Here is a 72,089-nt window from a genome sequence, read left to right as displayed (position 1 = left end):
CATGAGGCTGGTTGAAGCTGAAACTCATACATCTGTCTGCCGAGACTGAGAGGCGCTTTGTTAGGCTACAATTTGTTTAGGACAGAATACTTCAAGAACATCAAGGAACCTTCTGCACTCGCAGGGCATGCTGAGTAATTTTTCTTAGACTGACTACAGGTGGAACTCACTGTGTATATAGGTTATAAGAATCCAGTGTGAGTACTGTATGGTCCTGGATGTGTAGAAAGATGACTCAGGATATGGTCTATGTTTCAGTGTCTTCTGCGGAGGTCCATCTTCGCCGCTCGAAGAACAACATACCAAAAGCACGAATGAGGACTTTAAAAATGAGCATCGTCATAGTGTTGACCTTCATCATCTGCTGGACCCCTTACTACCTGCTGGGTCTGTGGTACTGGTTCTCCCCCGATGACCTGGAGGAGACCGTCTCACACTCGATGAGCCACATGCTCTTCATCTTCGGCCTCTTCAACGCCTGTCTGGATCCCATCATTTATGGACTCTTCACCATTCACTTCCGCAAGGGCCTCAAGCGATGTTGTCGCGGCGCGGCCGGCGTGGCCGGCTCGGAGGCGCCCTCGCCCGTAACGGGCTCCGTCAGGCGCTCACCCTCCCTCCCTATGAAGAGACGACCCCCCGGAGGCCTCACCCAGGTGGGGGACAGCCGGAAGCAGAACGAGAAGGCCTGCCACCAGGGGGCGTGCGGTATAGAGCAGGAGCGATGATGGTACAGAGCTGGGCTACCTTGCAGTAAGGATGGATGGAAACCAGTTCCAGACTGGACCTCAGTCTGGGGCTGGTGACAGTCAGGGCGGAACGGGACGTAAACCAAGTATTCAGCGGCTGGATCCTTTCTGCTGTATTCCTGTGCCCCTACTCAGCCTCTACTGATTTAGCACAAATATATATGATGAAAACCCTGAAGATTCTAAGAAATGTTGTTATGTTGACTGTCAAGGTTTAACATGGGCTGGTCTCTCTGGGATAAAGAAAGACCAAAAAAGACATTGAACCGCCATTGAACATCCATGAAACGGCTGCAGGTGAATGAAGGACTTGTCACCTGATTGCGGGTCTCCATGGGTCATCCTTGCCCTCCCCTCTCTTAAAAATAAAAAGAAAATTTCATTTATTTCATTGTGAGAAGACATAAACATTATGTATGACGTGAAGTAACCCAACAAAATGGGATTGACAGGAGGTGCTATTCTGTTGAGTAGCATAGTACTTGCACAAACTGTTTCTTTGTAAGGAGAGTGGCATGCTGGGGTAAGGTGAGGCGCTTCATCTGCTCCTGTGTCATGCGGCACATGGGTGACAGCGAGATGGCGTTAGTCTCAGGGAAATGACTGTGCATGCCGCCATATTCTCTGCAGAGCAGTGCTGCAGCTGGAGACGGAAACTGTAAAGTATGACGCTCTGTCGCGTCCCCCGGTACCGTCTTCATCCTCCTTCCGTCGGCCGACCCGGTACAGCAGCTCTTCCTCTCTCTGGTTCCAGGCCCATCCCACATGGCAGAACTTCCTATGGCGTGAAGGCACTTTGATTCTGAAGACTTGGCAGTAATAATGCGGTCAAGCTTATGTGAAAAGTAGCAAAGTGTGATGATTAAGGCGGGGAGGGGGGGGGGCATACTGAGCCCCTTTAGCAGAACCACTCGAAACGGGCTGGACTGAAGTAGCACCCAGCATATTATCATGATGAGCCAGCCCTGCTTTACCTGCCAGCAATGACTAGGATGACAGGTACAGATCAGTACTACAGTAGGTATGAGCTTGACAAGGACTTTCCTGGAAGCCTTCTTTACATCATCCATAGCAGGGATGGTCACCAGGCGCTGTGAGGATAGTCCAGATGCCATTGTCATTGCGTCAGCACTCGACATTTGTGCTAAATGTTTAGGTATTCCTACACCCAATGCACAAGTGGAATGAAGAACATTTACAGATTTTTACTTACTGCATCCTATAATAAGTTATTCAGTTCTATTTTGCATGTGCTGGTGTTTCAAGTAACAGTGTATAATAAAAACAATGTGAAATATACATAGTATCATTTTAAGTGACTGAACATTATTATTGTGTAATAAATTACATGAAAATTCAATTTTTATGGATTTATTTCAGATGACCTCAAAAGCAGGCAAAATCTCAGCATTTATAAATTCATGCATTTATAATGAACAGTTATTTATGACCATATGCAGTTATAAAAAGCACAGGATCATCTCAGAGACATGCAGCTGTCGTTCTAAACCACAATTTACTTATGCTCACAGGACTCTGTAAAAGAGAAACACATTTTTACATCAAAAATTTAACTGTCTGCAACAACTTTTCCGTATTTTGCATTCAAATATCAATAATACAATTCTGTCCATTGACACAGGTTATCAGACCCAATCAGCTTTTAATAGGACTTTGCCGATTCAAAATGCAAAAAGACGAACACATATTCCACATCAAAAGGGTACAATCTCCCTAAAAATAACAACTAAGGTTATGGTAAAAGGGGGAAAGTGTGCAGCTCAGTGGATTAACCCTCTGTGCCTGATTTTAGGGTTATGGGCTCCTGCCCGGCGTTGGTAACCCCCAGCCCTATGGGTGCTGCATTGGATGGCTGCCCTTCACTGCCAAGCTCGCTCTCATCCACATAAGTGTTTGTGTGTCATAGAGAGCAAGATGAGGTAGGCAAAAAGAGAATTTCCCCAAGGGGATCAATAAAGTCTCATTATTATTATAAAAAAAGAGTCATTCTCACCTGACATAAAGGCAAAGTGGTCACCCATCGCGCTGCGGTGAGAAACGCCTCTTACCTCATCACCACTCACGCAGGCACTTCCCCTTTTCCGGATCATTCCTCCTTTAACTTACAGCAATAGTTCTTCGCCTCCTTCTTGAATTTCCTGTCTCCCTCCTTTCATGTTTCTGGCATTTTAGTATTCTCCATAAATGTGTCCCCATCTCATCTGCCTGTTTTCATCAAATCAAATGCATTTCATTACACAGCTTGCTGCATAACATCTCCCCCATTTACATTAATAAATGTGACACTGTTACACATTTATATTGCTATCATACTGTATTTCCATACTTCAGTACAGGACATTTCCACTCACCCACTATTTTATTGCATTTTCAATCAATAGCCCTTTCAGTGTCCGTTCATTCAAATCACTTAATATTAATTGACAAGTTCTGCCGCTTGGAAATCAGCTGGTTCAGTGAACCTGGAGGAAGAGGCTTCAGAAGCAGGCAGGAGGCTCGTGTGTCGGCCTGGAATCTCTGGTGTTCCTGTAAGGTCTTTTCCGGTCATCCAGGCTGCATCCAAGTTCCGCCCTTTGGATCAAAGTCAGCCTTCATCGTCATATATTTCTTGGATTTTCAGGGTTGCTGCTTAACCACCTCTCCTTATATACTTTTTTTTCTCTTTTTCAAGGTCTCTTTTTCCATTTTTTTTGACTGGCGAACACAGATAATTAATGCAGCACCATGTCACTATGAACTTCGGACATTAATCCCAGTAGCGCGATGTTCAACAGCCTGGTTGTAGCTGTTGCGTATACATTTTACTGTTAGAGGGATTATGGTCACATTGCTCTCGCACAGCAGCTCGACTCGATTATCAGTCATGAGGCTCTCCATCCCTTTTGACAGCTTGTTCCACATCAGGAAGCTTGGCTTGGAGGTGGGGTGGAACAGAGTAAGATAACATGAAGGTGAGCAGGTATGGGGTGAGGATGACACAAAGGCTGGGCGTCGTGGGCGGTGAGATGACAGCGGGCTGACCGAAAGCAGGGGCAGGGTATGACGATCGGGCCGGTGGGCAGCCAAACAGAGCAGGGGGTCCAGGCTGCACCGACGGTCAGGCCCCGGTCAGAGCAGCTGGGTGAGATCAGCAACGATCCAGAACAGGGTAAACAAGGAAAAACATCAAAGGCAGCAGCCACATGGAAAATAAATAAATACAATCAAATGTTTAGCTATTCAGCCACTCTTTTATATATAACGGAAAGAGATAAAGACTATTCTCTGTGTTTTTACAGAACTTGGGTAATTGGCAGCTCTTCTAAGCAGTTGCTATATTGACTTTCCTTTGAAGGAATGAGACTTTGAAACACTTTTTGCGAAAGGGTGCTAAGCTGGACGTCTCCCATACAATCACACTGGGACAGCCCCAAGCAGATAAGATCAACATACCTGGGAGCCCCAGACCGACATCAGAATGAACACTCAGGTGCTGTAGATTTAGCAAACCCAGGGGTCTCAAACTTAACAAACCTGGGGACTGCAGGCTACCAAAAATAACATAAACAAGAAAAAATAAAAATGACACAATATCAATAATTTGCCAGCGGTAAAGCTTGCCGAGCTTGTTTATCGCAGTAATAACGTGGCCAAGCAGACCCCACCAACTAAGAACAAAAGCAAATTCCCCTGGCAGTGAAGAGATGAGATGATTTCAGAAGGAGAATAAAGTTTAAAATTACATTTTGGGGAGTGTTGAAATCATAGTTGACCCATAAAGCATGATATCTTCCACCCTCAGAATCTGTTTGACGGATTGGGCAATGGTGAGGTAGCTTTGATGAGGTCCTTTAAATGAAACGTGTCCGAATAGCCATTTTATACACTATTAACTGGCTAAATAGGTCCATGGGTGAATATCTGCGGGATCCATCCAGGCTGCTGACAAAGCAAATCACCACATGGCTGCCTGTAACATTCGCCCACATCATTACCACTTCATTTGCTGAGCACCCCCCAGTCCTCCCACCAAAGAGCAGAAAAAATAGTCAATTCATTTATATTAAAATATTTCAGTAGCACAGTTACCTAGTTAGCTCACGTCTGTTTCACAAGAAAAATAGTGAAATATTAAAACTAGTGTAAATAACTGTATTGTTGTGGAATACAATCAGAGGTCTTTCTTAGCAATAGGCCAAAGCAAAGACCAGCTGGAGGCAGAGACCCAAGGAGGCGACCCAAGACGGAGGCCCGAGGTGGAGGCCCGAGGCGGAGTCCCGGGTGACAGCCCAAAGCGATGGCCTGAGGCGGAGGTCCAGGTGACAGCCCAAAGCGATGGCTGGAGGCGGAGGTCCGGGTGACAGCCCAAAGCGATGGCTCGAGGCGGCAGCCTGAAGCAGAGTGCGAGGCGGAGGCCCGACGTGGAGGCCTAAGGTGACAACCCAAAGTGATGGCCCAAGGTAGAGGTCCGAGGCAATTACCTGTGGTGACGACCCAAAGCGATGGCCCGAAGTCACGGCCCAAAGAGATGGCCTGAGGCAGCTGCCCGAGGCAATACGAGGTGATACGAGAAGGCAGCCAAAAGCAACAGTCTGAGGTGGCAGCCAGAGGTGGAGGCCCAAGGCAGCAGCCCAAAGCGACAGCCCGAGGCACAGGCTTGAGGTGACGACCCAAAGCAATAGCCAGTCTCTTGGAGATCTGTGAGCCACTTGCTGTCAGCTGCATGGCCAATATGTGGAGGCTTAAGAAGGATGAGTACAGAATGAAGGGAGGGAGGGAGGTGGAGTGCCTCCTATGGGGGGGTGTGCTCTGCTTATATTGTCAACAGGGGTAAGGGGAGGGGGCTTCTATTAGGGGAAAGGGGTGTAATTCATTAATCTCCATCTCTGTCTTCCTTCATCTCAATTTTATTTGATTTGTATGGTTATTAAAAATCGCACCCGGTATATCTTGCCAAAGCAATGCAGTTCTAAAAGCTATAAAATATATATAGTAAGTATGACAAATGTTAAATAATTTAAGGTGGCGCAGTGGCTTCACACTTCCAAGGTTGAAGGTTCGATTACCCGCCAGGCTCTGCGTATGTTCCCATGTCCTCCATGTTACGCCAAGTTAGGGCAGTCAGGGTCCCTAAATGACCCTTCGTGTGCAGGTCATGGAAGACTTATAATTGTTAAACCTTCCTTATATCTTCCAACCACTTATCCAGTGCAGGGTCATGGGCAGGGGGCTGAAAAATATTCCTAAATATATTTATGTATAATGAAATTACAGATGCATGCCCCCACTACACTGAGTGGTACGCAGAAATGTGTGGCCCAATTGCAGACTGCTGCTTTATTTAACCCTTTGGCTTGAGTGAGAGATTATTCTACATATAAGTGTGGTGTGGGGGGAGGGACAAGCTTAAAAGAAATAACAACAAAACAGCAGCTTTCGTGAAAGCATATTCCCCTCCCCTTCCCAGCCCTAACCTTAACCATAAGTAATCAAACAAAATACAAGCTATTTTTAGTTTTTTGATTGCAGAAGAACATAAGAAATTTACAAACGAGAGGAGGCCATTCGGCCCATCAAGCTCGTTTGGGCAGAACTTAACTCATAGCTCAAAGTTGTTAAAATCTTATCTAGCTCTGATTAAAAGGAACCCAGTCACAGATTTTTATAGAAGTGAGGTTTATATTGATCATATGGGAAATGATCATACCTTCTGTGTGACCTTCTTTATCATTCTATAAAAAAAATGACAAGAGCATATGCTAAAGATATGGGGCTAATTTGTTTTTGTCTCCTTCAGAGAATGCATTTCTTATGCAGATTACGTCTGTTTGAAGTTGAATGAAATCAGGCTGTCTTAGGGAATGTCATTAGGTACAGAATGACCGCACATTTGGGGAGCTTCCCGCAACATTAAAAGCAAAGTTAATGCATCTGTTACAGACTGTTGTGAAGATCATTGGTCAGAAGGATCAATATAATCTTCAGTCAATTTTTGAACAATGTGTACTCAAACAGGTAGAGAGGATCCTCAGAGATTCATCCCATATTCTGTACTCCAAGTATAAGCTGTAACCGTCAGGCAGACAGTATTGAGTCCATCGGCGCAAACCGTTTGAAGAACTCTTTCGTTCCTGTGTCTGTCAGTATTTGGAGCAATAGCCTAAAACAGCAGAAGTAGTTATGGGCAATTATATCTAAATTATATATATATATATATAGTATATCAAATTTGATTTGGTTACTTATGGTTAAGGTTAGGGATGGGTACGGGCTAAGGGTGCCGTGATTGAGATGAGGGTTTTTCCCACAGAAATTAATGGAAGGTCCCCATTTAGATAGGTACACCAGAACTGGTGTGTGTGTGTGTGTGTGTGGGGGGGGGGGGGGGCAGCCTCCAGGGCACAGGGGCCATACTTCCTTGTATAGGTTCACCATGACACCACACTGGATGAGTGGTTATAGAAGCGGAATGAATACTGTAATCAGTGATAGTGGACGTGCATGTGATGGAAAGGAGGGAGCCAATCAGGACCTGCTTTACCCGCCACCCACAGGCTGTTTACTTCAGTCTGTGCTATTGTCATGTTTTATAGAATAAAGTAGATCACACTGAAGGTGTGATCATTTCTGATATTTGTCATTTTTTGTGGCAAACTCACTGAGCAATTTGTGCGCTTAGTTCAGCAACTTCATTAAAGAAACTGAATTTTAAGCAATTAATCATGATTCACCGCATTAAAAAACAAATGGCAAACAATGTGAGCCTGAAGGAGAGACGGCAGAGGCCCACGGCTGGATGATTTGCACGCTGCCAGCTGGCTAAGGTTGGATTAGCTGGTTTATTAGGGATCACGTTGGGTCAGCTGGGTAGATCTGAGACACGGTGAAGCACGGAGGAATGCGCAGGTGCAGGTGCAGTCTACCTCCGTTTTGCAATTGCGGTGTTGCTTTATAGTTTAGATTTAGAGTTAAACTATTCTCATGGTTTTCTGCCTTCTCCTAGAGGAGCTTAGACCCTCTGTCTTATCCTTGGCTTCTCAAAGTCATGTTTAAGTTCAAACCATACTGTCCAGTAGTGATGGCCAAATGAAGCTTCATGAACCATTTGCTGTTCTTTTTTGACTTCACTAGATGGTGATCTTATTTTACCTTGGGGAATGTTTTGAACCCTTTTCTGTACAGAGAGCGCCATCTAGTGGGGTCAGAAAATACAGCAAGCGGTTCATGAAATTTCATTTGGCCATCACTACTGTCCAGTGTTTCTATCCTGCCCATCTGCCACACCTTCATCCAGCACCCTGCACCCCATCATTCAAGTTAAAGAAGCAGCACTGGCCTTCTTCTGAAGCATTGAATGACCAGTAACTGGCCATATATTTGGGCGCTTCTAACTGGTTTGCCAGTACAAAGAAGTCAGCATCTATTACGATTATTGATATAATCTGGGGGTGGCATGGTGGGGCAGTGGTTATCACTGTTGCTTCACAACTCTGGGACCTGGGTTCCGGTCTCCGCTGGGGTTCCGTGTGTAGAGTGTGCATGTTTGCCCTGTGTCATCGTAGGGTTTTCCCCACACAGTCCCGAAACACGGTGAGGCTAATTGGAGTTCCCAAATTACATGCGTGTCCCTACCGTGTGCCTATAGACTCCAGACCCCCCTCAACCATGAATAGCTTAAGTGGTTTCAGAAAATGTACTTCATCCATGTTATTCTCAGGTAAATGCAGTCGCTGTGGCAGAAACACATTCCCTTTCTCTGGAGATAGGCTTAGTATAAAAGCATTTTGTGATATTTAGGCATGTGTGTGTCCTGGGTGCAGCACTTGCTGTGTCTGTGTCTCAGCGCTCTTCACTGCGAATCCCCATGGTCGGCTCCAGTTTCTTTACTTGGGTGTTATGTGAATGAAATTAAATATACTCTATTTGCTATTTGTCCAAGTACAGCTACTGTACATAGGAATCCTTTGGTTTTCACACAGTCTTACTCTCCGCGTGAGATACAAATGTATGTCCAGGTGGGATCAAGTTTAGGGGTCACAGAGTGGATTAGCTAGTGTTCATGGGTCCAGGGGCAGTTGTGGTTAAGGGCCCTGTTCATTGTAATGACATGATTACTCAGCCGGCCATAGTATTCAAACCCATGACCTTTTGGACATGGAGAAAATTTCAGACTACCTGATCTACTACACACCAACGCAAAAGGACACATTTAATAGGCAGTAATGAAATCAATCTCTGTCTCTGTCTGCCTCCTTCTCAATTTTACTTTTAACCCCCTGAGCTACATGCTTCCCAAAAAAGGACACGTCCGACACGTTTCTTCCTCAGGCCTTCAGGTTAAGCACCCAGGACCTCCTGAAAACATGCCCCTCTGCCACATCCTGTATTTCACTTTTGTCCTGCTTCCTAATGATCGATGGAGCTTGTGTGGCATCATGCAGGTCTCCAGAAGGTACGTGCAAACTATGAAGTATCTGAGTGCAGCGTTGCCTTGGTTCCCTAGAGCTGAAAGGCAGCTTTTAACTGTGGTGTGGAAACTGCAGAGCCCCTCCTGTGCCTTGGCCCACTGGGTGACGGTCACACGAAACACTTCTGTCCCTCACCAGTAAGAGATGGTGTGAAATCCAGCCTAAATCCGGCCCAGGGTCCCACCCAGGAATTCCAGCTTTTTATATTTAAACATCATCTGATGACAGAACAGCGTCAGTGATGGGAAGGTCCATTTATACTTAGAATGGCAAGGTGTGTGTCTGTGTGTGTGTGTGGGTTAGGTATATATTACATTGTGGGGACCAGATGTACATTTCCCTGGTCCCCACAGGGGAACCTCAATTTTATAAAAATCTGCGAATGCAGTCAAAAACATAAAACAGAAAAAGTCTTGTATTTTCTTAGGCTGGGTAGGGGTTACGGTTGTCATAGTTGGGATTAGGGTTATGCCCATAGAAATGAATGGACAGACCCCACAAAAATATGAATACAAACATGTGTATGTGTGTGTGTGTGTGCGCGCACACAAGTGTGTGTGTGGTATGTGTGTGTACACGCGTGTATATGAGCACACGCTTGGAAGCATCGGATCATCTGAGTGGCCCCCTGACATCACATCCAGTGTAAACAGGTTACATATAGACTTTCAACACGAACCCGCAAACGCATTAAGAGGATCCATGACGTGCTGCTAGCACAGAAAGCAGGACCAGCAACACCAGTCCAGACATTTCACGCTCATGATGATGCCGTTTATGCTCAAATCTGTGGTATCACCCACGGTCTGTATGAAAATAAACACACGTCACCCACTTGTAATGACATTAACGTGTGACATGACCAAATTTGCCAAAGTCCTATTCAGTAACCTGCCTGCTATCTGTTGATATGACAGGCAATGGGGAGAATTTATGCATACGAGTTTTTTTTATTACATTCTGGTTTGTGGATAATAGTTGTAATGTTGACGTGACCAGTACAGAGCCACAAATGCCTCTAGTATAAACCGGAACACAGATCTAGGGCAAGGCCGAGGTGCTCCCCTTCAGGAGTGCATGTTGCCCTGCTTTATCGGAAGATCATTGCGTCTCCCGCGTTTCTTTAACGAGCTACTCTAAACTCTGCATAGACTCACTGTTGTGATTGATAACAAGCTGCACATTTCTGCATATGAAACAGCGAAGATTCTCTGTAAGATTCACCTCAACTTGGGTCTTGTTTTCGTTTACAGTCTTTGTACCTGTGCCGTATCCTGCACACTATTGGACACCTCTACCTGTTGTATTAGCTGTGCAGTGTAATCAAGGGCAGGTTTTCTCCACCAGTAGGCTGATGACTTTGATGTGTGAGAGACAAGTGACAAGTATGTGTGCCTGAGTGAGTTTTTGGTTAAAACTGGGTGTATGTGGTTTTCAATGGGGACTTCTTTCTGCTGGTTACACCTCATCTACTGTCTCACTGAGTTAAACTCTTGTGTAATAGGATCATTTTCCTTTAGAGGGCATACCTGGCATCCCCAGAGTAAATACCTACGGTTCAATATGTGCATCTTGAAGGAAGAATGTAGGTGCCCCGTAGTGTAATAATGCACTGCTGACCTCAGCTCGGGATGTTGTGGGTCGGTGGAAGGAATACTTCGAAGACCTCCTCAATCCTACCAACAGGATCGGGAAAATATGCAGGTTTATTAACAGAATGGCAAGTGAAGGCAGACTGACAATACAATGACCGGACTGGGGAAACAAACTGAAACGCTGACTAAATACAGAGGACTAATAACAACAACAGGAAACAGCTGGTGAACACGGGGATTCCACATGAGGTTAACGAGGGGGCGTGGCACACAGGAGGAGCAGATGTTCGGGGCAGGACACTACTTTAGAAAAATAGACAGTTAATTGATAATTATAGAAATAGTTTATTTAAGAGGTAATAAAGATAACGAATAATTATTTTGTGAAATCCAAAATTAGACATTTAGGGACATGAAATGTGTAATAAACAATAAATTGTGTGAATTGCATGATCTTCAGTATGAGTTAAGGATTTGATTACTATTGTCTGGTAATTACCCTTACCATGTCTGTGGCTGTGTCTTTTTTTTTTGGGAGGGGGGGTGCATAGCCTTGGCCCTCTCCATGCTCTGCTGGGGGCCACTGTTGTGGGCTCTGCAAAGTTCTCATGACTGAAGCCCAATCAGCAATGTACATTTGTGAATAACAAAAGAGAAGAGCCCCGCCCTTGAGAAAATGAGTCCAATCGGTCGGTTCTTTTTCGCTCACAAACACACAGATGTCCCTTTGCACACAGTGTCAGTAACAATACACTTTTAGCTTTAAACACCTCCAACCCTAAAAAAAATCATATTTTTGCCCCCTACTCACTGCCCCCTCCAAAAGGGCCCTATTCACAGGCTGCTGTGATTAAGCTGCCCCCCCATCACGGTCCACCAGCAAAACCATCCTGCAGTCCTGGTGCACGCCAGCGTGTTTGCACTTACCCACGTGCTCAGGGACAACTTGGGGGGGGGGGGGGGGGGGCATACACACTCAGACAGTGGCACTTATATAACCGTCCTCAGATCCAGACAGCTAGAAGGATGCTGGCCCTGATATTTCCCATAAATGTCCGTGCTCTGGTTCTGCTCTGTGACGTGGTTCCCAGGATCTTAGTTCACTGATTCAGTGCCATGGCTGTTTTGTGCCGTATGTGAGTTTAAGGCACGCTTGAACCACACATTTGGCTTACACATTTTTTTACACTTTATTCTCATGTTTACAAACTGAAAACACATTTATTAGTAAAACTACTTTCCTCAGCCAATGATCAACCATTTCTTTTAGTCTCCGTTAACTTTAAATCATGTTCTGCTTCTGGAATTTTATGTAACATTTATTAGAATAAAAAAAAAATTATAGTGCATTGATTTACTACTATGATTCGCCTGACTGGCACTATGTGTGCAGGTAGTAAATTAATCAAAACTGTTCTGAAGTCCTGTTTTCACACATTTAAACATATTACCCAATTTGCTTAATGGAGACAAATTAATATACTGTAGCAGGTCAGTCATGTACAACATCCATGGATCCTCCAACCACTTATCTAGTATGGGGTTGTGGTGAACATGGAGACTTTCTACAAGGCAGGGCCACCCTGGGCTGCATACCAGTCCATTGCAAGGCACCGACTCGCACACACAATCACACACTATGGGCCATTTAGAGACACCAATTAAAATAGCTGCATATCTTTGGGCTGCGGAGGAAAACCCACACAAACATAAGAGAATATCCAGTGCTATAACCATGCTAACATGTTATTTCAACTGGAGACTTAAAAAAAAAACAAACAAACAAACACATTTCCAATAAGCATCTAATAACATAGACTCTGACATCAGTCTGAGTCATACATTTTTTTTAGTTTACATTAACTAGAGAAAAACATATAGGAAAACACCCGTAAATTGCAACCCTGCTTTCACTGGATGCAATTGCTTTCACTGGAGATCTTGATATCCATTCTGTTTTCTTAGTCATTTGATTAAGTGGTCTGTGTCATGTTTGCCTCTTCCAGGATTTGCAGTAGAAAATGTGGTAACTTAAGCTGATAACATCCCTGGTTATACAGGGTCTCCCCTTCAGCCCCCCCCCCCCCCCCCCCCCCCCCCCCACCCCCCCATCTGGAAAAAGACAGACCCATGACTCTTAATTAAAAGGATGAATGCAAAGCAGCTTCCTTGGATACAGGAATTGCTTTAAGGTAAATCGATGCCTGTTTCTCAGGCGGGAGCATAAAAATATAAAAGGACAGAAAAGCATCAGCTTGGCATGTCTGCCTCCAGCGTCCACATTACGACTCGGGTGAGGAGACGTCAGCTGTGGCCCTGTGCGGACAGGCCTACCCGGCTCGCTTTAATCCGCTAACGAGCTCAGTCGGTTAGGGACGTGATTAGGTCAACGGAGCGTGCCATCGCCTGGCACAAACAAGAAGCCGCATATTCACTCCCTAGGACCCGAAGACCCTGATTTAGATGCTTCACAAACATTTCAAACATTATACAGACAGATAAAGTTTCGAAGCCTCTAATAGACAACAGCATCTCTCCGGACTCAAGCTCATAACCGTTTGATTACAAAGTCAGCCGCTGGATCACAGTGCTACCTGCTGCCCTGGCGGAGATAAAAACTTCCCGCAGGATTTCTACTGTAATGCCTGAATGGTATCTAGCTTTACATTTCTTCTGACGTTCCTCCCTGCTAAGCTACGGCGTGTTAGTCTTTCCATGCCGAAGTTATGAGAACATGTTATCAATATTCTCGGCATCCTGCATTAGCTAATACGCTAAACTCCCTTTAGCACATTCACTCCTTTTGCCCCAAACGTTTCCTTAGACTTGGATATATCCAATCAAAATGTAAAGATTCGGCCCCACCCACATTTCTTGCATCCGGCTGTAAATATTTGTCTCATGGGCATGAATTTTCAGTCGCCTGAGATCATGCTACATGAAAAGTGCCAGAAACGCCGAGGAGGCTGCAGCTGGTCACGATCCAGCCAGAGAGGGCTGTCTCACGGGCACGGGGACGGACAGCCACCATCGACGCTGACGTCAGCGCCTTACAGCTTCTCTGTCAGTAATAATCGCCTCCAAGATCCCGCAAGGGGCTGCAAGCACTCCGATTTCAAAAGCCTCGTGTGTCGCCTTTATTCACTGTGTAAAAAAAAAATACGGTGCTTTTCTGGACCTTTGTCTGCTTCTAAATGTGTCTGTGCCCATTGAGACATCCAGAGACCATTGTTATGACAGGTCACGTCAAACCTGGGAGTAACACAGAGACGAGGAGACGTGACGTTTCACGGTCCATCGGCTAATGGCTCTTCTGATTTCCCCGCAGGCATCCGCTCGAGGGCAGTGGCAATGGGAAGGTGGCTCACTCTGCTCTGATGTTGGACCCAAAGTTCTGCTTTTGCAGGCCGCTAGCCTGTGCAGATGTCGTGGTGGTAGCTTTTGTGGTCCATGTGTTTCTGGTTGCCTTGGAAATGTTCATGAAGGAAGGTTTTTTAGGACCAGAATAGAAGTTTCTGCTGTCGATAGGAACACTGTGGTTTAAATGGTAAATATGTACAGCAGGGTATAGGAGTCGCGACCCACAGCCCCGACCGTCACTGTCACTCTCACCCACTCTCACTGGCCCAAACCCTGCCATGAGCATACAGTGAACTCAACACATTTAGCTTAGGAAAACACTCCGACTAGGTAATAGGACAAGCCATGAATTTGACAGGTCACATAATTAACCCCATCATAGTGTTAAATTGCTAAACACTGTTTAAGCACCCATATTACAGACCTATAATTGGGGAGCGTGTTCTTCATTTTCATTTAGATAATGCCTTTCTCAACACAGTCGTCCCATAGAGTAGCAGGAACAGCATAAGGCTGGCTAGAAAAACCAGAAGACAATGAGGGATAGGACAGAAATGGTATTGTGGCAGTGATGGCCAAAAGAAGCTTCATGAACCATTTGCTGTTCTTTTTTACCACACTAGATGGTGCTATTGGGTTGCTTTGGGGCATGCTTTGGGGCATGCTTTGGGACATGCTTTGGGGCATGCTTTGAGCCCTTTTTTGAACAGAGGTCACCATCTGGTGGGCTCAGAAAATACAGCAAGTGGTTCACGAAGGCCATCACTATATTACGATTGTTCGGAGAAAAAGCCCAAGAGGGAGCCAGCCCCCCCCATCACACCCCACCCTGCACTGCTAAACTAGTAAAGTTAGAACTGTGTCTTGGTTCTTACAGGCTGAGTCCAAATAAAATGGCATGTGCCTAATCAACCTCGCTTAGGGCAGATTTTGACAGTCAGTGGGTTTAGGGGTGTCGCTGATGGAGGCAGTGGGTCAGATTCCTATCCTACATGTGCAGTGTCTCTGTGTTTTTGTGGGTTTCCTTGAGATGCCCTGGATTCCTGCTACATTCCAAAAAACATGGAAGTGCTAGTATCTCCAAAATGGTGAGCATTGTACACTGATATCATGCCATCCATGAAGCCCCCTGCCTCATGCCCTGTGCTTCTGGGGATGGGCTCCAGGCTCTCCGTGACCCAACATGAGTGGGAAGATAGATGGATGGATGGATGGATGGATTCATTAAGACTGAAAATGTATTTCGTGATTTGGCCAAAACTAGCAGATCTAAACAAAAATACCAAAAAACAATAACATTAGAAGCATATCAAAAAATGTTGAAATTCCCATTTTGAAATTCTACCAAAGTAATCTTTCACAACCTGCGTCGTGAATTGCACCAACTCCCCGTGGGGTCATCAAGGTCTGCTGAAATTTCACAATAAATTGAGAAAAGCATCTGATGGAGATTCGCGAGTCTGTTCCATGAAAATCTGTCAGAACCAATCAGTTCTGATTCATTACTTGCGTAAAAAAAAACAAGTCTATCCAACCATACATTCTTTAAACAAAAGTCATTCTACTTAAACCATTCCTTTACATTTAACTCAGTACAGAATAAAATGTTATCATTCTGCATTTGTTCAAGGATGCAGCTGTTTCCAAAAGTTTAAACACTCACCCTGTTTGCATGGGTTTCATCTGGTGTTTTGTGGAATTATACCTAACCTTTTATAATGTCACAGTGACTCAGTGGATAGCACTGTCCCTCACACCTCCTGGTTTGGGGGTTGCAATGTCGCCTCTGCTCTGTGCCCTTGGAATTGGCTCAGTCTCCCTGAGTCTCAGACATTTCCTCAGCCCTCTAAAACACATTATTTAGTCTGGCTGGGTTCACTATGTGGGCATATTGCATATGCAACACCAGCCTTGTGCTTTTGGGGATTCAAACCCCCAACCCTGTGTACTTGGGGTGAAGCACAGAGCCACCATGCTGTCAGAAAGGTGTCTCCTGTTCTCCAAAAGTTGTTAAGTGAACACTTCAGCATTAACATTATGTATTAATGCACATATATACCAATTATTGTAAGCCTATTGTAAAAATTCTGCATCACCCAGAACTGACATGGTAGGTATATATTGAATATAATGCGTCTTTCTTACCATTCAGAATTATTAAATATGCAGCGATGCTTATTACTACAGTCATCCTAGACTGTCAAGGGATAAGAAAATCTCAAAACAAAATGTAAAAAACATCTTTCCAGCAGATTAATAAATTCATTCGCATACCTCCCAGCAACCCGTTTTCTTAAAGGGACCATGCAGACATTATCCCTAATGTAATGTCATCTGTTATAAATGTAACCAGAGATTTTATGCATTACCATTACAAACATTATGAGACACAATTTAAAACACACACACACACACACACACACACACACACACAGGGTATTGTATCTTTGTGGGGACTCTCCATTTATTTCTATGGGGGGAAAACTCTAATCCAAAAATGATGACCTTAACCTCTACCCAGCCCTGACCTTAACCATAAGTAATTAAACAAAATACAAAACTTTTGGCATTTTTTTGTTTTTTGATTGCATTCACAGATCTTTGTGGGGACTTGAAAAACACGAAGTCAAAATAACAGTTTTTTTCACATTGTGGAGTTCATTTTGTCCCCACAATGCAATATAAACGTAATACACACACACACAAAATGTAAAACATATCTGTAATCCAAGAAAACAACAGGGTTGGGTTTGTGTGTGAAATCTGAACATTAAACCAGGCAATCAGGTCTTCAATCATCACTGACATTTAGGCTGGCAAATAATTTTATTCTAATTAAATTCCTTTTTGTATTGAAATACTACAGCAGAGCTGGACTCTATTCATCCTGGACTAAATCCATTGTGGGCCGTAATATTTATGGATATGATGCTGTGCTTTTTTGCTGTAGCCCGTAATGCATTAAGGTCTCACAGTTGTCCATTGTGTGTGTGTGATATGCATCATTCTCACCTGCCTTTAATGGATGAGGTAAAAGCCTTAAAAAAATACAATCTTAAGGTAAATTTCTGAAGCTATAATGTATATGTTTTTATGATATAATGCAGAAAAAGAAGAAAGATAAGATAATGTACTAGTATTAGAATGATACTAAAAAAAATGTGAATTTTCATAATGCGATTGAGCCATTCTCAAGAGTGCAGGGAATTTTAGTACAAATCCCAAATTTAACAAAAGGTTCATCCATCTTCCAGCCTATTTTTTGGGGAAATTGTCAGGGACGTGTGGATTTGAGGTGGGGGCTGGGGGTGCCTGCTCACTGGCCCCTTTTTGCCTCACCCTTTTGAGGTCCTGAGTGCAACTTAGCGAAATGCAACTTTAATGGAAGGGGACTCCCCCTCGTGGGAGGACCCGGTCAAGCACCCGCCCCTCAAAGTCTCTGCATGGTCCTGAAATCTGTAATACATTTACAACAGAAATGCATTGTCTTTTTTTAACTTAAATATTTAGCTAATATGAGATTTACTTTAGAAGATAAACATGATTTGCAAATGAGCAAACTTTTAGTATAATTTATTTGCATATTAAATGTATTTTCCCCCGTTTCCCCCAGGTCCGTCCATTCGGGCAGGGGGGGCTGTGGGCTGAGCAGAGCTGACAGCCAGGGGGTGACTATGTCACTGAGGCTTCAGTTCAGCCTCCCAAAATATATACGCAGCATTCTGGCTCTATACATCATTTCCATTTTGTTTTATAGATCACTGACTTTTAGACAATCTTTTTAGACAATCCATACTACATTTACATATTGGTTCCTCGGCCAGTGGCCAGTACCACTGGAATCACAGGGTGCCCTGGTGATGGCCAGTACCACTGGAATCACAGGGTGCCCTGGTGATGGCCAGTACCACTGGAACCTCAGGGTGCACCAGTGATAGCGTGAAATACTTTAATTGACTGTCTTACTGTTTATTTCCTCCTCCCGGCTCCATGGTGACTGTTTGTTACCCACCAGTACATGGTGTTGTCAAAACTATAAATGTAATTCCAAGTAAAGTTAATCACTGATAATTCTGTAGATTCTTTCCCTTCTGGAATCATATCCTCCCTTTGTTTTCCTGTGTTGGATATGCTACACCCCATAATATTCCACGGTATATGCAGCAGTAACAGAATTTCTTCTAGAATGGCAGTTCATGGTTCTGCTCTCCTATCTGCAGACCTGCAGCGTGGACCTGCATATAACCCAATTTATTATACCTGTCTCAAGTCAGTGAGTAGACAGACACCTGAAACAGTGACCCTAAAACTGTTCTCAGGTCAAAAAATAGTGCACATAACTCACTTCACCTTTCTATATATTCTTTGCTGCCCGGAGGGGTGGGGGCAACTGAATTATTATGGCAAGATATATTTAAACTACTTCTGCTCTCATTCATATCCGAGTGTTAAACCTCCCTTATGGATCGGTAATAAACAGCAAGTCAGATCACAGAAAGAAAAGCACCAGGGACTTAAGATAATCCACCTACCCTATTCCATGGCCACTCATTTAATGCTCTGTCACTGCAGGGATTTAAGTGCTTTCTGAATTTCACATATACAGCTTTTACTTCACTTATTCCGACTTTTAGGCCATACTTTACACCTTGTATATCTTTCTATAACTAATACATATAATGCATTTGAATTTAGTACTCCTTAATATAACTATCCTCAGTAACATTGAAAATAACTGTCAGACAGTATGTTTCACTATGGTGGACAAGAAATTCAAACAGTTAAAGCCCATTTTAATTTATTTAATTAGTTACTACTGTCTGGATGAACATCATAACATCATAAAAGTTTTCAATTTCAGGTCAACCTTTAATAAGACAACGTTCTCAGATGCAACACATCCATAAAAGATGGATTGGGCTGGATATCTGGCTGTCTAATGTCAGGTTTCAATTAGTTACCCACAAGTATGTAGGTTTAAAAATTCATATCTGGATCCAATGGACTCACTTTGGGCTCACTTTCCACATGAACAATGTTAACAAGCCTTAAGTCCTGATTCAAATGAGTAAGCAAATTAATTCCTTTTAAAGTTAACTTGTCATGGACCCGGACGGGTTTGGCGTGGGGACGTGGCATGACACAGGTGGACAACCCACTGGCAGCTCCAAGAACAAACACGGGGTTTATTAAACAAAACAGAAAACGCTACGGACACAGCAAAATCAAAGGACCACGAGGGGTCAAACACTAAGGGGGATTAACAAAGACTAAATAACAACAACCAAATACACATCTAACACTGAGAATATCAATACCATCTAACATCGCAACCATCAAACAACAACAATGAACCACTGGGGAACTGAACAGAAGCAGGAACTAAAATATTAAGGGGTAACGAGACTAACACAGGGCAGGTGAGGCTAATTAACAAAGACCAGAAAAACGGGGCACAGGTGAAACTAATAACTCAAAGGAACTAAAAACGGGGGAAACTAAGAACTAACCAAGGAAACAGAAACTAACACTGGGGAATTACAGACAGGTAAAGACACAAGCAGGGGCACAAGGAACAAAACCAAAAACCAAATACAACGTCACCAGATACAAGAACTAGAAAAACTCAAATGAAACACTAGGGAGCAAAATACAAAAACAGAGGAGGCTGGATTTGAACACAGGACAAGGATCACAGGCAGCCACATGCTCAACGCATTGAGCCACATGGCCAGACAGGTAACAGAGGAGAACAAAGACTAACATGAAGGACGGGATGACCAGCGACACCTGCTGGCCAAACGGGGAAGGGACACAGAGTGGGACAACCGGGGCTGACCTTGACATAACCACTACGCAATGCTAATGTCAATTTTACTGTTACCATAATGCACTGTAGTAAATGATAACTGATAAACAATTTCAGAACATGTTTGGGTCAAATGTTCCTGAGACTCAGAAGGAGGCTTGTGTTTCTTTCCTGCTCTTCAGTTGATCTGTTTTGTCTGCCGATCGGTCAGTTTCAGTTAGTCTGTTCTGTGTATCTGTTGGTCAGTTCCGATTCGTGTGTTTTGTGTCCCTTAGGATTGTGTGGAAAAGGGGGGGCAGAGACACACAAAACTGGAAACTGCCAAGTACAGTTTAGCTGAAAAGCAGAACAGAATGAATCCCCCTCCCCCCAAAACAAAGATCCTTCAAACCAATGTGTGATTATGACATGATGAGCCTAGGCGGAGGGGATTGCTTTTAAACCCACTATGAGAAACTGCTGGAATCCATTACCCACTTTCCAAAGGTAGACATAATTTCTTTTGAAGGGAAAAACATCCTTACACTTTACTACATAATAGCAATGCAGCCTTATTCAGAGCCATTCAGTGTTATAACTTCCCTCCATACTGAAGCAATGAAGTAGCTGACATTACCCACACAGTTACCCACGATGCACTAGGCTCAAAGATTTTAATTGGCTTGTTGAAGTTTGAATGGGTTATAATAGAACTGTCATTACAAGAAATATCATAATTAATTGATTCAGCAAGAATACAAATTACTATTGTAGCACTGTGCTTCTCCTTGAGCTGAAGACAAACACCTTGCATACGAAACACTGCATCTAATAGACAGCTGTATTTCCAAATGCTCTGGCTTACTCAGTCTCCAGTTCTGTATGTGTGTGCAGCTTGCAGACTAAACCATTTGGTAATGCTTTCCATTAATCACACTTACACATCACATATAATGCATTCATAGAACATTAAGTGCACCTTCGTAATGCATTCATGGAACATTCAGTGTACCTTCATACAGTAATGCATTTGTAATGTATTCATAGAAAATCCAGTGCACCCTTATAATGCATTCATAGAACATTCAGCACACCTTCATAATGCATTCATTGAGCATTCAGTGCACCTTCATAATGCATTTATAATACATTCACAGAACATTAAGTGCACCTTCATAATGCATCCACAGAATATTCATAAGGAGCATGTATGTATACCGTAACCTCCAAACATAATTTAACAGCTTTAGCATACATTAATAACAAACATCTTTTGCTTCCTAGGGTGGTATGCTGGTGCAGTGGGATGCATTCTTCCCTCACAGCTCCTGGGCTGTCCCTACTCCATGTGTGTGGAGTTTGCATGTTCTCCTAATTTCATGCTATTGCCTTTCAGCTTTATTGGCCAGTTTACAACATATGCTAGAAAGGTAATCAAATATAATGTTCCATTACCTTGCTGAAGTAATCAAAATAGTTAAATTACATATTACATTTTGAACAGGGTAACTAGTAAAGTGAAACCTTTTACATTTAGGTGACCTTTCTTATGCTGGAAGTGTAGTAATGACCAGACACAGAGAGGCCTGGGAGCTGATGGAGCAGACGGGGCCCATTTATCCCTGGAATCGTGGTCCACAGCCAGACAGAGAGTCAAAACCAGGAAGGAGCAAATGAAGAAAAAGTAAAGTGTGAAGAGAGGCAGAAGGCCGTACAATGAGTACAGGGGAAATAACCGAATCCAAGCCAGCCGGCACAAGGCAAGTAGACCAGGAAATCAAGCAGGAGTCGCACACAGAAAGCTAACAATGTACCAAGAACTCAGTATGGAGGCAAACTCGATACTTCAGAAGGTTGTAAATAACACCAATGATTTTTATAGCCTACAGGTGTACCTTTAGTATTTAGGGGAGATGACGTGAGGACCTAGTGGGCACGACTGACTGCTCTCTAGGCACCCCAACCCTCAACAAGGTCAGGATAGTGAACATATCCATGTAACATGGGAATGAGAGGACTGAAGAGGGTCTGGGGGTTTAATAAAACCTTATAAAGGGAAAAAAAGAGCAGGGAAGACAGCACAGGCCACAAGGTCTGGGGTGTGGGCTCTGTCTGTTTGGGGCAGATCGGTAAAACGTTTGATGCTGGTGCAAATAGGGCTGGTAGGAGGACACCCACCCCCACACCCGCCCCCGCACCCACCCCCACACCCGCACCCACCCCCGCCCCCACCCCTGCACCCACCCCCGCACCCACCCCCACACCCACACCCGCACCCGCACCCACCTTAATTCAAACAGGTTTGTTCACCAATGTAGGTTTAAATGCTAGTTCACTTGAGCCCATACAGAGATGGAAGAGAGCAGGTATCTGTCAGACCAGGGTGAGGAGAGCAGGTGTCTGTCAGATCAGGTGAGGAATGCAGGTGCCTGTCAGATCGGGGTGAGGAGAGCAGGTGCCTGTCAGATCGGGGTGAGAATAGCAGGTGCCTGTCAGATCGGGGTGAGGAGAACAGGTGTCTGTCAGATCGGGGTGAGGAGAGCAGGTGTCTGTCAGATCGGGGTGAGGAGAACAGGTGCCTGTCAGATCGGGGTGAGGAGAGCAGGTGTCTGTCAGATCGGGGTGAGGAGAACAGGTGTCTGTCAGATCAGGTGAGGAAAACAGGTGCCTGTCAGATCGGGGTGAGGAGAACAGGTGCCTGTCAGATCGGGGTGAGGAGAGCAGGTGTCTGTCAGATCGGGGTGAGGAGAGCAGGTGTCTGTCAGATCGGGGTGAGGAGAACAGGTGCCTGTCAGATCGGGGTGAGGAGAACAGGTGCCTGTCAGATCGGGGTGAGGAGAATAGGTGCCTGTCAGATCGGGGTGAGGAGAACAGGTGCCTGTCAGATCGGGGTGAGGAGAACAGGTGCCTGTCAGATCGGGGTGAGGAGAACAGGTGCCTGTCAGATCGGGGTGAGGAGAACAGGTGCCTGTCAGATCGGGGTGAGAATAGCAGGTGCCTGTCAGATCAGAGTGAGGAAAACAGGTGTCTGCTAGATCGGGGTGAGAAGAGTAGGTGTGAAGCAGCCTCAACTGAATCCTACGCCCCAGTAGGTAACCGATCACTGCATTTTAATAATTTTCCAGGTTCCCAGATATTTGGAGAGATATTTGGATAAATTATATCATAAAAACAATGACTTCACTGATGTAACCAGTACCAGGTTTGTATAAAACTATGCTGGGACAAAGTGAAAAGTCTGCACAGTTATTATAGGTACAGCAGATACCTAAGATGTCCTGATGCCAGGAAGTGCTGCAGTAAATGCCAAAGAATCCTAAGGGATCTTCTGAAAAAACACATCTACACTGCATCTACAGACAGCCCCAGTCTGAGAGGGGGGTTAGAGTGACGGGTCTAGCCAGAATGCAAGGGGCCAGGGACAGTCTGGAGACATGTAAGTGACTGCTGGGGCGGGGTTGGGGTGTGGGGGGGCGGGGGGGGGCGGGGGTGCACTATCCTTGAGCAAGCAAGAAGCCAGGTTTTAAACTTAATTCAAGCCTCAGTGCTCAGGCAGTGGAGGGTGCTGAATAGAGCCATGACTCGGCTATAATTCAGTGGCTTGAAAGGCAGGTGACCTGTGCCGGTGATGCAGGGACACTGGCCACGCATCATGGGATGCCGGCCAGCTCGCCTCAAGCGAGGACTGTCACTCAGAAGCTCACTGATCTTCTGAGGTTACTGCATTCTGGGAAATGTAATGTTTTTTCTACTCTTTATTTCACTTGTTCACAGTGTCCATTCAAAGATACTTTGATTAAAAAACCTCTCATTTTACCATTTTACATGGTTGAACATTTTTTTAACTTTTTTTTTGTTTTAAAAAATATTATTCATGCAAGCAGGAATAAAGTAAGAGGGTTCAATCGGAAACATGAAGCCTCGTCTTTTGGACTCGTTCCTGAACTGATTTACCACCTGCTGTCTACAACCCCGATTGGGACGCTGTGTAAAATGTAAACAAAAACACAATGCAATGATTTATAAATCGTATAAACCCATACTTAATTGAAAATAGAACAAAGACAACATACCAAATGGTGAAACTGAGAAATTTTAATTTTATGACAAATAAATGCTACATTTGAATTTGATGGAAGCAGCACGTTTGAAAAAAAAGTTGGGACAGGGGCAACAAAAGATTGGAAAAGTTGTATAATGCTAAAACAAATCACCTGGTTGAATATCTCCCATCTAATTAAGTTAATTGGGGTATAAAAAGAGCCTCCCAGAGAGGCAGAGTCTCTGTGCAGTGAAGATGGGGAGAGGTTTCAGGCTGTCTGTCTAGAGCTGTGGTAACACACAAATTTCCCCACTGTGGGATCAATAAAGTCCTATCCTATCCTATCCTATCCTATCCTATCCTTCACCACTCTGTGAAGGACTGTGTGGGCAAATAGTGCAAGAATTTAAGAATAATGTTACTCAATGTAATAATTTGGGAATTTCATCATCTAAAGTATATAATATCAGTAAAAGTTTCAGAGAATCCAGGGACGTTTCTGTACACAAGAGACAAGGCCGAAAACATATATTGGATAGCTGTGATTTCCAGGTCCTCAGGCAGCACTGCATTAAAAACAGACATGATTCTACAAGAGAAATCACTGCATGGGCTCAGGAACACTTCTAAAAGACGACATCGCTGAACATCGCCGCATCCACAAACGCAAGATAAAGATCTACCATGCAAAAAAGACACCAAATCTAAACACGATCCTGAAATGTCACCGACTTGATGAGCTCATTTAAGGCGGACTGAGCCAAAATGTGGTCTGACAAATCAAAATTTCAAATTATTTTTGGACATCATGGACGCCACGTCCTCCAGGCTGAAGAGGAGAAGGACCATCCAGCAGGAAGTTCGAAGCCCAGCATCTGTAACGGTGTGGGGGCGCGTTAGTGCCTATGGCTAGAGTAACCTGCACATCTGGGAAGGCATCTTAATGCTGAACGATACAGGCAGGTTTTGGAGCAACATATGCTGCCATCCAGAGTGTTGTTAAAAGAAGAGGTGATGCCACACAGTGGTAAACATGCCCCTGTCCCAACTTTTTTGAAACATGTTGCTGCTGTCAGATTCAAATTGAGCATTTATTTGTTGTAAAACAATTAAATTTCTCGGTTTCAACATTTGACATGATGTCTTTGTGCTATTTGCAAGTAAATATGGGTTTATATGATTTATAATTCATTGCATTCTGTCTTTATTTAAATTTCACACAGTGTCCCAAATTGTGAAACAAGGTTGTTACTATCAATGTACCTTGAATGCTAAAAGTGATCTAATGCTAAAAAGCTAATTAGGCACAACAATTTAACATAGTTTACACTTTCAACCTAATGAAACATATATAAGTTGCAGTAAATTTCTCCTAGAAGCTGGCGAGTTCAGAATTATAACGGAAAAACTCTACTGTATTCAAATATATCATTTAAGCTTTAAGATTGCCCCCTGCTGGACTTCAAGAATCATTACACTGTAAGGCATCCTGAGAGTTTAATACAACCTGTACCCATAATTACTCAGTGCTAAGATTATGATATAAACTAAAACTGAAACGTTGTCCAAGGGGATGAAGGTGGCGTGGAGACACCATGATTAGCACTTTCTCCTCACACTTCGGAGACAATGGTTTGAGTCTCCATCCCAGCTCCGTGTGTGGAGTTTGCATGTTCTCCCCCCCCCCACCATGATCCAAAAACATGCTAAGGTGAATATGGGCTTTAGGTGTGAATGGTTTGTGTCCTGCATTGGGTTGGCACTCCATCCTGGGCTATTCCCTGCTTTATGCCCACGGCATAAAGTGTGTGGCTCAGTGGGCTAAGCCGTGTGCCTGTAATCACAAGGTCACCGGTTCAAGCCCAACCTCAGCACGTCTGTGGGTCCTTGAGCAAGGCCCTCAATCCCCAGCTCCCTGGGCGCTGCTATGGGTGGCTGTCCTTCGTGGACAACTTGCTCTATATAAAGTATCAATTATTATTATTTCACCATAGACTCCAGACTCCCTGCATAGGGACAGAAAATGGATGGATTGCAACATATAAGGGGATCAAAACCCCAAGGAGGGTGGAGGAGCTGCAACTGACACAGGTTTGTTCAGGCAGTTAATTATCAGGACACATTCATTCACCTTAGGTGACTATAGTATACAACAGAATCTAGACAGCTGTGTGTTGAGAAATCATTTCCATCCTCCAATCCTGAGCAGGGTCATTGGGGGTGTGCATTCTTATTCATTGTGACATGCTGTAGCGTTAAGCAGATCCAGACTGACCTGATCCAGATTGGCATGTGGCCATTTGGGAGAATAAAAGTATAATAATTACAAATAGCACATTAAAAATTCTATAGTATTCCTCCGAGTCACAAAACGATACGGCCAAAATTGTGAGTGCTCGGAGGAACCAGTGAGGTTAGATGGGGACCCCAGATCAGTCAGCTGGGGTCAGCTGGCGACAGAAGACTGAAATTTCAGCTTTGGAGAACGAGCCATGAAAGGGAGGATTTACAGCCTTCCCCACTCTTTCCTGTTACCCTCAGTCAACCCCCCCCCCAGACACAAACGCACACACACAGGGTTGTAATTATACCTTTTTGAGGACTCTGCATTCATTTCTATGGGGAAAACTCTAATCCCATCATGACGACCTTAACCCTACCCGACCCTGACCTTAACCATAAGTAACCAAACAAAATACGGGACTTTTGGCATTTTTACTTTTTTATTGCATTCACAGATCTTTGTAGGGACCTGAAAAATGGTCCCCACAATGTAAAAAAAAAACAGGTTTTTATTACATTGAGGGTGACATTTGGTCCCCACAATGTAATATATACATGACCCACGCACACACACACACACACACACAAACACACAGCTACATGTGCTGCCTTGCAGGGTCGCTCTGTTCACAGCCTTTCCCTTTTCCCACCAATTTGTGTTTAAAGTGTATTATGGCCATAAGGATGAAGGTTAAAATCAGGAAAAGCAGAGCTAAATTTCCCCTGGGCTGCTGCATAAGGTTCCTCCTGACAATAATCCCTTCACCTTTATTTATTCCATAAAGCTTTCTCTCCCACAGTTCTCACATGAAGGCTTTCCACTCCTCTTAGCTGTTCTATCCCTTATTTAAAAAACTCTGCCTGGCTGTAAGGTTTTGGTTTTTTTGCGCCCCTCACCGCCTGGGACACGCCCCAGGTTCACCGTCGCAGCAATGAATAAGCTGGAAGATGTACAGTCAGATACATACATACATTTATTTGATCAGCAGATGTGTGAGTGATCGCCTGAGAGGAGGGATATTATGATATTATGTCTGTCAAAGTGTGTCAGCTTAGCCATTTCAAACCCAGTATGTCCAGCATCCATCCAGTACACCCATGTAATTGTCGAATTGACGACTCATCAATCAATACTTTATCAAATTAATTTATTAATCAAATTAGCTGATGGTAAAATTTTACAAATACATGGAAGCTTCAATTATTCTTTCTACCATTAGCATCTGCCCTTCTGCCATTTTCCTGTCAGGCCACTCAAGTGTTTTTTTTTCACAAATTGTACCTTTGCTGCAGGTCTTCTTAAGCAATGGCTTCCTTCTTGCAACTCTGCCTACAGGACGCTGTTATTCCATGTTACGGAAATGACAGAAGCGCATTCTCACCCACTGCGGCCATAGTACCTCTGTCTAAGCTGCTGTTATTCCATGTTACGGAAATGACAGAAGCGCATTCTCACCCACTGCGGCCATAGTACCTCTGTCTAAGCTGCTGTTATTCCATGTTACGGAAATGACAGAAGCGCATTCTCACCCACTGCGGCCATAGTACCTCTGTCTAAGCTGCTGTTATTCCATGTTACGGAAATGACAGAAGCGCATTCTCACCCACTGCGGCCATAGTACCTCTGTCTAAGCTGCTGTTATTCCATGTTACGGAAATGACAGAAGCGCATTCTCACCCACTGCAGCCATAGTACCTCTGTCTAAGCTGCTGTTGGCCTCCGGGTGGCGTCCCGGCGCGCCCGCTTCAGAAAAACGGACAGACACTGCAGGCCATAACAAGGAAGGTAGTTAACGAGCCTTTCTTGGGATTTCAAAAGCTGAGTAAGGGATGGTACCGGGTGCGGACTGACTACCAGGACGTTTGCGAATTTTCCCAGTGGGCTGGTCTGTATAACATAGCAAATATGATCGCAATCAGCAAAATATACCAAGGTAAGGGGGACTCCTGATCAGCAGCAAAATACACCAAATGGACCCCCCCCCCCCCCAATCAGCAGTGAAATATCAAATTGAGGCCACTTGGCAGCATATTCCTGGGCTGCCCCTGGATGTTACAGTGGGTGGAACACTTACCCCACACCCCAGGGTCAAATTCTGCCCCCTACTGTACAAAGCTAGAGCTGGGTATCCTACTGTTATTGGAAAACGTGCATTTTAGCAAGTATGAGTGCATCTTGGGATGAACTGGGATCCTGGGCAGGGGACCCCTGCCTGACCTGCTTGGGACAGGGACGCTGCAGTGGCTAACTGGCAGGAAGATAGGTGACTGAATACAATTATTAAATAATATTAAATATTAAAAGAATTGTTTTTTTATTAAATTTAAGGCCTGATATATGTGCACATATACTTGTATGGTTATGAGGATATATTTTGGGGGAATGTGTGTGTGTGTGTGTGTGTGTGTTTACAGAGGGCAGAGGGAGGAAAAATGCAAAGTCACATTAATCAAAGTGCACATTTTGCTGTTTTATGCTGTTTGTTGAAGCTGGGTGCAGGCGGTATTTCCCTGGCAAAAGACCGGCATGAACCACGTCTTCACCGCTTCAAAGGCCAGAATCAAAGGCTTCATCAAGGTGAAAGCGCAGAGCGGAGCGATGGCACAGGATTAAAGTCAGGCTGGCCGTTAGGTGACATTTTCCGGGGGCTCATTAAATGCGAATCTGTTACAGTGAGCTGGGCCACAGTGATGCTCCTTGTCATCTGCTCAGTGTCAGACAGAAAGATACTGGATGTGTGTAGACTGGGATTCTGTCTGAGGTGATTCCTGTCTTTTCCTGTATGGAAGACGGGCAGATATTAAGTGTGTAATAAGAGTCACAAGGAACACAAACTAAGGGAGAGACTTTAGTTTGTTTCGACATCGCTCTCAATAACATGCCGGAATTCTCTAGGCTGGTTCACAGCCGTGGTCAGAAAACTATTCCAAACATGCAAATGTATCCATCCACCATTGTCACAGTGAGTATGGAGTCTGATCCAGGAAACGCAGGGCACAAGGAATTAAAATATTCAAAAATACTAAAGGGATAAAAATAAACAGTAAATATATGAAATACCAGGGACGAAGTCTGAAAGCCCACAGCTCATTAACAGAACGTGTGTGTTTACATGTGGTGCCCTGGCTAATGCACATGAGGCTGTTTTAGCCATAGATATGCATGAGTGAGACAGACCTGGGAGTATTTTTAACCGAGACTCCTGGCTTCACGGAGATGTGGTTCTAGTGTTGACTGGCAGCCATTCTTGAGGCATAATTACAGTTTGAACTTCAGCACCACTAAGTAAACCACTATTTTAAGAGCTGGTTTGATGCCAGTGCTGCTACAGTCTGCTTCACCCACAGTGCAATGGCCGACCGATGGGGGGCACAGACCCCTGATGTTTATATAGGTGTAATATTTTTATAGAATAATCTGACATCATTTGGATGGTTCTGATTGGTCTTTGAAGGACTAGTTTAAATCTATATATGTGCATCTGCCCTTCTCTCATTTTACATGACCAGGGTCCAATAATCCTGGATTCTAGCAAGGGCAGCATAGGGCACAAAGCAGGGGACACCCTGGACGGGATGCCAGTCACTCGCAGGGCACAAGGCAGGGGACACCCTGGACGGGATGCCAGTCCATCGCAGGGCACAGAGCTGGGGACACCTTGGATGGGATGCCAGTCACTCGCAGGGCACAAGGCAGGGGACACCCTGGACGGGATGCCAGTCCATCGCAGGGCACAGAGCTGGGGACACCCTGGACGGGATGCCAGTCCATCGCAGGGCACAGAGCTGGGGACACCCTGGATGGGATGCCAGTCACTCGCAGGGCACAAGGCAGGGGACACCCTGGACGGGATGCCAGTCCATCGCAGGGCACAGAGCTGGGGACACCCTGGACGGGATGCCAGTCCATCGCAGGGCACAGAGCTGGGGACACCCTGGATGGGATGCCAGTCACTCGCAGGGCACAAGGCAGGGGACACCCTGGACGGGATGCCAGTCACTCGCAGGGCACAGAGCTGGGGACACCCTGGATGGGATGCCAGTCCATCGCAGGGCACAGAGCTGGGGACACCCTGGACGGGATGCCAGTCCATTACATCACAACTGGAGCTGAAGAAGCCAGCGTTGCAAGTTTGAAATATTGGGTTCCTGTGTGTACATGCATGTATGTGTTTAAATTATACCTGGAATTCATGATATTCCTGCTACAGTGCCAAAAAATGTAGAAATATTTCATAAAATAAGTAATTGGCGATGCAACATACCCATTTTATTTAACGAATCTATTGATAATTTTGTAACTCAATCGGCCCATTTCATCCACATCACTGGGGTTATGTGGTGTAAGGGCTGGGTAATTGAAATTTTCTAAAAATAATCCCATATGTTTCATATCACTAAGTTTGTATAATTATACATGGCACTGGCGGATTTAGATGTGAGCGACAAGGGCAGCCGCCCAGGGCATAAACACGCAGGGGGTAATCATGGGACACCATACAAGCTAGAACCACCACTGGCACGAGGTCACCTTACCCCCCATGGGGCAGCCATTAAAAAATCCTCCATTTTAATCCGAATGTCACTAGTGTTACAGCCACTGTTACCACACCTGCAACATCAAAGATTAAAGGTAATGTCATGATTAGTCAAACCACTTGAAAAGCTAATTAATATCAACATGTTAATATCTTATCTATTAATTTAGCCATTTTGTAAAAATGAAGTCGCTTTTATTGTCACTGATGTTACAGTCCTGGTTTGACCAGCTTTTTTGTATGCTTGTTCTACTAGAAAGTATTCATTTTTTGCAAAGTGAGATACGAAGATGCCTTAAAAACGTATAACAGATCCCTATATTTTGGTGTTTTTTGCAATATATGTCTATAAAAGATCATTAGTAACATGACTGTTTAAAAATAATTCCCTCACTAAATACAGACCCATTGAAATATAAATTTAAAATGATGGAATGACAAGAGTGACAAACTGACTAAAACTTTGCATATTATATTGAAGAATTAAAAAATATAACTGGCATTAAACTCTTAATTTCGCATATCTGATAATGGGACATCTTAAGACATATTAAGGTGGTTTATTTTTGGCATTAATTAACTTGATTTTGAAAAATTTATTCAGCCCATTTCCCCATCCAACCGAAGAATGATCCACGCTTTCAAAAACCACACTTAATTTTAAAAAGTTCTAAAAGTTAATAAAAAAGTTAATAATTAAGTTTTATTTGAAAGAGTATAACATAGGCACTTAGGTCCTCCAGAGTAAATTACGCCATAAAAAAAGAAATGGCATTTTGTTTACATCAGATGTATGTCAGCAGTATTTAACCGTCGAATACATCAATTCATCCATCGCTTAAAATAATAATAGCAATAATAATTTAAATAATAATTATAATTATTATTATTATTATAATGTAAGTCAGTATATTTTTGTTATACGAATATAAAAGTCTGCAACTGTAACGTGATAAGTTTTTTTTAATGAAATACTGATCTTTTCCCGAGAGAAGTGCTACCTGATTGGCCAGTTCGGGAAGCATAATTAATATTCATGAAGAAGTGCTACCTGATTGGTCGGTGAACGTGCACCCATCCACATGTGCTACCCGTTTTTTGCTGTCAAAAGGTTGGCTGATCCTATGAGGTAGCACTTCTCATGAATATTAATTAACTTTCCCGAAACGCATGGTAAAACGCAAATTGGCTACCGGCGCAGAGTGATCGCAGTCTGTACAGGAAGTGTCTGTCCATCTGGTTCGCCCAGGACAAACTTCCCCACTACAACCTGTGCTTATCATCTTATTACTCATCACTTATTTATTCCAGCTTTTAATATATATATTTAATTTCAACGCATAAGACTGCCAGGAGAGTGATCAGAAGCCAGGTCTTTGGAATACTAATAAGAGTTCTTGGGAATGTGACAGCACCGTTTTAAAACTTAATAAGGTCTGCTGAACATATATCCCGAATAGATCAGGAGCCTGCAGTGAAATGCAAGACATGGCAAGCAAATAAACTCCGTCATCTTCATACAGTTTTTATGAGACGTGAGTTGCAGACAGACGGAGCGAATCGGTCGGTTTCTGAGGGCAGGTTTTCTCTCTGTCTAATGTACATGTGTGAAGGGGTTAAAGGGCTTCTTAATGCCGGATAGCCGGCAGCGCAGCTCGTCCTGCATAGTTCATTACCCCGATGATCGTGAGATAACCACGCCACACCACCTGCAAAAACAGATACCCAAATTTGTACAGCACAAAACTTTGTTTTCGCCCCTGCAACTACAATGGAGTCCTATATCAAGTTCACAAACCAAACCCAGGGAAGGGATCGCATTTTCAGGTGAGTCTGATGCCGTCACACAACTGTCACGATCAGTGTTTCAGCTGTTGTTGTTTTATCTTATCGTGAAGATTTAGTTTCTGAAGCGTGACAATATTCTTGCTAGACACTCATTCTTACAATGACATTTTTGTTTTCTATCGATGCCATAATGTAGTTTGAGTGGGGTTCTGTTTAAAAAGTTACTACCCGGTTACATAAAAACTTGTTGCGAGGTTTTCCCATTGCAAAAAGTACATGCCCTTCCTGGAAATGCTCTTTGGATCTGTTTTGGAGTTGTCTTGTTTGTGCATGTTTCTGAAGAAATTGTAATTACACGTGCCTCTTTCCAGGGCAGCGCAGTACGCATGCGCATGCGTTAAGTACTTGATACGAAATAATGCTGCAAAGAAAGAATTAGCAGAGAAACTGCGAAATCTGGAGTCCAGCTTGAGCGCCGGGAGGAAGCGTAAGTATGTTTACGTAGGCAGGGTGTCGGAGGGGCAAGGACACTCTGGCACATTCGGGGAGCCAGTACTTTTGAGGGCCCTTGAATACGCCAAAATATAAATTATACCATCAGAAAGATTATACCGTGACTTACCCCCCCACCCCACCCACCCACCACCACCACCACCACCACCACCACCACCCCTACCCCTGCTCAGCAAATTCTACCGTATTGCGAATTTCTTAAGATCGAAAGTGATAGCCCCAGCGGGGTTACGCCTCTGTACATAGGATATAGGCAAAGGGTAACGTATTGTAGATGATCTAGGCGTGGATGGCCGTTGGACCTTGAAGGGATCTACATGACCGAGCTTAAGGTGATGGATGAAGTCCAGTAGTGGTGTGGTGAGGGTGCTTCTCTGGTTGTTGCTGGTAATGCAGTGTCTACTGTATGGCGGCGTGCGCATGACTACGGTTTAAAACTAAAATAGCTACCCTGTTTCCGTGCCTGTTATCTTGATACTTGTTGATAGCTAATGATGATACAAAATAACTTAAAGTTTATTGCTCGTTCCGACTTCCCACACCCAAAGGTTTTGCTGCGTCTATGAGACGTTGTTTAAGCCAGTCAGTAACTGACAGTGAGGCCTGTCTTTTGTAGGTTTCTGAAACTTATTTGTTCCCATTTGTAGTCTGAGGCTTTAAAAGCATGCCGAGTGAAAACTTTAAATGAAGTAAAATTAATGTTCTGAGTACGGTAGCGTATGAAGAAAGTTACAACAGTTGCAACAAGTATTACTGTGCCCTCATGGTAATCAGTGATCAGGCCATACTGAAGCTGTCCCTGAGTTTCTAAAAGCTGTTCATTTCTTGGTGTTTGGCGTAAGGTAGGAATGCTTTCAAGCAAGGGTATAAAATGAGATGTACAGTGGAGAAATATTTCAGTGCTAGTTACACATAAAATAATCAGCAACTTTTGTAAATTGTTCCAATCTCTGCCACTGTTGTTTGTTTTATGGTTGGTACAGAGAACTCTATATTATAGCCATAAAGATGACTTGTCAGCACATTTGCCAAGGTATGTCAGGACAAGGCGGCCAAAATACTGTTGTGTAACACGTTTAAAACTCATCCAGTCTGAAATAGCAGATTAAAGAAGGGAGTTGGGAAAGAAAGATGTTTAAACATGCTGAACAATTTCTGTGTGTCTTGAAAAGAGGACCAAATGAATATTCAGCTTTATCTGGGGGATTGCCGTGATTGTGCTTTGATTGGCCGGCTGCCCGCCTGCTGCCCTCGTACACATGGTATCCCATGTGTCCGAGTAGCCGCGTCCGCGTCTGGGTTCTCCATGCGTGCTGTCATCACGTTTCCCAGCATCCCTCTCTTCCCCTTCAGTGTTCAGGCTGGGGAACACCGTGAGCTCGGTGGACGCGGCGGCCCATGCACTGCAGCTGACGGACCCGGTGCTGCAGCTCTGCCTGACCGGCGCCCACCTCAGCCGTGCCCTCTACTTTGCGTGTGACAATCTGCTGTGGGCCCGGGCGGTGGGCTTGGCCCCCGGGTTTGACAAGGAGCGGTGGGGCCTTCGCGCCTCCTCCTGCTACCTCCTGAGCCTGCTGCTCAGCCTGCTGCGGGACGCCTACGTTCTGGCCCGGCTGGCCGCCTGCTACGCCCGGGAGCGGCGGCGCTGCCGCCAGGCCCCCCCACCTCCCAGCAGCACCGACAACGGCTCGGCCTGCTGCCACCCCCCAGGTGACGTGCTTCCGTCTGACCTGATGGAGGCACTGTGGGCCAGCCCAGCGGTGACCCTGGACGTGGTGAAAAATGCGTGTGACCTCTTCATCCCGCTGGACCAGCTGGGCGTGTACCGGAGCGGCGCCGGTGTGGTGGGCCTGTGCGGCCTGCTGTCCTCTCTCATAGGAATATTAACACTGCTGGAGCCCCGTCTGAAGCTGAAGCCGTGATGGTGCAGAACTCCAGAGGTCGGCTCTGCTCCGATCGTATCTTCTCACGGCAGTGTGTTCAGCCGGCGGCTCTATTACTGGTGCAAGAGGTCGATTTTCTTATTCACGAGGGATTTCTTTCCAGTGTTTGTCTAGGACTAATGTCAATAAATCTGACAAAAGTCAGATGATCACACTGATCTGGCAGTGGCAGTGTTGTTAGAAACCTGAATAAAATGAGCTGCTGTGTTTCAGTGCCTCAGATAATGACCGGACGGGGAAACAAGCATAGGGAGCAATAAAACTGGCATTATTCCTTTGATAAAATACTGTGTGGCTAAAATGGTGAAAATCCCCTATCTAGCATACAGGGAGATATTCAGTGATGTGATAAAGATGAAGCACTTTTTCATGGAAATGTGCAGCAGCACAGATTTGCAGGCAGATTACAATATTAGCCGGGAATGGAAATAAATCTTGAATCTTTTACAGAGGAAGCCAAGCTGAAGCGTGCGGGTGGACTTATGGATTAACTTACCGGCAGGTACATTGTGCTTCAAACAAAAAAACTACTGTATGGAAAGTGACTTTAACCGTGGCTGCTTTGTTGGGAGCATTTGATTTATGCAAGCCTCTTAACGCTCATATCTACACATTTTGGGGTGTCCCGTTTTCTACAGTACACTGGTAACTGTAACTGGTTCTGCACTGCCTATGGTTCTACCTCACATACAGCCAAACGAGTATGTCTTTTATAAACCAGCATGCAGTCTGCAGTCGTATCACTTTTCTCACTTGATTTGTTGGGAGATTGACAGATTATTATTTTTTTTTTTAGATTTATATTTTGTCTCATAAAAAATTAAAAGCCCATTCAGCTGTTTGCATGTTATGATGACTCTTTGCAGTTGCAAAAAGGTAAAGAACGGTCTACATGGCTCTGAGACTGAGCAGCCACTGCAAAGAAAGCGTGACATACATGTTTAATGAACTGGAATCCTGCTGTGAGGAGTCAATATTTTCATGTGATGAAAATGCTAACCTTATTATCTGTCTGAGGATGGATGTGTATGTGTCATGATATAGATTATTTAATTAAGAAAATTTAAATAACTTTAATAAAATTTCAAAATTGATTCATCTTTCATCTGGAAATGTTGTGTACATCTAGATAAATGCACCCCCCCCCCCCTGTCCAGAAATCAAAATTTAGCTGCACATAGTTGCAGTTCAGATTTTGGATGTTTAATGAAAACTACTACCTGCTGACCATTGTGTTTATGTATTTTTGAATACTGCATTCTGAACATTTTCTCAATCACATTTTTCATAATACACATTTTTTAGCTGCCAATTACAGGCAGTGCCCAGGCCACAAGTTCTGTTCTCTATGTCTGTCAAATTTGTAGGTAAGTCGGGGAAAAAATGATACAGAACATTGCAAATATGCAGTAATAAGTGACCACTTACAGCACTTTTATTGAACCTTGAGTCTCACAAGCATCACAAAGTAGTGCATGCATTCGTTATTCTGAATCATTGAATTTAAACCCAATTTTTTATAAGAGGCTTTATGTCAATCTGTGTCAGGTCTGACTTTAATCTGGGGACTGACTGTATAGGTTTTTTTTTTTTTTTTTATTTAAAAAAATATAAATTTCAATATTTTATTTTAATGATGAATAGTTTGATTTTTTTTTCTAGTACAGTGGTACCTCAGTTCTCGAACTCATTAGAACTCAAATTTCTTAAAAGTCGAACCAAACATTTCTAAAAAAAAATTACCTGGAACTCGATTTGAATCTCAGAAGTTGAACCGTGAACACCGACCTAAGATAACTTGCACACACGGGGAAATGAGTCACGCGACACGTCTCTCAGCGGAAACAAAGGGTAACGCTTCAGTCTCAGCCTCGCATTCGCTGTGATAGCATCGTGCATGTTTACACTAGCTCAGTACTTATATTTAGACAGTAAAAATACATTGACAATGATAGACAACAATAATATAGTAACAGTAATTATTATACAATAAAATACATTTAAAAAAAGATTTCTAATTATTTTAATATCATTAATAACAAACCATTAATGCACTTAATTATAATAATACTGTCGTGCGGAGTGGGGAGGGAATGGAGACAAAGGCGCAGACGTCACAGTAGCGGGGAATATGGGGTTTAATTACAGGTAAGGCAGGCAAAACGCTGGCAGACTATACAATGACCGGACTGGGGAAACAAACTGAAACGCGGACTAAATACAGAGGAGTAATGACAACAACCAGAAACAGTTGATCACACATGGATTCCACACGGGGTTAACGAGAGGGCGTGGCACACGGAAGGAGCGGACGATCGGGGTGGGACACATTGGGGTTTTTTTAACTTTACATATTGTTTGGATACATTTATCTTCTTACTTTACAAATTACTATTTTGATAAATGTGCTTAGATGTGTTTAGTACAGTATATGCTCTTCTTGATTTATCCTGTTCATTTTGTGTTTAAATGCTAAAAAAAAAATCATATTCGGTGTAATTTTTTGGGGCTCGGAACCAATGAATTGGTTTTCCATTATTTCTTATGGGGAAAATTCGATCAGAACTCGAACTTTTTAGGAGTTCTAAACGAATTAAGTTTGAATTCTGAGGTACCACTGTATTTATTATATTATTATAAGAGAATATACTTCAGCTTGGTGCCAAAAGCATCGTCAGGCCTAGCCTGGTGGATCAAAAGTCCTGACATCACCACTTCACATTGAGCTTGGTTTAAAGAAGCAGAAAATGGAGTTGACTTTTTGGATTTGCATTTGTAATTTTTCCCTGAATACCTTGGAGTGGTGAGTGAAGAGCAGAGTGAAAGATTTCATCAGGACTTGGTTAGAAGGCACCAGGGAGGCTGGGATGCCGGTATGATGGCCGCGTACTGCTGCATGCTTCCTGGGGAACCTCCAGGAAAAGCACAGACACAAAGGCACAGACACAACGGGCCACAAAACCAAGCTGTGGAGCAAAAGAAAAGCTAAAGCATCAAAAACTAGAGAAGTTATGTCAACCAATGATTATGCAAAGTAATTTTCTTTGTTTAAAAATATTTGACAATATTTTCATGCTAAATTTATTTAGAACGATAGTTACATTAATAGTGTCATTTGTTGAATTTTAATTAAATTTCTTTTAAATTTTATACGTAAATGTGCCATAATGGAAACACGTGATGTTTGTGATGTTCATGATTAAATTTTGCAAACCTGTGTAATATTTTGACTGCCCCATGCAATGAATTGTCTTTGAGAACCAGGCTTATCTGGTTGTTTGCCAGAGTCACCCCTTCTTTCAAACATACTGACAATCCTCATGGATTCAGTGAATCTTACAGGAGCCTCAGCTGTAGCCTGATAAGCTACGTCATAACAGTTTGATTATTCCGAGTTAGCAGGCTAAAGTGTATAGACCCATACCTCCTTTACACATTGGGACACCGTAAAGGGGACATACCCCAAAAAAGGTAGAGCAGTTAGGAGTCTGAAGGCAAGCAGGCCAGCTTCTGAGCCTGGAGGCCAATGCACGCCCCCTTCCAGGCTCAGCTGAAGAACCTGTAGAGCAGGGGTTTCAGATTCTGTCTGTAGGGAGAGGTGTGTCAGTCACATAGCACCGTCACCCCTGGGGAAATGCTGTTTTAGTGCAGTGCTTCTGAATCCGATCCTCGGGGATCCCAAGACGGTCCATGTTTTTGATTGCTCCCAGGTCCCGGCAGGGAAAGAGTAAAAACGTGGACTGTCTGGGGGTCCCCAAACACCAGGCTGAGAAGCGCTGCTGCTGTAGAGTATTCCAACGGCCATACCTGTCAAGATGTGCATTTGGTGAATTGGACTCCATTTCTTAGGAAAAAAATTCTTTGTTTTTCCATCTCTCTCCAAATTGAACAAATGCTTAGTGTTAATTTCAAAACTTTCATCCATTTCAAATGTATCCTTTGTAGGATTGTGGTGAGCCAAGAGCATTTCCCAGCATGCAATGGCCACAAGGCAGAGGGCTTCCCAGAAATGATGAGTCCATCATAGGGCACAGACTCACACAGAACCACATCCTACCAGCAAACCAAGGACACCAATTCATCCGACGACATGTTTTTGGAGGAAAGTTGCACACTTTTTATGTTCTACGAAAATATCGAACTGAAAAATAACCTAAGCATCAGAGTGGAAGTTGGGCATGATGCCCAAGTGATGCGATAGGTGAGGCCTCAGATCCCTGGTGGGTGGGATTATCATGCTCTGGCCAATCAACGTGCAGTTTTCTGATGGCTTACATTAATTTCCATTGAGTTAAAAGAGACAGTGACCTACACTAATAATCTCACCACCATTGCATAGTAAGCATCAGTGCTCCCATTACAATCTAGCTGTCAGAGACCGGGGGCCTGCATCAGGAAGCTGGATTTCATGTTTAGCCAGAAACTTGTCAGATTTAAGGTACCCCAGTTTAAATGACTATGTTCACTTACATTTCGCCCAGACTACCTTAAATCCGACAAGTCATCTGGCTAAACAAATGATACAGCCCCCAGGCTTCCTCACCCTTGGATAATTAGGTATTATGATTAATGATAGGATTGGCATTTGCTGCTTTTGGCTGGGCTGGGTTTTCATTTCCCCATTTCTCTCTCAATTGTCTAATCACACTTTGTTTCTTTTTCGGTTTTCTCTAGGGAGCTATTTATCAGAATCGGACATTTTTATGCTGCGATACCTGTATGCTTCATGTGAGTCTGCCCACTCAATGGCAAGTTATAGCACTTCTGATCACAAACCTGAGGTTTTTAAATCAGGGTTTGTGATACTCTTTTGCCTCACAATGACCTTTACACACCTTATACATACTTCTGGGTCAATTACTGGAAGCTCAGCCTGGAAGTATTTCTGCCTCAGTTGGCACCATGACAGCTCAGCATTTATTACGGGCAAAACAACGTCTGTCAGGGATGTAAGCACGCCCACTTTATGCCAGGGGTCATCAGCAATCAGACAGTGACCGGCTTCACTTGCAGAAAGTTGCTCAAAGAGGAACCCGCTACCCAAATTGTGAAACATTCATGGACATTTTGGCGTCCTGCGGCTCTTTACTTCATCGATTTGTAAAGTTCATCTCCCGGGTAACAGCAGAAGTTGGCATGCAGTAAATCTCAGGTCCAAAGCTCGAAAAAGGGCAGAGGCTCACAGATTAACACTGTTTAATTAGCACTTTTTTTCTTATTTTTCCAGATTCCATGTACTGAAGTGATTCTAAAGGTTAATGAATTAAAAAGCAAATACCTTTCTACAGACTGAACACATGAAATCCCATTTATGGTAGCTGCCCTATGTCCTAAACAGACTCCTTACTGCCATCTGGTGGCGTCATTCAATAACAAGAAAAACAGCTGATGAAAAGACGTTTATTTTATTGAGACATTAAATACACTGTATTTTTTCCCCCAAACTTAGAGTGGTTGGTAATACATGGCCTTTGAATGAGATGTTTGCAAAAATAAATATCCCATTTCCCTCTATACAGGGAAGTCTGGTCAGTTTTGAAAATTTTTGAAAAGGTTGTGCAAAGGGAACACGGGAAAAAAAGCAACTTAGACAATAAATTATTTCTTACACAAATCTTTCCTACAAATAGGACAAAACGCAGAGACATACCAGATTTTTTTTTTCACATTTCTAAGACATTTACTTACATCAAAAGAAAACTAAACCACAAAAAAGATTAAACAGAAAATTCCCTAAACGATAGATTTGTTTTGTTCGCGCAGTTTCAGTTCATTAAAAGTGACTCTTTTGCATTGGAAAAAGTACAGACACGCTCGACAGTTCTGCAGCGAGATTCCACGGATCACCTTTCTTTAAAAGCTGCAGGTTTGCACAAGTATCAGGCATTTGTAAAATGCAATTTAGAGACATGATGCATTTGAGTGCATGCATTTTGTTCCGTATATGACACGCATTCAAATGCATTTCACTAGGTCCCACTTAACAGGTAAAATCCGAGTTATTAACACTCCTTGCACCCCACCCAAGCCCACCCCACCCCACAGAAGGCACATTCACCCAAAACCGGCGAGTAACTAATGGGCGGTTTTTAAATTTCTCCATTTATTTTCTGGATTACAGGCTCCCCACTGCCCACTATCGGCAGGCTCTATGACGACAGGCGGCTGAAACGGTACAAGGTACCATAGTATTGGTGCACCGTCACCCCAAGCCAGCGACCCGAGTCGCTTTGGTGGAGGTCGGCAGAGGTGCCACCAGGGACCTGACACCTACACACGGATCCGAAGCCACCGATCGGTGGCACGGGCCATCTATATCTAAAAAGGAAATAAATTAAGATGAAAATAAACAGCAGATATTGTCGATGGAGTCAAATCTACCATTTTCTAAGACTGCTGCTATCGGCTATGTTACACATTGCAGCACACAAGCCCCAAACGCCCAGCAAATCGGGCAGACGCCTACTCGACGGCCCTGCTTTCTGACGAGAGAAGCAACAACACCTACCTAATACTCCACAGAAAAACCTCGAAAAACATTTTTTTAGTTACACTTTTTTGATTCTGGAATCCTTTTCCGGCAGAAATCAGATGAATCGAAGCATTTAAAGCACATTTACAGGAGCAAAATGAACCCATTCTACTGCAGAAACCACAGTCTATATGAGGAACACATTACACATGCATAAAACGCAGGGGAAAAAAATCCCAGGCCTTTCCCCCTCCCATTAAAAGAATAGAAAAGTGCCCACACTGATTGATAGTGTGGCTGAGACCAAGACACAGCAGTATAGAGGAGGACACTGGCATTTAAGACTGAAATAGAGCACATTCAAGTGGTGAGCTGTAGCCAAGTACAGTAATAGTAGTAGTTTCATGTGGTCTGCTTTATTTAAGGCATCTAAACGGACAGACAATAGCACACGGGGAGAAATTTTACTCCACTGGCTTCAGGACGGAAACCACGTCCTTTTGGCAAATCCATCACCCCCGACTGCTGCCATTTCAGACCTGAACCAGTCCAGGCCTGACATTCCCCCCTCCAACATCGGAAGCCCAGGGGCAGACAGCCTGAGCATTGAGAGAGCTGAATGCCGAGGGGACACTACATCTGGACGGCGAGGGGGGGGGGGGGGGGTCCTGCAGACCAGTGGCCAGCTGCAGTAAATCAATAACACAGGGGTGACAGAAAATGACTGTCACATTCAGGATGGGGGTGAGCTGGGCTTCATCAGACAGGGGGTAGTAAGCCCCACAGCAGCCCCCCCCCCCCCACAGAAAACCCTCGCCACTGGCCTGACCAAATGTATCCCTATTAGTGTTACAATGAGTGAATCACAGCAGAAACACATAGGTGTTTGAGATGAACAGCGACCCGGAAGTAAAAAATTCAAAATCTGCCCGAAAAATAATGCTTGTATATGCATTTATGTGAAATGAGAAGTGAAACCCTGGAATTTGGGGGCTCAGACAGTGAGACGCGTGTGTGGGTCTCCGATTCAGGCCTCCACGGTAACCGATTCAGCCTTGCTACAGTACCTTGCAAGTTCGGCCTATCACAGATAAAATGAAGAAGCACCATCAAAAACCCTGGCCAGCTATTGGTTCCTTCTGATGTCCATCACTCTAAGCATGGCCAATGAGCGGTTTGGCAGTGGGTGAAACAAGGCAGCAGACTGTATGCATCCTCATACGTCAGAGATCTGAGTCACCTTCATTATCGCTGGCCTCAGCATCAGGGCTTCCAGATAAATACATGCGAATAACAGAACCACGTCTGGCCAGCAGAGCCCCAGGCACGGCGGCTCCGACACTCCCGGCAGCGTGACGCTCTGCACACGGCCTGTAACCGCCAACAGTAGCCTGCAGAAGCATTTCATTTTCCAGCTACAAGAGGAAAAATTTGGCCAAGAACGAGACTTCACATGGTAACCAATCCACATACTACACAAAGGGTCGATACATGAGCGGAGGTCCTTGAAATCACAGGCCGGTGGTCAGTGTCCGTGGCTAGGATGCGGCACGCGAGCGGTCGTACTCCGAGATGAGCACCTTGATGTGCGACAGCTTCCGGTGCAGGTACTCACAGCGCTTCTTCTCCTCCCGGTAGTCGGGGAACTTCTGCGGAAGCAGCACAGAGCCAGCAAAGGTCACCGGGGGAAAAACGGCAAGGGCCGCGTTTTTCGTAATTTCGTTTGTCACCTAAAACCGCATGCAGTGATATTTACGCACTGCAAGCCCTGACTCACCCTACCCACAATGCCTCACCTTCTTATACTTCCTGTACTTGTCCAGGATCTGATCCTCCATAACCTGAAAGACACAGCAGTGTGTTTAGAGGGACACCAGGTGGCAGCAGCCGAACAGCCCCCCCCCCCCCACCCCCCCACCCCCCCACCACCGCAAATGACGTACCTTATACTCCTTGGTGCCGGGCGACAGACTCTTCATCTTGGAGCCCAGCTGTATGAACATCTGCGTGATGCTGCCGATGCGCGAGTGCAGGTCCCTGTACTCCTCATACTCAGCGCAGAAATCGTCACTGTACTTCTGTCGCTGCCCCAGCTCCGTGATGGTGATGTAATTTCTGACGGGAAGGGGGAGGGGGGAGAGGGGTAGTGGCGTAAGCTACCACGCCAGATGAGTCATCTGCAAGCCTTTCTTTGGAGTTGGGAGGCAGCAGTGATTCATGAAAAGCAGCAGAACCATGCGACTCACGTAGCTAAGGGGCGTGATGGCATTTGCTCTCTATCCTGAACTCGCTTGCTGTTGGGTAAGTGCTCAGGCAGCCTGAGCCAATTCCTCAGAAAATATGTTCCAACCCAGAAATATGTGAGCCCCCACTTTGAATTCACCATGATAAATATTTAAAAAATTTATAAGCTTCCAGACCAAGATTCACAGCCTGACTATAAAAAAAATGTGTATAATTATCACCATTGGGAATTAATCCTAATGTATTTCATTCAATAGCTAAAGAAATACAATAGTAATTACACAAATTCTGCACTCATATTTTTGTTTTTTATTTTATTTTATTGAACAGATGCTTTTATCTGAAGCGACACAGAATTGAGAAAGCGAGGTCAGACAGCGCCTGTGAGGGCGAGAGTCTTTCTCAGGGGGCCCGAGGGTAAAGTGACTGCTGACTTCATTTGGCACCTTTCCGATCGCGGACAGAGTCCCAACCTGCAGAGCTACACGCTGTATGGGAAATATACACTTAGCCCTATACAATGTCACGGAAGTAGATCGTTTTGAGATACGTTCCATGTTTGTTTTTGATTCAAGCATTCACTCAGCTTTTAAAGCAAGACGGAATGTAAATACATGTAAGGGCATATGAAAGATGAATTGTAATTTCCAAATTTTAGTTTACAACAGTGATGAGACAAACTGAGTTGTTTACTTATGTGTAAACAGAACTGGGGGGGGGGGCATTATATTCAGCTGTCATTCAGTCACCATATCAGCTTTGAAATCGAGAGCTATTCAGTGACAGCGCAATGACTTTTCTGGTCTGTAGGTGGCAGTAGTGATGGGGCACATAAGAGCCCTATAGCGTCCACAGCACAGCTCTGCCAGACAGATGGATTCTCAGACACTGCAGCACATGTTTTCTTTCTCTGAACGGGTCTGTCTCAAGACATATATGCCAACCTCTTAGCTATTTCTATGGATTGACATGCAAGTATTAATATCGCCAATAGCAAAGTGAATTCTTGGGTGCAGTTCCATTTAAAAACGGAGACTGCAGCATTTTAAACAATGAGATGCCCTGATAGACGCTGACAGCACATGGGAATGTTATAGAATGTGGTCAGTCCTTCTCGGTTAGATAATGAACAGGAATTGTGCGATGTGACACACGTCTGTTTGATCAGATGGAGAAATGGGGATTTCTCTTCCCACAGCCATTTATAAAAGCAGAACTGTGTAGTATATATTCTTTGCTTGAGTTAATCAGAGACACCAGCTAGGAACTGAATAGACTGAATCTCTACACACATGCATGAACATCATTCAGGGTACAGTGAGATGCCTGTTTTGTGCAGACATTGTATGTGACAGTAACACAATGGTGACAGCAGATGCCCCCGCCCACACAACAGCCCCGCCCTCACACTGGCCCCGCCCACACACTAGCCCCGCCCACACAGCAGCCCCACTCACATCAGGTAGTCTGGGATCTCTGTGGGGGTGTCTGGGGAAGCCGGTTCGCTGGCCCCTTCATGGCCTGGAGGCAGAGACAGATAAAAAAAGGGAGTATATCTGAGCTGTCAAGGCGAATGTGACGCGCTGATAAGGGCGGGTGGGTGGACTCATCCATCACTGCAGACAGAGGCGGCCAGGAAAGGGGGGGGGTGCCTTTACGGGGTGGGGGGGAGGCTTTACAGGACGGCTGAAACACAGTCAGCACTCATTAACAGAACATCATGAAACGTGGCAGAGGATGTAGGGGTTGGAGGGCAAGTGTGTGCACACACACACACACACACACACACACCTGTACTCATATCTTTGGAGGACCATTCATTTCTAAGGGCAAAACCCTAATCCCAATTTTTTTTTTGATAGTATAAGAAAAAGATTTGTATAAAACTGAGGTTTATCCTTGTGGGGACTGAAGAAAATTACCTGTTTTTAACACATTGTAGGGAAATCTGGTGCACAAAATGAATGAAAAGAATTACAGAATTGGATGCGAAAGCACACACACACACACGCACGCACGCACGCACGCACGCACACACACACACACAGGATGCTGCATATGACTGATGTAGACCCCGGGAGGCTGGTCCCTGCGCCTTTAAATACAACTTTAAAAACCAGATTTGCGAGTTTACTGCCTGGGGGGGAGGGGAGGGGGGTCTCAGTGCTCACTGGCTTTCCATCATTATCTTCACTAACAGTTGCATCACACGCCTGCATGTCTACAGCGATGGCTGAATTGCGGGCGTGAGCCCATCCCCTCCCGGTGTTCGGCACGCCTACCATCCAGGGGCTCCAGGCCCCGCTTGAGGTCCGGGCTGGCCTCCGGCCTCTGGCTACCGTCACCCTCTTTCACACGCTCCTTCTCTTTCTCCTTGTGCTTCTTGGACTTCCTCTTCCTGTGCAGGCCGCCCACAGGCTGCATGTCGTCCGCCAATCCCGGGTCAGGCCTTGGCAGTGGCGGTAGCGGTAGCGGCTCTGTGCTGGGTAAGGCGGAGGGGGCGGAGCCACGGTGAGCCAGCGAGGCGTCGCTCTGGCTGGCAGGTCTCTGTGATGGCTGGGGAGCACGGAAGCCGGAGCTGGGAGGGACGGGGCCCCCGCGGCTGGCAGAAGAAGCCAGGGCCTCGCCTGCGGAGGTGAGCGGAGCCGGGGGCCCATGCTCAGGCCGGGCTTTCTTGTGGCCCTGGGCGTCGGGTGGGTCGGACGGCACAGAGCGTTTCTGTCGGACAAGAGAGACAGTGAGTGTCCCAGCCAGCTGCAGGTCTCGCGATTCACAGCCTCGGAAAATAAACCAGGCCGGCTTCCTACACTCCCGCTGCGAAGCCGGAAAAAAATAAAGAGCGCACATAAAGGGGCAGTTCTCTCTCCGCCCCGGGGTGTGAAACTCACCGCTGTGAGATTCCTGACAGAGCCGGGGGGCGAGGGGGCGTCCCCGGGGGCCCTGTGGAATGAAGGGCTCGGGTGCGGCGGCTTCCACTGGCTGCTGCCCTGCAGCTTTCTGAAGAACAAGGAGAGATTCAGGCCGCGCCGGCAGGGAGGGAGGGGCGATGGCCAGGGTCCGGCCGGAGCCCAGGCGTGTCAGGCAGTGGCTAGGGACCACAGACGGACTACAAGCAATTCCCCTCCCTTTTCCAAATCCACCATGGTCCTGGCTGAACATAACCGGAAAACAAGGCACGCACGCATGGCCCTAATGGTCCCAGAGAACCGTCCAGAATGTGTCTCCACCTACAGTAAACCGTTTGTTCACAGGTTGCTCCAGGTGCCAGACCAGGCCCCCATCAAGCAGGTAACAAAAAACTAGGTCACATGATCCCCTCAATGACCCTCATCCACTAGGAGGCCAATGAGCTTCCTGCAACTTCCTCGGGATGTCACAGCACCCACTAGTCAGAGTCACTCTCGATGGACAGACCCCACCTGTCTCTAAAGGAGAGGATGGAGAGGAGCTTGCAGAGGGAAACTGATTATTCAAACAAGTCACTGGCCCCGGGACATCAGAACTATCAAAAGCAAGAGCCGTCTCTAGTGACATTTCTGAGAATTAATCTTCTGGAATCGTCAACGGACTGTTTGAGGTGGTTGGGGGGGGGGGGGGGGGGATGAGGGGTTGATAGAATTTGCTTTGGTGAATAGGACACTGTCTGGTGGGAAAAAGAATTAACTGACAATTAGGAGTTCAAGATAATCAAATCACAGCACTGAACCACTGAAAGGCAGAGCTACTCCTGTAGTACACATACACACACACAGACACTTGCACGCACACACGCAGGTTGTTCATGATATCTTTGTGGGGACTCATTTCCATCATTTCATTCATTCCATGTTTCAATCCCAACATGACGACCTTAACCCCTGCCCAGCCCTAACCTTAACCATAAGTAACTAAACAAAGTACAAGACTTTTGGCATTGTTTGTTTTTGGACTGAATCCACAGATATTGGTGGGAACCTGAAAAGGTCCCCGCAACATCAAAATTACAGGTTTTATTACATTGTGGGGAACATTAGGTCCCTATAATATAACATAAATATAATCCACACACACACATTGGAGGCTTAGAAATCAGCTCCAAGGCGTCTGCCTGGACAGTAACTGGAGAAGAGTGATCACCCTAAACCCAAAACCCCTTAGTGGGGGGGGGGGGGGGGGGGGATTTTACTCTTGTAAAATGGCTCATTTTAAGCTTTGCTCTTTGGAGCTGTGATCTTTCACCAGCCCTCTGCTCTGACATGCAATTCACCAGTCTGTCTGCTGAAAACTGCAGCAGTAACTTTAATTCCAGCTGAAATGAGGCCGTCCATAGGCTAAACACATGTAATTGCCAGAAAAGTCACTCTGTGGGACGAGGGCAACTGACTAGACTTAAATGGATAAACTAAAACCTTGCATGCATCAGATAACTGGATTTTCTGGTGTAAACATGAGCCAGTTGTCAACAACTGTGTAAAACAAAAAAGGCAGACTGTGATGCTAATGCTAAAATCTAGGACATCCACAACAGAAAATTATAATGCTAACAGCAAGGAAATACACCCGAATTCTGAGTACATCCATGTAAGCAATGCTGCTAATGCTAAAAGTAAAGGATGCTGTGCAAGGGACAGCACTAATGCGAACTGAGAATACAGCCATGCAAGTAATGCTGCTAATGCTAATAGTAAGGGAGCTACAGAGGTTCTTCCACTAATGCTGAGTACAGAAAGATAAATAATACCGCTAATGCTTAGAGTAATGAAGCTACAGAGGTTATGCTGCTGACAGTGAGTACAGCCATGTCAGCAATGCCGCTAATGCTAATAAGGAGGCTACAATGGCTATGCCACTAATGCTAACTGTGAGAATAGCTATGTATGCAATGCTGCTAATGCTAATAGTAAGGAAGCTACAGAGGCTGTGGTATGAAGGTGTATGCTAAAGGTAAAGGAAGCCACATGTGTCATGGTGCTAATGTTAATTGTGAGTACAGCCATGTCACCAATGCTGCTAATGCTAATAAGGAAGCTACAGAGGCTATGCCACTAACGCTAACTGTGAGTACCTCCATGTCACCAATGCTGCTAATGCTAATAAGGAAGCTACAGAGGCTATGCCACTAATGCTAACTGTGAGTACCTCCATGTCACCAATGCTGCTAATGCTAATAAGGCAGCAACAGAGGCTATGCCACTAATGCTAACTGTGAAAATAGCTATGTATGCAATGCTGCTAATGCTAATCGTAAGGAAGCTACAGAGGCTGTGGCGCTAAAGGTAAAGGAAGCCACATGTGTGATGATGCTAATGTTAACTGTGAGTACAGCCATGACAGAGACGTTGCTACCGCTAATAGCAAGGGACTCGACCTTGCCAGCAGCCTGTGGACAAGCTGTCGCTCCTCCTCCTGGTATCCGGGCCAGTCCTTCTGGACCTGCCTGTAGAGCTCCTCCTTCAGAGTGAAGCTCTGGTCCTTGGGGTTCAGCTTGGCGACCTGCAGCAGAGTGGAGAACAGCAGCTCTCAGACCCAGCACATGGCTAACATGCTCGGTGAAAGCCCCGAGCAGAATCAGCTCTGCATCTGCACTGGCTAACTATTAAAGATTATTAAAATGCAACGGCGAGATGGGTATTAAATTCTTGTGATGAATAATTCAAACACACCAGCAGTCATTACATGAGGATAATTAGCAATGCTTTTAAATTATTCACAATTTATGATGAATTTGGAGCACAACATTTTCCTCAGAAAGGATGTCTCCACCTGACCTTATCACATCCCAGAAAGAGAGAAAATGATTAAAAATACCCACATCTATCCAAACATGTCACAGTCAACTCTCCATCCAGCTCATCTGCACAACCGTGTGCACAAATAATCCCTGCAGTCCTACCAGAAGCTTCCTCAATTCCCTCTTGGCATTTACCCAGAATTCCCCCCAAAGGAGTGATGAGATATTAATCGGTCTTGCTCATGTATACAAATTCAAACCACAGATAAATACGGGTTTATACGCAGTGCACTGACGCAAGAATGTGTTCTACTCTTCATCACTATGGAAACAGCAGGGGGTTTGGGGGGGCATCTGAAAGATACTCTGAAGTCATGTCCTGCTTAGACACCAGTATGTCACCCTGGGCCTGTGTGTTTGCCCCTCCCACCGCTCTTCTAGGCCTGCCCCTTCCCACAGACTCAGTCCACCCGGGCAGCGGGCCGTAGCCAGGCCGTACCTCCTCCAGCACGGTGCTCAGGTCGGCCTTGTCCCTGGGGGCGGCCCGGTCCCTCTCCAGCCACAGCAGCAGCTCCGGCTTGCGGTAGGGCTTAAGGGCCAGCAGGTGGATGAGGCGATCCCGAAGGGGCCGCACAGCCGTTGGGCCCCCCGGAGCTCCCACGCCGGTCCGCCTGCCGTTGGGGGAGTGCCTATGCGAGCCGTCCATCCCACTGGGAGGTGCTGGCCTCTTCTGGATCCGTACACACTTGCCTGCAAGTCAAATCAAAACAATTCTCCATCACTCTCCCTCGGGTCAAAAGGGAAATCGTTTTTCAAATGAATGTTGAATCCGATTGTTTTCCAAAACTTTTGGTCTCCTGGGGAAGTTAAAGCAAGAGGGCAAAGCAGAGTGTGGTATCTGTGGAGACCAGAGGAGGAGCTTACAAGATGCCATCAGAAAAGAACAGCACTCATCCTCAGATGTTAAACAGAGCCCTCACCCTCTTCATCACGCTATGGGGGGCTTACGCGCTTTACCCGGGTTCTACACGGCTGGAATTCCTGCACGACTACAGGACCAGGACTGGCTTTCATACAACATACCTGCTTCCACAAATCTACAACCTTTGGGTTCAAGACCTAGATCTATGACAGGACTATTACTTGTGTTATTAACCAAGATGTACCACCACCACATAGTCAAAAGGGGGCGCTGCAGTGCGGGGTGTGCCGTCTGTCCAAACAACAGCTCGTCTGTCTTTACTGACAGTTCGCTAAACACGCAGATTTGCCTTGCACTCCAACTATGTGCTTATTCTTATTAATACACAGGATGAACACTTTATTGCGTGTTATGTACACTCAGCCAGAGATTTCATTAGCCCTGACTAGAATTAGGGGCTGGAACACAGATGGATGGATGCGAGTCCAACTCATAACTCCTGCCCTTCCTGGACCATCGACGGCTGAACAGCGCTGCGATTGCAAGGCCCCTGCTTGGTGGAGAGCAGAGACACGGCAGACGGGGGGGGGGGGGGCTGTTAATCACTACGCCACATGTTTGTGTTGCGGGGACGTTTCCAAAGGGAACGCTGAAAGCTCACATTTAAATATTTATTGGAAGCGTGAAATCAAAAAGTTCAGCCTGAGACAATCCAAGGCCAGCTGTAAGGCTGGATGCAAAATTAGTTATTTTGGGTGATGGTGGGGGGGGAGGGGGGAGCTGAATGTGCATAATCTGCCAAGTGCACAAATGTTAGCGCTGTGAACTAAAAAGCTTTACATATCCAGAACTACCACTTTCAATATGGCCTCAAAAACTTCCAGACAATAATGTCAAGCCGTGAGACTAACACGTTTCGCCCCAATGAGGTACATCTAAAATTGAACAAAAACGCATTTTAATTCACACATTTTAATTGTAACACCGTTCAGGAAATTACAGTAATGCTGAATAAGTTATAACTGTTCCTTTTTTAAAGGACACTGGTGTGTTCTGTTCTCACTGTACTTGCGGTTAAATCGCGGCCAGCGCTGCTGGCTCATTATGAAAGATGGTTTCTTTGTTTACAGTCATCCAATTGCTCTTGATGTAGCAGCAAAGGGGTTTCTCCCCGTAAACCGTAACACCGGGGTCAAATGCAAGCGGCCCGTTGAGTGCAGAACCCAGCGCAGAGCGGCGCCCCACTTACAGAAAGCTGCGGAGAGCGCTCTGCGCGGCTCCCACTGTGTAAACACGCGTGAATGTCAGCTAGGGTTCACCTTCTTTTGCTTTCGCTTCATTCATGGTAAATTCTCACCCTACTAATGGGGGGGGGGGGGTCACATGTACAGGGCCTTCTCTTTGCTCACATGCTCTGGGAAGGGGGGGGGGTGCTGTATTCTCAGGACAGAGTGTGATTTCCCCCACCTGACTGAGTCACAGGTTAGTCAGAGAATCACGTTATTACGTAGCTAAATCAGGCAAAGAGATGCAGAGCATTTAACGTAAACATATGCCCACCTAGCTTAGGGCACCCTCCAGCACTGCAGACCCCAAACCAATATTACAGAATCAGGACTGGAAGACAGCTTACTGGGATGTGTGGAGCCAGGCTTGATCTCGATGGCCGACCGGCTCCAGATGTCCTTCTCCACTTGTGACATTCGCTCGCGCGTCACCTGGTACGAGTCGTCGGTGGCACACACCGTGATCTTGTCCTGGATGCTGCCCTGGCCCTCCAGCTGCTCCCGGCCCTCTCTGGGCACCGAAAACAAGGTCAGTCGGCCGCGCCAGTCTGACGCTGCTCTAAATCTCCTTCCTTTATTAAGCGGGATCTCCCCACAACTACACAGCCCTGTTTTTACAGAGGAGATTCATTTTAAGCACTGTACTGAAGCGGGGCTTCTCTTGGGATTTAAACCAACAACCTTCAGGTTATGAAATGGTGCCCTTAACCACTATATTATCAGCTAGTTTGCTGCCTCCCTCCAGTCACGAAAGGCACAGAAACCACGATTTGGTGCCCAGCAGAGTGTGCTGGCACGACCTGGATGGATCAATGATAGAACGTCCAGGAGCAACCAGAAGGGGGCCGGGACACGTCCACCAGGGAGGCAATTAATGAGTAATGACGTGTCCCGTCTGAGGTGGCGCTTTAACGAGGGCCCACGCGTTGGCTAAGCAATGGATAACCGGACCTGTGAAATATTTAACCGGCGGTATCCAGTGGCAGCCTGCCGGAAGGTTCTATCGCCTGACGTCTGGAGTACCGGCGCTCTGTTCTGTGTACACCAGCCGTAGGTCACTAGCAGATTGATTGGAGGTGCCAGAATGCCTTGGGTTCATTTCAGCACAGGATAAACATTAGGTCTGCCTGTGAGGATGGTGTTTCCCACAATAAAAGGAAGGGAATTCATCCGTCTTGATTAAATACTCACCACGCTAGCTATGTGGAGTTTATGGAAGCGTTGAGCATGCTAACACACAATGAAGGTGGGGGGGGGGGGGCTTTTTACAGCCCTCACAGCAGGTGCTGTGGTGAGCTCTGGACATTTGTGTGCGTGTGGTTGGCTCGATACCATGAGGGAAGCTTAATGCCCTCCTCACCCACATGGGGGCGCTAATCACGGCGTCACCGAGAGGGAAGAGCAAATACTGGAGCAGGGCGATGATAACAGCCATTAAAGACCCGTTACGGTACGAAGGAAGGATCACAGGCCACAGCAGTGCCACGTTTAAGCAGAGACATCCTGTACTGGTGTGTGCTGGACATACTGGGCCGGGGTTCTAGTACTGCTTACCCAGAGACATACTGATGAATGCAATCCAAGCTGGCTTGTGGTTTGTCCTTGCTGTCGCTGGACAGGTAGAAGGAGAAGAGTCTGAATCCGTCTGCAGAGTCTGCACACGGGGCCGGGATCTTGATGTACTGCAGAGTGAGGAAACAGGGACTACAGTCAGAGTTCATCCTGAGAGCCGTGGAACATGACGTGACCGCGGCATGTGACCATCACCAGCTGCCACATCTGACGACTATGATGTTCTCCATCTTAAGCCAGCCGTCACACAGACGGGCCTCTGCCCTCCAGCTCGCCCTCCTGCTCCAGGACACACACTCAAGCCTCTTTCTCATTACCAACGCTGGGTCATGTGACTAGCAAACCACTCCATGTTCATATGAGAAAGTAAAAACACCTGTTTAATTGGACCAGGGATTAAATTAACAGGAAGCGCAGCCGCACATCAGACGTAATTTAATCCTGACACCTCTCACCTGGAGAGACAGTGGGGGGTGGGGACAGGTGGGGACAGAGGCCACGCTGGGCTCCTGGCTCTGGGCCGGGGCAACGGGAACGTGACGCAGCGCGGACAGGAACACAGAGTGTCTGGATGAACGCCATGTACCCCTGGTGTCCTGTAGCAGGCATGATGTTCCCAAACGGCAACTAAGGTCACGCAGGCACACATGCACACACGAACACACGAGCACACGAGCACACGCACCCAGATGGAGATTCTTGGAGATCTTTCTGCTACAGCCAGCTGTTAAAGTGCATTTGATTGGAGGGTGTGTGCAACGGAACAGGCACGCACAGCCCCAGGAAACAGAGAGGAGACAGACCGGTCTCAGACACCAGCACGTGGTCTGAGCCCCAGGCTGACCCGGCCACTCACAGCCTTGGGCTCCGAGCCCCAAAGGGTAAATGCAAACCCACTGAGGTCTGTCAGCCAGCCAGCCAGAGCCTCACTCACGGTCATTCACCGCCACGCACGAGCATATGCGACAGCCCAGGCAGAAGGCATCATGAAGAACGATCAAATCCTACACCATCACAGCCCCTGGTGACATGGGGTGCTGGCATCTCCTCTCCACAGCCTGTCAGTGAACCCTGAGACATGGCTGCAGAGTGTGTCAAAGTCACCAGGCCGAAAGATGCAGACGGGTCCGGGTCCGACATGCGTCCACACGGCCATCACAGCAGTCACCGTTCTCCATTGCTCTTTGGCTCATTTTTGGGAAGGGAAACTTCACACTGATAGTGATAAACACTCTCGAGGGAAGTGTCAGGTTCCTTGTGCGGCATCTTGGACTTCGTGTGTGTCCCCAGCGGCCTCGCCAGCACGGAGCTGCGGCGGACCAAAGACCATGGACTGGAGCAGACCGGATTGGGCCAGACAATGTGGTCACCGGTAACTGCAACATTACCCGGCCTGCTGTGGGCTGCTTCTGGGAAAGTCTCCCCAGCAGAGGACAGATGGGAAAGCAGACAGACACACATAAACACAACCCACACAGCACACACACACATTATAGACACATAGCACCAGGCTAACAGACCCTCCACATTACAAACATTGGCCGTCAGAGCCAAGACAGTTTCCCCCACAGGCAGATTCCCTTCCAGCTGATCACTCTGCAGAGGCCAGAAGGTCGTTTGCTTTACGCATATCCACACAAGCAGGCCCTTGCTTGCGTAACCAGCAGAGACGGCGCCCCTCCTGGCCAACCCTCAAACCTCTTGCTGGCTGTACACCCAAGCTGAGTCCCTGGTTTCTCCGTCACTTACAGAGCAGCCCAACAGATGCTGAGAGACTCAACGGCTTATCAGGCTTACAGCTGGATGCTGCGATCGGCAGGGTCCATCCACACAGTATTAACCTTGAAGACAGCAGCTATCGAGACAGAGCCAGAGACTAAGGGGACAGGCCATCCTCGGGGACAAAGACAAACAGCAGGGATGGCCTGTCCTTGGGGACAGAGAATGCAGGTACAGCTCACCTTCGGGGACAGAGACAGAGACTGAGAGAACAGCCCTTCTTCAGGGGCATAGATTAAGACCACGGAGACGGCCTGTCCTTTGGGACATAGATGGCCCATCCTCAGGGTCACAGACCATGGGGACGGCCCATCCTCAGGGACAAAAACAGTGGGGAGGGCTCATCCTTGAGGACAGAGAGAGAGAGAGAGAGAGAGAGAGAGACTTGTCCTTGGATAGAGTGACAGAGAACACAGGGATGGCCCACATCCCATCCTCAGGCCTGAGAGTCTCCTTACCTCTGTACAGTAGCTTTATCATCACACCATTCACACAGAGGTATTAAGGGAGAAGCCAGGTCCGCAGTGCAACATACAGACAGATAGGGAGTCTATTGCGGTTGTGTGAGGTAATATCAATATCGCATGTTATGCACATGCAATTGTCACATCGCAAGAACTGCAGTAGCTCGGCTGAGATCAGGCTTTTTCATACCTTCATACTGTCCGGACATTATACATACAGTAAGTCCCCCGGTTATAAATGTCTGACTTACAGACAACTCGTACTTAGGGACCGACTGGCATGGAGCCTATTATACTAAAAATGTGAGTCAAATGCGATGGAAAACACTATAGTTTCAGTAGTTTGTCAGCTCAAGGAAAGAGAATGCCGTCTACCGTTTTAAGGTGGATCATGGTGTTGTTAGCACTGTTCTGACATGCCTACAAATTCGACAAAGATTAGGAACACATCTCGTTCATAACCCAGGGACTGCCTGTGTATGGTATTTTCAAAAACAACATTATTTTGCAATATAGTTCCAATATTTTTGAATCTTATGATAAAATAAGTGCACCATGATAAGATTTGCCAAACAGAGACCATAAATAAGTTTCCCTAAAACAAAATTTAGCAACCTTTGCAATTTTACTGATTGAAAAGGAACAATATTACCTACTGTATGTTAAAGGGTCTACAGTTTACCCCCCTGCTTTTGCAAGAGCTCTGCATGCACTCTCCAAGACAGTCATAAGCATTCTCATCCTTGCTGTGACTCACTCATAGATATTGAGGCACGTTTGTGAGAAATTTAACAAAAATGTGTGAGAAAGACAATAGTGAACAAGAACTGGTCATGAAAAAGTATTCGTCTTTCGCCGTACGGAAATATTTTGCACTCCACAGAGATTGTACTGAGCAAAAACAACTTATGAGACAGACTCTATTGGTAGATAACTTAAGTTATTGTCTACCAATAAGTTCCGTTTCGCTTTAGTTTATTTTGGGTACATTTTCAGCTCCTTTTTTGCTTTATAAATATAAGGTGATGTCACTCCTCACAGTACTGGACAGATGGGGGGGGGGGGGGCAGTAACCTTCTCACCTATGCCCTTTGACCTTGTTTTGACCCCGGTTCATAGAAGTGAGGAGGAACAAACAGCTTCTCAGCTGCCCTCGGGAAAGGAATGCTGGACAGTACCGAGAATCAGCAATTCACCCGCCCTATGTCACGGCCAACCCTACGAAAGCCCTTTCCAGCTCTATCCGACCCTTTCCAGCTCTATTCAGCCTTTTCCAGCTTTTTCTATGCCATTTAGAGATCTATCCAGCTGTTTTCAGCTTTTTCCAGCACCATTTGACCTTCTCCAGATCTATGGATCTATCCAGATCATTTAGAGCTCTATCCAGCCCTTTCCAGCCCTATCTGGCCCTTTCCGGTGACCTCACTAAGGCCCCCCATTAAGTGTTTATGGTAGATCTATGCTTTTGGGTTGAGTTCCTTCATTCTTATCAAAATGCAAAAGGTTGTAGAACACTGTCACTACAGGCAACAAAGTATTCAGGAGAAAAACAGCCTGCCCATCACTGAATATCTCCCTGCTACCTTCAAATACCATAGACCTTCATAGGCAAGTAAAACTATAAAAACAGACATATGTGGGCAGACAGTAGCATGTGAAATAAACGTAAATATCAATTAAGTGCAGCTCTTTCGGGCCTCCTAAGGGAATCAAGTAACAGATTAACAAGCTTGGAAGAAGCTGGAGAATTTGTTTGCTTTGGTGGCTGGTCCACCAGATAAGAGAGCTTCATTACATGAAACATGAGCAGAGATTGCTAATAAACTGAAAGGACAGGCAACCACGGGGGGCATCATACTGACGGTTTCCAGGAACAGCAAGATGAGGGTCCCATCTGCCTCTGAGCCTCTTTACGGGAGGGTGAGTGATGCAAAGGACCAGCTAAAAGTTATCAATAGAGGCAGAGACATTGCCCCTGCAGCAGTGCTGGCCCTGCCCCCAATAGACAGCACCCCCCCCCCCCCCCCCAAGAAACAACAGAAACATGTCGCACGTCAAACTGAGCAGGAACAATGAAATATTTATGTTCTCCTTTCACTGGGGTTGGCTTTTCGTCACCTTTCTGTGCAGGGGGGCCCTAATTCTGTGAGGGGGGAGGGGGGTGCTGTGCATGTGTAGGAGCAACAGGCCCCTGGACAGAGTCCCCACGTCCACAATTAGCCCCCCCACACACGCACACACTTCACCTTCTCGTTATAATCTGCGTCAGCCAGCCCCACCCACTGTGGCTCCGCCCACTGGAGCTCCAGCCGCCCCCCTCACTTCTTCCTACATCTTCATCAGCACACTTCACTTAACTCAGTGGCGCCTCCCTGTGGCTGGCTGCCATCCCTGCAGATGTGGGGAGCCCGTTTTAGCCGGTGTTCCACTGACGTGAGGGAGAAGACAAAGCTGTTGAAAGACCCGGGGTCACTGACCAAACACGGGAGGGGGAGGGAGGCCAAGAGAAGGGGGGGCATACTAGGGGACCAGCTAGTTATACGATTCGGTTTGGCCAATCACTGGCCTGAACCAGTGAACCAGTGGTGAACCAGTGGTGGCCAGGTAAACACACACTCTCACTAGACTGCACGGTCATTTGGTAAAAGGGTCAATGCTCACTATCCAAAGTCCCCCATCCCCTTAAAGTCACGCCTCCCATTATGCCAGAGTAGGGGGCTCACGTCAGCGCATGGGCCAGTCTACACAAAAAGTCAGGGTCACATGACCCCATGTGGCAGTTAGGATGGAGCAGCGGGGGAGGGGTGATTAACGTTATCCCCCTGAAGACAAAACAATGTTTCTTTCCTATCCTATGGATGAGTTCTCCTCACAGATTGTACAATACTGGAATGAAGAAAATGAACAAGTTTACAAAATACACAGTGTATCAGCCACTGCCTGCAGAAGTGTGGTAGGGTGCGCGCACACGCACACACACACGCGCACACACAAACAAAAATGCATTCACACACAGACCTGCAGACACATTCGCCAAACCCGCACAAACAGACAGACGCAGATACACAGACAGACACACACACATGCAGACACAGACAGACACACACACACAAGCGCAGACACGCGGATTGGAATGGCTTGGTTCAGGGGGGGCCCCACTCACTCACTCACTCACACACACACACACACACACACACACACACACACACACACACACACACACACACACACACACACACACACACACACACACACACACACACACACACACACACACACACACACACACACACACACGCCTCTCCCCTGTCACTGACCCATATTACTGGAGCTCACTCCAAGCCACCCCAGCAAAACTCAAAAGCTGGCAGAAAACGACAGCAGATAGTTGTGCCATTTAATTTCTCCAAACTAAAGTGGCAAGTGTCACCCCCACAGCAGGCATGTTTACGGTGCACTCATCCACAGAAAAGCCACCGCTGCTGCTTATTCGTCCGCTCCGGCCCCGCCGTGTTGACACAAGTAAAAATAGACTGACCACACAAACATCCTGTCACCTTTTTCACATCTGCCTGCCAGAAGAGCCCCCCCTCCACCCCTGCACGGTAAAAGAACTCGTTGTTTTTTTCTGCCAGGAGTGGTGCATGCTGGGTAAGTGCATGGTGGAGGGGTGTCGGTCCAGCAACCGGACTGGGGCAGCAGTGGAGATGGACTTCCTGAGTGAGTGCCAAAGTGTACCGGGGGGGGGGGGGGGTTTCCCACCGAGAACCCCAGCAGGGCTCAGTCGCCCAGCATCCCCGGCCGCCGCTGTACTGTACCTCTCCCCGACGGCGGGATCTTGCTGATAAAGGGACGGCGACGATCGCTTGGAAGTCCACCAAGTGGAGCTGCAGCAAAGCAACGGCTGCCGTAACCCTGCGATCTGCTCCACGGCCACCGTGGACTCTGCCGAATGCCAAGAGCCCGGGGGCACATCTGCCAGTCCCCTCCCCCGCCACCAATGAGGCAAGGACAAACAGAGGCTTTACTGATTGGCCGAGACTGGTGTTCCCTTCCCTCACATCACAGAGCCGAGTAAGAGGATAACATTCACCAATGGGTGTAAATAAAGGGACTGGGGCGTATGGCCGGCGTGCCCCTATGAGGGAGCACCGGTGACGAGGGAGCTGGAAAGAGCTCACGCCAAACAGTGTCTCTCGTGGGGGGGGCTCCCAGGCTTCCAGTGGGCCACAGGTGGCAAAACAGGGTGAAATCTGGGGGAATGACAGCAGCCCCCAGAGGGAGGGGGAGGGGGACGGGGACGGGGGGGGGGGGGGGGGCACATGGTGCAGGTGGCCACAGGGACGCCTCCTTCGCTCACCCCGCCTCCCCAGCTCCACATACGGCGGCACTTGAGGGCATTTATGTAATATCTTTATGTAAGCAGGTCAGGTCCCACTCGAACCATCAAACTGCTCACATCCTCAAAGGGGGAGGGGCCTAATTGTGGTGGGGGGGGGGGGGGGGTCACTACAGGTGTTTTCCAGGGCTCACACACTAACCACAGTGAGGCCCAAACCATGCAGGAGCGTAAAAAAGGGGGGCAAAATATACAGCAGAGCTCTCGCTACGGAGGTATTGCTGACAGAAGCAGGAGCACTGACAGCCAAGGGGAAATGCAGACCCCTCCTCCCCCACCCAACCATGACGTGCCTGACGTGTCCCACTGAACCCTTAAAAACCTTTTGGAAATAAATGCTTAAATACAAGTTAGCCATTAGCACTGGGCCAGGCTGGGGGAACGTTTAGTCTTCTGATGACCAGCCAGAACCTGATCAGCCCCACACAGACACAGACACACGAATACCAACAACGTGGTACACGCCCCTCCTCCCAGCCGACAGGCAGCCGGGGGCCCCGGCAGAGCGCGACCCAGGGTCCCCCCCCCGCATTCCCTGGGTACAAGCTGCAGCCCAGAGCAGGCTGACACTGGCCGGAACCGGCCAATCTCGCACTGAAATGCTCGGCATGGGTGCGGGGGCCACATCAGAATGCACAGAGGAGACAGCCTGCAAGGCTGCAGGTTGCAGGAAGGGGAAAATCCCAGCAGGCAGTGCGTCAGTGCATCAGGGACGCGCCGAGGCAGACAGCGGCATAACGGCAACAGTGTTAACTCTCAGCATTCAGGTGAAAATTAACACAGAGTTGGGGGGTGGGGGTTCTGATTAGCAAACCGCAACATCTGCTGGCCAGAGGAACATTCTGTGAAATCGAGTGGACAAAAAAAAAAAAAGGATTTCTAAAAGTAGCATTCTGGAAAAGCAACAGCGGCTGATTAAAGACTGGCAAACAGGTAATGAGTTATCACTTAGGAAGATTAAAAGAGACAGCACTAAGGTAGGAGAATAAGCTAGTAGGTCACATGACCACTGGTGGGTCACATGACTGGTGTGTCCGGCAGCTCGGACCACCCTCATCTGCTTGCTGACCTTGTGCCCTAGTTATCGGCCTCCTAAATGACACTGTCACACTCCTCTCCAGAATCGCTACCCACTTATATAATGAGCCCTCTGGTGTTTCTCGGCTGTTTAGGACAGGAATGGCTGTTGTGTTTGGGAGGAGGGTCAAACCCACACCTCTGCCCCGCCCCGAATGGGCCGTTTAAGGGGTGTTGGTGCAGATCTCAGGACAGGTGTGTCTGACAGGCAGTATTACCGCCACCACCCCCAACACCACAACCATTAGCAGCTCTGATTCATGCAAACCGAGTTGGCTGGTCCAAGCAGAGGAAATGTAGGGACCTGCGTCAAAAAAATGGACAAGCCCAACCTTAGCCCCAGCTGCCAGGCTCTGGAGGACCGCCAGAAAAAGTGCCTCTGAGGGCCCTCTGGAAGCCCCTCGGGGGCCCAGCAGCAGGCTGGGGGGACGCCGGCATGAGGAAACGGCTCACATTGGAAGCTTACACTCCATCACCAAAAATAGAGGAAGCCTTTGTATTATTCATCACAGAGCTGCTCAGAAGGAGGAGGACCTCGTCAGCCATGGGGACCTCGCCTCTCCTCCCGCCTGGAGAGCTCCCCGCTGTCACTGACTACACCCCCCACCCCTACACTTACTCACTAGGGAGATCGCCATTGAGGAGGGGGAGCTCACGAAATGCATCACTGGGGAAACGGCTGGCCAGGTTAACCACGGACTGGGCTGATTCATGGCTTTTGCTGCTAATTCTTGCCTGAGCCACGGTTTTCATACCATGTATGAAATGTGCCTCAAAACGACAGCCTCTGGGAAAGCCTGTTCCCTGGACAGTCACCATGCGTTTCCTCATAAACTCGTCTGTTTAGGATCAGCACGGCACGCCTGCACATACACCCATACGCACACATACACTCCTGTCGTCTCCACAGTGACCCAGTCATCTGGCTGGCAGGATGAAGGGAGCAGGGTGTCGATTCCAAGGTCTCTGGACCTCTAGCAAACATGGGGGTGGGGGTCTGTGCACTGAGTCAAGCCACTTTCACCCACGCAGTTAGGTCTGGGGGGGGAGGATTACCAGTATGTGAAAAGAACACAGGCAGCCACACAAAGGTTGCAGTGCACAGCCACTGTTGGCGAATCGGGATTCTACACAGTTCACATACACACACAAACAGATACGCACACAATAATTTAATCTGATTTAGATTCATCCGGCAGTTTCACCAGAGTTAATAAACCGATGGCCTGATGCAGGATTCCAGCGTGTGCAGTTTATGCACGGCATTGACGTTATGATGATTTATATGCTATGGTTTAATTTTATGGGAGTTACTAAAAGAAAAAAAAAAAAACACAAGGCTGCTCACTCATAAAACACATTGGTAGCCTACATATTAAGCAGCAGAACAGCTCAATCATACATAATGACAACAGCTCTCACAACATCACTGAATGCTTCTTCAAAACAATGAAAAAAGCTAATTGTAAAAAGGAAAAAAAAAAAACAAATGAGGAGATGGACACTGACAAGAATCCAACATGCTTCATGAGCTTCAAACTTAATCCTGGATCTCTCTCAACAGCAGGAACCAGCAGCAACCACAAAGCGCCATAACGAGCCCGTCTCAGCACCGTCAGTCTGGACTGGGAGGTTCACGATCCCAGGAATCGGCAAAGATGGGAGATCAGCTTCCTGGCAGTTAAAGCAGGAATGGCGAAGGCATGCCGTCAACGGGCCTTACTTACCCCTTGGTTCCCGGTGAAGCAGATAGTGGGCTGATTCGGTGAGGACCCCTGCAGGAACGAAAAGGAGAGACACTGTCACCGATGGTGACGCCAGCCATGACAGTGACAGGGGAGCACTCCAGTCCGGTGGGACCGTCACACCTCTGACACACGTGCCCAATGCTGATAGGGCGCTGCTGGAGAAAGTGTCACACTGTACTATAAAACAATGTCATTATGGCTGGGTGCAACTTTTACCAAAAAAAAAAAAAACGGTAGAGGTCACAACTGTCAGCAAATACGGTGCACTACCACGGAATTTCTGCATTGCTAAGCAATTAACTGTGTGGCATTTAGCCCAAAATCCAGCAAGTAAAACACAAAATGCACTGAGCTATGGATATTTCCTATAAGAACACCATTTACATTATCATTGATGTAAACTTTAAATTCACTGAAGCCTTATTTGCTGAAACGAATAACCAAGGTCAGCTCTCATAGGTCACACCACACCATGTGACTTCCAGTGAGTTTTTTACTAAGGGTGTACAATTCCAGGTCTGCATAGCAAAAAGCTCCCACATTAACCTAAACTGCACCATGCTACACTAATGGGTCCTGTCCAGGTAATTCTCCTCAAACAGGCTGAAATCATCACACCAAACCACACACCTCCACTGGCCCTTGGTTACATGTGGTTGTTTGTCCAGGCCACACGTGCAAACCATGTCCGATCCACCTGCCTCTCGAATTCACGTCATCTTCTCCGGCTTGGCCATTTATGAGGAACACAGCCAGTAGGTTTATGTCTTTATTGCACTTTATTGCCTCGATCGCTTTATTGCCAGTTGTTTCATTAAAGAAACAGAGAGAAGAAATCATTAAAGTCGGGAGTGTAGTACAAGCCTTCGCGCTGCCGGATGCGGCCTGCCTTTTGGTGACATGTGCCAGAAACCTCAGACATGATTTTTCTCTGAGTAAACAAGATCAGTTCATCACAAAATGAAGGTGGCATTAGAGCCCCGGGGGCCAGCTTAGACTGAGGTCAGGGCCTGACCAAAGCGCACCACTGACTGCCAGCGGGAAATGGAGAGCAGTCACTTCGGAAGCCCTGTCGTGCCCCGGGATGCCGACGCCAATCTGAAATCACACAGGAGCGTCGCCCTTTACTCGCCAGCAATCAGGCATGTGGAGCGACTTCTTCACAGAAGTGAGGGATGTGTGGATGCTCGTATGGGCTGCTTATTACCCAGGGGAAGCATACAGGGCCCTTATTGGCACCTCACCTGGCTGCGCTCTGCAAATACATCATCTTGCTTGGTAAAAAAAACACCCCAAATCAGAGCTAAAGGCCCATTTTCACATGCAGGAATCCAGAGCCCCGGAGTGCCACGTGGGGGATGGGCCTGGCCCGTCTGCACGAGGTCCCTTTTCTTTGAGTGGAAAATTGGATTCGAAAGTGCTGCAACAAGGTGTTTGAAATCTGGTAAATGTAGCAGCAACCTAACCCTAATACCGGTCCATGTAATTCTCCAGCACTATAAATATCGTCAGTGAAGTCCAAACAACAACAGCATCTTAAACAACACCACGAGATTTTTATACAGTTTACACAACTGGATTTGCTGCTTAGTGGAATTATTATTCTAATTATTTTTAATTGCAGTTTTTATTGGTACTTTCCATGAATACTATTTTGCTGGTATACAACACAACTGTATTCTTTGATGGGTTCATGATTTGGTTCATATCATTTCACAATTATGGCTTTTTTCAATTTTTTCCCCAAAAAATATCCATTTGAAAATTACCTTAAATCACTGTAAAGCACTTTGCAACAAGCTTGTTTGCAAAGTTCGCATTATCTAACAAACTGGATAAATATAAACGACATTCACAAAACCATTCTGAACTCCGAATTAAGATTGCTTTTGTAACCTTTTACTGTAGGATTTAAGATCTTCAGAGAAACATAATACCTGCAGGTGGAAGCGTGTCAACAGAAATTATCTCATGAGATTAGGGAAGTGAACGGCCTTGTTCCTATTGGTAAGCAGCTGGCAGTCGAGCCAATAAGACCCCTCCTCTTCCACTAACTGGACCAATAGGAGTTGAGATGGGGCGGGCGCCCCTCCCTCAACGCGTTTAAAGGGCAGCGTAATGCAGAAAGAAGCATGGTAACAAAAACTACACCGCAGACAGCCAATCGTACAGCGGGGGTGACTGACCTGGCTCCCCGGCCAGCTGCCTTCAGGAGGTCCCAACACTCCAGTAAATTGATTGTGGCGGAATTTAAATTATGACTGCTTCTCCAGCAGTACGTAGCGTGTGTTCACCTCCACACTACAAAGCCACCAAACGACAGCTCTGTAAAGGGGACCCGATGGCTCGCCGTGGCACATCGCGTTTCATTTCTTGGCAAACAGATGTGCTCCTTTTATAACACAAAGGAAACACGATCTTCTGTTAACACAAATCAGTATTATATGAATGAAAAACACAATGGCATGAAATATCCCCAACAGAACGTATTCGGACATTTTAAACGTATAACTCTTGCTTCTAATCACTTAGCATAAGTAACTAATAGTCTTAAAATATTCAGAAATTAATTTATGCACATATGACACGCTCACTCTAAAAACATGTATGCCTAAGTATCACGGCACTCGGACCATATGCGAGCAACGAATGTGTAAAATAAAACTGCAAGCACCGAAAAATGTGTTTAGGGACTTTCATGTCTGTTCTACAATCCCAATGCAAAAAGCAATTCGCATCGATCGTTCTGAGTAACCAGTAACTGGCAAAAAACCTGTTTTCCCCAAACGGCCAGCGCTGAAAGCGTATGGTGCCTTTAGTAACTTCGCCATGCAGACGTACCTCTCGGCACAGCGCTCAATAAGGACTCTTACAGGCACGAAGCAAAAGTTGAGAGCTCTGCCTCTTCTCTTCGAAACTTAAGATATTTTTATAAACACAGATGTGTATTAGTATGTACTTGAGTGTGTGCGTCTATACACACACACACATACACTATGTCTATTCACCTCCTTCGGATTTAAACGTCAAAAATAAAATCCCGCAGGAGAATGTAAAACTTCATCCGCTAAAATGCAAAATGCATCGCCGAAGCTTTATGAGAAGTAATGACATTTTATACTTATCGCGGTTACTTATATCTGGGGGAAAAAAACAGTGCAAAACATTTACTGGGTTGCAGTTTGGCCATATTTCAGCCAACGTTGTACCTGCTGGACAGCCAGCTGGTGAAAATCCAGTCTGCCCCGAGTAAAGTGACAGCACAAATAAGTCATAATGCTACTTATTTCTATATTCATTCCCACAGAAAGAACCACTGAAATCGAGTCCAACTTGTTAATACAACTACAACGCACGAAGAAAAGACACATTAAAGAACTATTGTAAAAGTGTGAGGTAAAACTGACAATTATGCGTTACCTTGTGGTTCTGGTAGGCTTCCAATGCTCGAATGGCAGTGTCGGTGAGCTTGACATGATAAAGTGTTTTATTGTGAGTGTTTTTGCTAATTTTTCCGCAGGAAAGACCATAACGATGCTCCTGCTTCAGCGCTGCCATGTCTAGAAGTGAAATAAATCGGAGACATTCCCATTGAAACGTCACGAGGGCGGAGCTTCCAGCGCGTTCCTTCAAGCGCGTTACCGAAACGCCCGAGGGAGGGCGTGCACGTACGCGCACACGCCGTGAGCACGTAAGACAATAAAACGCACGTGCCCATCTTTAACCTTTTGTGTATGGTATAACTTTGAATGAGTATGTACAGGGTTAGTGTTTTTCCTTTACATGTAAAGGAAACGTAACGAACCTCCTGGTACACTGTATTGCACTATGCACACATAATTTATATATATATATATATATATATATATATATATATATATATATATATATATATATATATATATATCCTCCTGAGACCAAAGGAAAAAAGTGTCATTCAATTTTAGGTTATTTGTCTTTTTATTTTTAATTTCACAGCATGTCCTCTTTAGTGTACAATGTTTCCTTACATCAGTGAAACGTTAGATGCAAAAACAAAATGCCCACTACAATGGACATATATGAATTAATATCAGCAAAAGAAAGAAACAGTCTTTATTCATTTCAATGTGTTTAAATAAATGTCTTTACCACTCGCCATATATATGTGGACTGTGTGTGTGTGTGTGTGTGTGTATATATATTTTTTGCTTGTACTGTATATATTCCTCGTATCTAAAAGTGAAAACATACTTGGCAACAAATACATGATTCTGATTTTGATTCTGATTCGTAACTCAGTATTTTACCGGAAATATTAATATCCACAAAAGAAAGAAACCAGTTTTTAATTATTTCAATGTTTTTTGTTTTTAATAAATGTCTTATGAGGAGTATGCTTTACAAGAATGTAAACATCTTGTGAATCTTTATTCAGAAACGTAATACTGCTTTTACAGTTGAACCGGTTACAGGCCAATAAACAATACATTTTAATGTAAGGCCTAATTAAATCATAAAACAATGCAGTCATCTGAAATTAATATAATAACCTCACATTGTTATGGTATCATACAGGAAAAAAGCGCAGAAGCAATTCAGGCAGCAAATCAATAAAAGTAAATCAAAGGATTATAGTGCTCGTAAATTGGTGCCACTGCGTGTCAACTCATTGTTAAAAGACAACTGCATGCGTTATGTAATTAATTACATTTCATTAACTTCGACTATATAATGACTGACATAAGGAAAATCTGATGTCTCAGATATATCTAGTTACAAGCTGCAGACGGCAAAAAGAAAATAAAAAAAGGTGTTTGGAATAAATAAGAATTAATATAGTTTTAGTTATCCACGTCAGCATAAGGCCTAAGTATGTGTACTGTTAATATCAGTACTTATATTTTAGATAGTAATAAAGGTATTTTACTTTTCCCAGTAAACTAATTATCAGTTATTCTCATTAAGTGCCTGTCACCATGTCCTCACAGACTCTGAAATATTTAATAATTGTTTAATCCAGCTAAACACGTATGTTGCACAGTATAAATGGCTATGCTTTGACACTGAAAGACTTAATATTTGAAATATATACTGAAATGTCACATGTCTCTTATTTTACTTGCATTCTGGGGATTTAATCCTTAAAGCCGTAGTACTTATTTTTTTTTCCAACACAGAGATTCTGTGCTTATAACTATGAAGGATATGTATCATATGATCATCATTTACTGTGCTGCTCTTCATTATCACCCATGTTTGGCTCCATATTGCTGCTATATCTTTCATGCGCATATTACAGATAATAATCGCTCTTATGTATTTTTGCACACGTGACAGATAACGGAAAATGTAACTGTCAGCACAATAGTACAGGGTTGCCTCATAAGAGTAGCCCTATATGTCAATTTGCTAAGATGTCGGATTACTTTTATGCGGCCCACCCTGTATATTAAACACCAGCGTTTCCCAGCCGGTCCTTGGGGACCCCTAGACGGTCCATATCATTTTATACGTGGACCGTCTGGGGCTCCCAAAAGAGTGGGTTAGGAAACACTCTTCTATACAAATGAAATGTTTTGCAGTTCTATAGATCCTTCTGTTGAAATAAAGATAAAACATGCTGTATAAGCACAGAAAGACAGTACAATATTCTTTGATTGATCACAGAATTAGAATAAAACAGCCTACTGATGTTATGTAAATCCCAATTAGAGTTATCATCTTCATCTTTTTTGTGTTAAGCCATACTGAGTGTTTTATCTTGTGTCTAATTCCAGTTAGCTCAAAAAGACAGCAGCTGAAACAAACTGTGAAAACAAAACATTTTGTGTGATAAATTAGAGGGAAAGAAGACAGTATGCTTATTATATGAGCGATGATGGCTCTAAATAGCCATTTAAACTGTAAAGCGTCCAAAATCACAAAAAAGAAAAGGGAAAAAAAAACACCTTGTCTTATAAACAAGACCTGACCGTGAGCCATACCTCCTGTCTCCTTGCTTCAAAGCCCCCAAATATATGAGATGTATTAGCAAATGAGAAATTTGTCCTCCATAACAGTTCTTTAATTCTGGATTTTCAAGATAGCCGTGGATTAGGAAAACTGTTTTATCAGTCTTTCATGGATGTTATGTTTTCCATACAGTCCTGCAAAAGAGCTCCAAAAGAATACAAAGTGGACAAAGTTTGTTAGGAATGCTGCCATTAATAACAGGCTAAACAACAACAACCATAACGACAGCGTTAGAGGAATGTAGACAACATATTGGGAAGCTATATCAGGGGATGCAGTCTTATATATATAAATAATCTGTATTATTTATCCTAATATTTCAGCATTTCACCATTTAAAAGATCTATCCATCTATTCATCTTCCAGCTGTTTATCTGGTACAGGTTCAAAGCAAGCTTGAAACCTATGCCAAACAGCACAGGACACAAAGTATAGGACACCCAGGACAGATGTAGGACACAAAGCACAGACACACAAACAATTACACACTACATGCAGCTTAGAGACCCCCATTCACCTGACTGTTTTCAGAGTGCAGAGTACTCAGAGTATGAAAAGACGGGGAAAGCATGCAAGTACTCAAACCCCAGCCAGAGTACTCAGAGTATGAAAAGATGGGGAGAACATGCAAGTACTCAAACACCAGCCAGAGTACTCAGAGTATGCAATGCAAGCACTGAAACCCCAGCGATAAATTAATTCTGTTCAGAAAATAATTCAGAATATTTAAAATATTCATTGTTCCAAAATGATTTTACCTTCTTGCTGTTTATATTATGCTGTTTTCATTCTCTTGCATATTTTGCATATTCATTCATGCTTTTAAGAAAAATGTTGCTACACTGCAGACGGCAATCTTAATGTAAAAATGGTCAAAGATGCCTTTTAGCTTGCTACCCTCCAAAGAGTATCTACCTCATCCAGGGCTGATCCATCCTGTATGTAAGTGAGGCGATCGCCTAGGGCCACTTGTTTAGGGGGGTGCAGAAGAGCGACTAAAAACACTCAGAAGAAATACCTCCGATTGCATTCCATGACAGTACATGCAGTTATCAACACTAATTTTAATATATCACTATTTTCTCATGAAACTCATGCAGCCTCTCTAGTTAGTAGCTGTGCTGCTGAAATGGTTTTAATACAAATGAAGTTACGCTCAGCAAAATGTCGCCCAGGGCATCAAAACACTCAGGGCCAATCCTGACCTCATCGTCTTCATATCAAATGCTTTTATTTTTTTACTGCAGCTCTAACGAGTACAGAATTTACAAAGGACAGAGCGAGTCTCATTCCTGGTAGTCCAAACAATACAAAGAATATTTACCAGAAGCATAGTTCTGTAAAAAGTGACATGTGTCCCATTTAACCTCTCTTTATGATCATCACTAAACCCAAAGTAGGATCCAATCCTATTTAAAGTGCAAATTACCATACAGTGACAGTCTTCTGGTGAAGACATTAACTGACAGCTTTTGTGAAGACTTGTAGAGGAAGAGAATGTTCCGGAGAGGTCAGGGAAAGACCCTGGACCCTACTGACATTACCATCTCGTGAGAAGATGAGTCACCATTCCTGTTGATTTTTTTTTTGCTATTGCTTTTAAATCAGACTTTATTCTACTGTTGGAGACCATCGTTAAGCATATCTAGGTATAATTTAAATTTAGGGCAAGACATAATGAATCATTTGTCAGCACTGTAGCACAGCTGGAAGTGAAACTGAGAATCCACATTAAGGAAGTATGGTCGCAGGTATTGTTGATTACTATGCAATCTGAAAAGCCCCGCTCTCTCTATGTGAGTAGGTGAGACACAAAGCCCACTCTGCCAGCCACCAGAATTACTGAGTAGCCTGTCAGGACTAGGCGGACCTTATTTAGGGAGAATTCCAACCAAAGTGACTCTGCACTGAGCCTGTTGCTCAGGTATCTTGTGATGTGAAGAGCTGGCTTGCTGGGGCCGTAGGCCTGTCTCATCCTGCCGGCCGCGGTTACTCAGTGGAGTGCTGCCGCAATATGCACTAGGCCAGAAAAACCAGTTCTCCGCTTAGAAAATGAAAGAATGCTATGTCTATTCCTAACATCGCCACATATTCAGCAGACACTGAAGTGGTTAATAGTTCAGTTGCTATACCCAAATTATAGTAGATGTTTCACACTTCTGTTGTGTGCAGTAGCAGGGGAGACAGGGGTAGGGGGGTGAAAGGCTTATCACGACAGGGGGCCAAACTGCAAAACAGCTCAAGGGGGATCCCGCAGCCCCCTCCTTCGTCCTGTGGTTGGCAGCAGCAATGAGAAAGGGGTTAAAATCAGCATGATCGTAAGTTTATAGCAGCTACCCACGTCTTGCGGGCTGACTCTGCGATCTCAGCCCAGCTGTTGAGTGCGTATGTAGTCGGCCTTTGTTAAAACTGCACGTTCTGATCGCTCGATAGTACAGCGAGTGTCCCCTTGCTCCGGTGAGTCAGCTCCTTCAGCTGGCAAACCCGCGCCAAGGTTTCTCAGGAACGGCCGGGCGCGTCTGCATTCATAGCTTAGGTCAGAGCTGAATTCCTCCACGTCGAAAATGCAAGACAAACAAGGCAAACATATCATGCCGGCCGGCCAGGGAGAAAATCAATTAGCAACAGGAGCTCTCGCACTCTGATTGGTGGATGTCAGCTGTGGAAATGCATGATGGGTGTGTCGCTAAGAAGCTTATGGGCACGCTGGCAGATTAGACTTTGCTCTTCTAATCTGGGGGATTATTGTCACACAAGTTTTTTGTCTGGAACTATTTGTTTGAAACCTTTTTTTTTTTTTACAAAAATGACTTCTTTATTTTTTCACTTCTCTGATATGAGAAAGTAGAAGGGCATGAGGTAGAAATTGAGGTTTGCTTGCATCAGCCTGGCAACTGCATCATTTTAGTTGTAAGCAGTAGCACTGGTATATCTGGAGCTACTGGGGGGGGATTTTAATGTACCAGCGGGGATTGGTGTGAAGTATAAATCCATTAAAATGAGGCAGGCGAGCAAAGACGAGCTCTCGTGAAGGGAGGGAATCAGGGCGCCCACATCAGAGCGAGCAGTGGGTCCGAAGGATGCCTACAGGGGTTACTGGGCTACAAAACCAAGCCAGCTGGCTGGGACAGCAACTCCTTGAGGGAAGTGATAGGGCTTAGAGAGGCGCTGGCCATCCTACGGAGGGACATCTCAGAAACAGGAGGTGAACATAAACACAGCAATCGACTGTTACCCGACTCCTGTAAAAAAATCTGAGAAATTCCAGCAGTAATAGTCAGACGGATCTCCGTGGATGTGGAAGAGAGGATCACCTGCAGCTCTGAGGATTAAACAGACATTATATGTATATCAT

At 45.5% G+C, this 72,089-nt stretch overlaps 3 protein-coding genes across 7 annotated transcripts in view; 2 read left to right on the top strand and 1 right to left on the bottom strand.

Moving 5' to 3' along the window:
* Positions 1-2,068, top strand: part of LOC111845716 (gonadotropin-releasing hormone II receptor-like) — a 9,108-nt gene extending 7,040 nt beyond the window's left edge. For all 4 annotated transcript variants that reach the window (XM_023815320.2, XM_023815324.2, XM_023815319.2 and 1 more), the window contains one exon: positions 259-2,068. In XM_023815320.2, coding sequence (XP_023671088.2) covers positions 259-728 — 470 coding nt within the window. In that variant the 3' untranslated portion in view covers positions 729-2,068. The remainder of the gene's footprint in view (positions 1-258) is intronic.
* Positions 2,069-32,029: 29,961 nt separating this feature from the next.
* Positions 32,030-35,275, top strand: pex11a (peroxisomal biogenesis factor 11 alpha). Of its 2 annotated transcripts, XM_023815326.1 has the most exons (3): positions 32,470-32,650; positions 32,983-33,098; positions 34,478-35,275. In XM_023815326.1, the coding sequence occupies exons 1-3, from the start codon at positions 32,595-32,597 to the stop codon at positions 35,044-35,046; spliced, it is 741 nt and encodes a 246-aa protein (XP_023671094.1). In that variant the 5' UTR covers positions 32,470-32,594; the 3' UTR covers positions 35,047-35,275. The 2 variants fall into 2 exon arrangements, with proteins under 2 accessions (XP_023671093.1, XP_023671094.1); XM_023815325.2 differs by lacking the exon at positions 32,983-33,098 and having other exon boundaries at positions 32,030-32,650.
* A 5,825-nt stretch (positions 35,276-41,100) lies between these two features.
* Positions 41,101-66,317, bottom strand: LOC111845739 (RNA polymerase II elongation factor ELL2-like). Its single transcript, XM_023815367.2, has 12 exons — positions 66,161-66,317; positions 62,720-62,767; positions 53,256-53,383; positions 52,049-52,212; positions 49,993-50,243; positions 49,131-49,255; positions 46,672-46,780; positions 46,066-46,501; positions 45,241-45,304; positions 43,483-43,654; positions 43,336-43,380; positions 41,101-43,188 (listed from the first exon to the last, which is right to left on the bottom strand). The coding sequence occupies exons 1-12, from the start codon at positions 66,296-66,298 to the stop codon at positions 43,078-43,080; spliced, it is 1,791 nt and encodes a 596-aa protein (XP_023671135.1). The 5' UTR covers positions 66,299-66,317; the 3' UTR covers positions 41,101-43,077.
* Positions 66,318-72,089: the final 5,772 nt, after the last annotated feature.

Source organism: Paramormyrops kingsleyae, chromosome 13, assembly GCF_048594095.1.
Source record: "Paramormyrops kingsleyae isolate MSU_618 chromosome 13, PKINGS_0.4, whole genome shotgun sequence".
Classification (NCBI taxonomy): Eukaryota; Metazoa; Chordata; class Actinopteri; order Osteoglossiformes; family Mormyridae; genus Paramormyrops; species Paramormyrops kingsleyae.
This window is presented reverse-complemented; position numbering and strand designations above follow the sequence as displayed.

Excerpts from the sequence above, each read along its gene's own strand:
- LOC111845739 (XM_023815367.2), bottom strand. The coding sequence starts at position 66,298 with ATGGCAGCGCTGAAGCAGGAGCATCGTTATGGTCTTTCCTGCGGAAAA. Across the intron at positions 46,781-49,130 it reads GTCCACAGGCTGCTGGCAAG|AAAGCTGCAGGGCAGCAGCC; the intron begins GTCGAGTCCCTT and ends CTTGTTCTTCAG. Across the intron at positions 45,305-46,065 it reads GGGCCTGGAGCCCCTGGATG|GCCATGAAGGGGCCAGCGAA; the intron begins GTAGGCGTGCCG and ends CTCTGCCTCCAG.
- pex11a (XM_023815325.2), top strand. The coding sequence starts at position 32,455 with ATGCCGGATAGCCGGCAGCGCAGCTCGTCCTGCATAGTTCATTACCCC. Across the intron at positions 32,651-34,477 it reads GGAAGGGATCGCATTTTCAG|TGTTCAGGCTGGGGAACACC; the intron begins GTGAGTCTGATG and ends CTTCCCCTTCAG.